The sequence below is a fragment of the Enhydra lutris genome, unplaced genomic scaffold, assembly GCF_002288905.1.
Source record: "Enhydra lutris kenyoni isolate GAN:26980312 unplaced genomic scaffold, ASM228890v2 scaffoldscaffold39, whole genome shotgun sequence".
NCBI classification, from domain to species: domain Eukaryota; kingdom Metazoa; phylum Chordata; class Mammalia; order Carnivora; family Mustelidae; genus Enhydra; species Enhydra lutris.
In genome coordinates, this window is record NW_019154123.1 from 25,694,518 (window position 1) to 25,764,083 (window position 69,566).

At 38.0% G+C, this 69,566-nt stretch overlaps 1 protein-coding gene across 2 annotated transcripts; it reads right to left on the bottom strand.

The window, feature by feature from the left end:
- Positions 1 to 15,743: 15,743 nt before the first annotated feature.
- Positions 15,744 to 60,670, bottom strand: LOC111154982 (coiled-coil domain containing 14). 2 transcript variants are annotated; one of them, XM_022514951.1, is made up of 13 exons: positions 60,497 to 60,569; positions 53,302 to 53,357; positions 52,906 to 52,978; positions 52,596 to 52,665; positions 52,385 to 52,504; positions 50,486 to 50,722; positions 50,280 to 50,374; positions 48,321 to 48,819; positions 45,359 to 45,500; positions 34,076 to 34,158; positions 23,381 to 23,599; positions 23,173 to 23,305; positions 15,744 to 16,824 (listed from the first exon to the last, which is right to left on the bottom strand). In XM_022514951.1, exons 1-13 carry the CDS (start codon positions 60,524 to 60,526, stop codon positions 15,888 to 15,890), a joined length of 2,694 nt encoding a protein of 897 aa, XP_022370659.1. In that variant the 5' UTR covers positions 60,527 to 60,569; the 3' UTR covers positions 15,744 to 15,887. The 2 variants fall into 2 exon arrangements, with proteins under 2 accessions (XP_022370659.1, XP_022370658.1); XM_022514950.1 differs by lacking the exon at positions 52,385 to 52,504 and having other exon boundaries at positions 60,497 to 60,670.
- Between the last annotated feature and the right edge of the window lie 8,896 nt (positions 60,671 to 69,566).

Genomic DNA, 69,566 nt, shown 5'->3' on the forward strand with positions numbered 1-69,566 from the left:
ATCAGGACGTGACTCTGATGGAGGACCAGACACCATCTAGGAATTATTCTTGCCATAAGGATCAAACGTGAATCTGACCAAGTCTTTAAATTCCACTACGAAGTCAGTGGAAATAGCTAGGATAGGCAATATATTCCATTACAACATAGGGATGCAACCTGAAAAATTCAGACTGAGGGAAACTTCACAGCATCAGTAACCTGGTTTCTCCAACAAATAAATTATAAAAAACAAATATACAGAGAAGAAAACTATAAATTAGAAAGGACACAAAAGATTTTAAAGATACAGATGTAGTGAAAAGAAAGGGCACCTGCACCCCAATGTGCATAGCAGCAATGTCCACAATAGCCACACTGTGGAAAGAGCCAAGATGTCCTTCAACGGATGAATGGATAAAGAAGATGTGGTCCACATACACAATGGAATATTATTCAGCCTTGGAGGACCATAAGGGAAGGGAGGGAAAAGTGAACAGGAAGAAATCAGAAAGGGAGACAAACCATGAGAGACTATGGACTCCAGGAACAATACTGAGGGTTACAGAAGGGAGAGGGGTAGGGGAAAAAATAAAATAAAATAAAATAAAAATAAATAATATAACATAAAATAATATAGCAAAAGCTGTGACCATGTAGAAATATCCATTGAAAAACTTCTACATTTCATGAGCAAGTTAAAAACTCATTTTATCATTTAAAACCTCTTATTTTACCAAGCAAATTACAAAACATGAGCAAATTAAAAGAGTTCATGGCTTGGGGGGAAAAGGACATAAAAGATCTTAATCCATCACAATTTGTGGACCTTACTTGAATTCCTACTCAAAATGTAAATACTGTTTGAATATTTTTTAAAAATTATTAATTTTTAAAAATATGATAATACCATACTTATTTTATCTTTTAGAAATACATTTTAATTATATTTATAGATGGAATGATGTGGTGTCTAGAATTTGCTTTAAAATATATGAAACAGGGGAAGTGGATGGGATAGGATTGCCCACGGATGGTTGGTGGTTGAGGTTGGCTGGTGGGAACAGGAGAATTCATTATGCCATTTGCCTACTCTTTCGCATATTTGAAATTCCCCATAATAAAAAGTAAACTCACACACACACACACACGTGTGCACGCGCACGCGCGCACACACACACACACACACACACACACACTGCAGTTTGCTGGTAGTATGTATGAAGGCAGTCCTCATACATTGCTGGCAGAAGTGTTAAGTGCTACAGCCTTTTTAGAAGGCAATTTGGAAAGATCTGTTTTTAAGATTTGATTTATTTATTTATTTATTTGTCAGAGAGAGAGAGAGAGAGAGTGAGCAAATGCAAGCAGAGTGGCAGGCAGGGGCAGATAGAGAAGCAGGCTTCCCGCTGAGCAAGGAGCCTGATGCGGCACTCGATCCCAGGACCCTGGGATCATGACCTGAGCTAAAGGCAGTGGCTTAATCGACTGAGCCACCCATGCGTCCCTAGAAAGATCTGTTTCTAAAAATGTATACATCTTTGGGGCCCCTAGGTAGCTCAGTGGGTTAAAGCCTCTGCCTTCCGCTCAGGTCATGTGAGCGCCACATCGGGCTCTCTGGTTAGCGGGGAGCCTGCTTCCTTCTCTCTCTCTCTCTCTGCCTGCCTCTCTGCCTACTTGTGATCCCTCCGTCTCTCTGTGTCAAATAAATAAATAAAATCTTTAGAAAAAATGTATACATCTTTGACCCAGAAATTCTACTCCAGGGATGCTATGCCTTAGAAACAGAAGTAGAAACTCATAAGGCTGCATGACAATATGATTACTATGGGAGTGTTCATGGGGACCCCAGACTGGAAACAAAGTGAATCACAGCAGATTTAGTAGATTGGTCCATTCTCCTTTCTAGGTGCCCCTTTTCTTGTGTGTCTTTCTATTTTGCAGAGGCTGGAAAGCTAAACACATATTTCCTAGACTACTTTCAAGCTAGTGTTCTAGAGTGTGATGTAATGTCGCCAATCATTGGTGCCAGCACAGTATGGCATAGGTCTGGAGTCAAAAGTTCTGGTAGTAGCTACCTGATCCCCTGGGGGACAGGTTCTGTGGGCCTGTGGTGGGAGACATTTCTGGAGACCCAGCCTAGAGCCTGCTACGTGGGTCCCTCTAATACTTTTATTTATAAGTCCTGAGCTCCCCACACTAAACCCTTTTCTACTTAAGATAACTAGTTCCTATAATATACAATGAACCAATTTGTTGAATAAATTATAGTTTTTTTTCCATATCATGGACTATTAAGCAGCCATTGAAAAGAATAAATTGGATGCATTCTAATGACTTTCCAGCCATCCAGAGGGATTGTCATAAGTTCTTCTAAGTGTGAGGGGAAAAAGTACAGGAAAATGAGTATAACATGACCCATTTTTGTAAAACAATGATCAACCCCCTGAAATCTCTATGAAGAGCAGGAACAGCAGGATCTATATAGGATTTTATGAGCATGGAGAAAATACTGGGTTATGAACATAGGCTACAGGTTAGGGAATAGGAGAGGCATTGATATGGGAAGAGAAAGTGGAGAGGGAAGATGCTGATGAAAAAAATAGCAAGCATGATATGATCCTACATATATAAGTTTACTTACGTGTATGTATATCGTATGCATAATGAATGCTTGAAAGAATAACACATTAGTCTCATGTTGATGGGATTTTTGGTGGAATTTACTTTCTACATCTACATCAAATTTCCACAATAATAATTTTTTTTAAAGATCTTATTTATTTATTTGAGAGAGAGAGAGAGCGTGAGCTGAGGGAAGAGCAGAGGGAGAGGGAGAAGCAGACTCCCCACTGAGTGGGGAGCACCAATTCAGGGCTCCATCCCAGGATGGTGAGATTGTCACCTGAGCTGAAGTCAGCAGCTTAACTGCCTGAACCACCAGGTGCCCTTCATTTGTTTTTTTGTATGATCTGAAAAAATAAAGGCATTTTCATTGTGGGGAAAAAAAGGCCAAAAAAAAAAAAAAAAAAGAAAGAAAGAAAGTGATTTATCACAGTAGCAAAAGCTAAGGTACTTGTGAATAAATCCCACAAAATTATAACAAGATTTTTATGGGGCAAATAAATGGAGTAGGAACAATATTAATGGATTAAAGTTCTCAATATAATAAAAATGGCATTTCTCCAAATTAAGCTATAAATTCAAAGCAATTCCAATAAAATCTCAAGAGGATTTTCACAGAGCTTGACAAACTGATCTCTGAATTGACACAGAAGAGTAAAGGGCCCCAAATAGCCAAGACAATTTAGAAGATGAATAAGGAGAAAGGATCACCCTATCAGATATCAAGATGTTATAAATCTGCAATAATTAAAAGCATCGTATTGCACAGAGGCAGATAATGCCTAAACGAAATAGACTTGAGAGAGTAGCAACAGACCCACAAATACTGCAGAAACTGGTGAGGGACAGGTGACATTACATAGCAGTGCAAAGGACAAGATGGCAAACAAATGTAGGTTGCTGGCCCCTTTCCAGAATTTACCTTAGAATTGCTACAGAAGTGATGGATGGATTAATGAATAAGAGAATTCAGGAAGAATGGAAGTGGTTTTGTTCCAATATGTATATGGGAAATGGTAGCTTAGAATAAAAGAAGGTCAGGCGGAAGGCAGGTTGTAGAAGAACAATTTTATTGTCTTTTCTTCCTTCCTCCACACTGTTCTGGGTGAGTCACTGCTCCCCTCAACACCTCTGTGGGGCAGAAGTAATGCCAGCACAGTGCTACTTGATATACGAATAATAAGGGGCACCTGGGTGGCTTAGTGGGTTAAAGCCTCTGCCTTTGGCTCCGGTTGTGATCCCAGAGTCCTGGGATTGAGACCCACATGGGGCTCTCTGCTCATCGGGGAGCCTGCTTCCTCCTCTCTCTCTCTCTCTCTCTCTGCCTGCCTCTCTGCCTACTTGTGATCTCTGTCTGTCAAATAAATAAATAAAATCTTAAAAAAAAAAAGAATAATATTATGGCAGAGCTGGGATCTGGCTGGTGGAGAGTGGCTAACAACAGGTGCAGGTCAATGTTTTTGACCCCTAAGCAGTCCTTACTCCTCTCCCAATCCTAAGAGAGGAAACTCTTGAAAAAGTGCTGAGGGAGGACACAGGAAAAGCCAATTCTTGTGGGTAGGTAAATAGGGAGTGATCACATCTAGACTGAAAACAAGTCATCAGTTTAAGGACTATTTCCTGCCCTTATGACCGACACCTCACAACATCATATACATTGTATGAATTCAAGAGAGGTCTTAGATTAGAGTATGGATTTCAGTCTTTTCTCCCAGGTATGCATTCCCTGTCTAGGTAGCTAGTATTCCCAAGGTAGTGTGAAATTATATGGAGAAGCAATGATAAACAATGTGCACATACTTAATGGTCCACGCTAAAGGGAACAGAATCAATAGATCAGACAGGCAAAGATTTAAAAGAGACATAATAAATATATTGAACAAGATAGGGGAGAGTATTAGAAATATGAAACAGGAACAAGCAATTATAAGGAAGAACAAACTGTTCCTCTAATATAACAACTGATATTAAGAATTCAGTAAAAGAATTTGTCAGCAACATAGTTATAGGTGAAGAACAGATTAGTGAGATGAAACACCAGATCAGGACATTTTTCATAACTTTAGACAAAGAGATGGCAGAAATAAGAGAAAAGTTAAGAGACATGAAGGTTTGAAGTAAAAACTTAGTAGAGATCACAGAAAGAGAGAGGAAAACAAATTACAACGAAATACTGGGAGAAATATTGACTGAGAATTTTCAAGGATTAGAAAAATATGTAAGATTATTGATTTAAAGAGCTCATAGAGCACTAACTGGAGACATTAAAAAACATATAGACACACATACAACACTGTCTTATTCTTTAGAGTGAAACAAGATCAAAGCCAGAGAAAATTCTAAAGGCTTCTAGAGAAAAAAATTATATCAACCTCTAAGCAGTAAGGATCTGTTCTGTGACAGGCTTCTTGATGGCCACATTGGGAGCCAGAAGACAACAGTGTAGTGTCATATGCAAAGTGTTGAGGGAAAATAAACCTGAAGGTAGGGTTTTATATCATAACTATGTTTTAAATTGATTGATTTTCCCTTCATTTATTTTTTTTTAAGAGATTTTTTTTAAAGATTTTATTTATTTATTTGACAGAGAGAGATCACAAGTAGGCAGAGAGAGAGAGAGAGGGAAGCAGGCTTCCTGCTGAGCAGAGAGCCCGATGCGGGACTCGATCCCAGGACCCTAAGATCATGACCTGAGCCAAAGGCAGCGGCTTACCCCACTGAGCCACCCAGGCGCCCTTTCCCTTCATTTCTGAGATGGCTTAATTTTTGCCTTTCATTTCTTCCCTAAGCTTTATTAGCTCCTGCTTCATCTCTTATTGTCTCATGTTGTCTCTAAAGTCTTGCTTCTTTGCTCAATGCTGTTGATTTGAGTAAACAGCTATTTATAATTCACTTTTAAAAATTCATGGTCAAGAGTATCTGGGTGGCTCAGTTAGTTAAACATCTGCCTTTGGCTCAGGTCCTGATACCAGAGTCTTGGGATCAAGTCCCACATGGGGCTCCCTGCTCAGCAGGGAGTCTGCTTCTTTGTCCCTCCCCTGGCTTGTGTGCACTCTCTCACTCACTCTTTCTATCTCTAATAAACAAATAAAATCTTTAAAAAAATTTTTTTCGGCCAAATATTTAGCCACAACTTTTATTTACTCTCTGGCACCATTTTTCTGATAAGTGTTTTTAATGTACAGTTTCATTTTCCTATTTCTTTCATATGTTTCCCCTCAAAGTATTTTAGTTTAGATCCTCTGCTGGTCCTTCTTGATGACTTAGTTTTTGAAGCACATGAGGAAGGTTTCCCTGGATTGCCTATCTGCAGAATGCTTGTGTGTAAGAAGGGTTGGAATTTTCCTTAATACTCAAGCATTCTCTGCCCTGATTTGTTTAGTGTTTCTTCTCCACATGGTAATAGGCATCTGTGGGTTTCCCCCCAATGGATCTTTTTCCCACGTCATAAACTAAGGATTTAAAACTTCTCTCGTTGGGTGAGCTGTTCCTCATTGAGAAAGTGTGTGCTTTGCTAGCTCTTTCTGTATCTGGAGTCCTAGCATCTACGCTATATTCCCTCTCATCTGCACCCTGCCTGAACACCCCCGCTTTTGGCAGTCCTAATCTGTGGCTTCTTTTAGAGTTGTCTCCTACTTTCCCCCACAGATGGAGTCTGTACTCCTCTTGTTCATTTTGATTTCTACAAAAGGGAAAAGGGCAACTGTACACTACCATTTTCACATTGACATCCAATGGGAACTGTTAAGTGATGAAATATTGTTTAAAAGGGTGAAATTAAAATATTCAAGTCCTCAGACGGGCAGCACAAAAATTTACTCTTTGAAAGTGACATCACCCAGGAGAAAAATAAGCAGGGAGGACACCTAAGATATGAGTACTAAAAGAAGAAAGAAACAACAGCAATGCATAGCTAAAATTCTGTAGGATGCCAACATGGTTTGAGTGTCTGTCAGACCTACAGGCCTAGTTCCTTTGCTATTGGAAACTCCTCCTTAGAAAACAGCATTTTGAGCTGGAGAGAAATTTGAGATCATATCTCCACATTTGGCAGTTTTGGGGGCCTTGGGTCCTTCAGAGGCACACTTTATCTAATTTACCTTTACAGGCTCAGTGTGTAGCACACAGCAGAGATATGATAAATCATAAATGAAGGTCACATGGAATATGAAGACAGTCTCTTGATCAACTAACTTGTGATCCAGAGCTCTTGCTCTTCTAATGCACCGTAATTAAAATAAACCTATCCACAGACTTAAATATCATTGCCTCAGTGTCTTATACTCATTAATGATCTATCATGACTTTTTCCTCAAACTTTGGCCAAAGATACAAAACTACAATTTAAACTCTCATACTCTTTCTGGGTAACTTAGGGGTTGAAGGAGTTGCTTTACATGTTAGTCATCCATTATTACAGAAATCTGATCAGATGGATTTTTAATCCAATTGGGATGGGGGGAAGAGGTGATGACAGAGGCTCAGTTGTCTAGTGAAAAAAAAAATGATCATTAGCTTTGTGGTGGGGGAAGAATGGAGGGGTGGCATATAGGTCATTGCTGTAAATAGTGAAGACCTACTTACTCAAATATTTATTTATTGACTTGCTCTACTTTGTGTCTCATCTTCTACCAATCTCCCTATCCTAAGACAGCCAGTCTGATGGTACTGACCTAAAAAAAAAAATTAATTTTCTCTCCATTCATTGAGGCTGGATTTGAAAACTTATTTTTCCTTTACTCCTTTCTTCTCTCCAAACCACAAACAAACTACTACCCTCCAAGAGGGTCTGTTCTGCATGTTTTGGAGCTGCTGACTTTGAAAATATTTGATTCTGGTATCCTGACCCATTCTGGGCCTAGAGCTCACAGCCAAGTGCAGAATAATCTGGAAAGGATGGTAGGGTAAAAAATATGTACCTTGGCTGTGTGCTCCCTACTGAGCAGTGGACTTTTCTTGTTATAGATCTGAACAAGTGTGTAAGCCTACAGCTCCAAAGGGGACCAAATTTCCCCCCTGGATATAGTTTGTGATACCTCTATGTATCTTCTTGAAGTGCCCATGGAGAAATGAACCCTTTTACCCTCTGGGCAGAGCAGATGGTAGTGCTGGGGTCCTAGAAATGTCAGAACTCACTGTGAATGCCAGTGTCGATAGGAGAAAAACTCATGGAATTTTCTCCATCTACTTTAAACACAAGCTTTTTTTTTTTTCCCCTAAAGATTTTATTTATTTGAGTGAGAGAAAGTGTGTGTGAGAGAGCAAGTGAGCATGAGGGGGTGGGAGAGGGCAGAGGGAGAGGGAGAAGCAGGGTCCCTGCTGAGCAGGACTTGAGATCATGTCCTGAGCTGAAGGCAGATGATTAAACGACTGACCCACCCAGGAGTCCCTAAACACAGGTTTAAATCGTGATTTTTTGATGGAATTGGCCAAGTGACAGGTGGGAGGATTGTTTTACTAATATTATGCCACATGCTAAACAGATTTTAAAAACATTGTGTGCCTTACATAAAGCAAAAGTAAAACCTTGAGTATCTAGTACAGTATATACACATGTATGTGGATCAATTATATATATAGTCATAGTATCTTCTATTTAGTGTTCACAATTCACAAGGCAGTTTTTACTTATCTTATTTAATTCTTATTACAAATTCCAGAGGAAAATTCCTTATTAGACTATATTAGTAGAGAAAGAAAGGCACACAGCTAGATTCTGGTGGCAGATTTGGGACCCCTAGGGCCCAAGTGGTCATGAGAGTTAGCTGCTATCAGGGAGACAAAAGAGTAAAGAAAGTAGGCTGAAAAAATCAGCATATCTGTTCAAAGAATTAGCTGTGCGGTTTTGATATTTTTTGGTTTTAGTTCCCATATTCTAAAAATGAGATTGGACTAGAGAATCAATCATAAGGTCCCTTTTACCTGTAAAAGTCCTGTAAAAAATAAAGCAAAAATTATCCACAATCTTTTTTATACCAGGAGTACTTCAAACTTCTGAGTAGAGAATATTAATAGAAATGGTGATGTTCAAAAGTTAGTCCTGAGAAAGAATTAATAGAGATACCAGTAATATTGCAACTTTTTTTTTTTTAATCAATAGGTGGCAAATAATGACCTTCCTTCTATAAATCTTCTCTAGAATTGGCAAGACCATTCTGTTGACGGGGAAAAATGATCTGTGTACTTCATATAAAGTTCTAAATACCCTGAGCAGTAGTCGAAATTGAAAGATGCCTAGTCAGAATGCTTGACTGCAATTATTCAATGGGATGTCAAATCATGGGGTCACCAAAGAACTTTCAGTCAAATCCTCACATTTTGTAACTGTAAAATAAGGTTCACACAGAAAAACAGTAGCAGAACCTGAACCTAGGTCTCCTGGTTCCATCTGCCTCTTTTCACCATTCTTTGCGGCCTTTAGCAGACCTGGCTTCACAGGTGAGTTTGTGATTAAGTGTGAACTTTGCCTCTGGGGCAGCTGAGACCACTTACTTGGTCAGAACCTGAGCTTTGAGGAACGGTTCATTTCTAACCAGACTGGAAGGACCTGGGCTGCCCTGAGCTGTCCTAACATGATGCCACTCAATACCAAGAATGACAATGCGAATACCATCTAGAAAGAAACTATAGCCCTAATATGATTTGTAATGGAATATAATGGCCAAAACGTTAATAAAATCATAGGAAGTGGTAATCTAACTGTAATCTTTTTTTTTTTTAATTTATTTGTCAGAGAGAGAGAGAGAGAGAGAGAGAGAGAGAGAGGGAGGGAGAGCGCACGCACAAGCAGGGACAGTAGCAGGCAGAGGGAGAAGCAGACTATCAGCTGACCAGGAAGCCAGATGCGGGACTCCGTCCCAGGACCCTGGGATCATGACCTGAGCCAAATGCAGACGTTTAACTGACTGAGCCACCCAGGTGTCCCTCTCACCAGGGGCTTGATAACTTGATAACAATTCTGCTTGATAACATCACATCTGGAGTTCCTCTGCTCATGGCTGGATTTAAGTTTTAAGACACTGACAAAATGGAGGACATCAAGCCAGGGAAAGCAGGACGGTGAGAGCTCCTTCAGTGTTGTAAGTCACTGATTATGTAGTGCCCTGGCTTTCAAAGTGCTTTGCTCCATTTATCCCTCCCACAAACTGGTAGGTAGGCTGGTAGGATAAATTATCCCTGCAACGGTGACAGAATTAAATAAATGTTTCACCCTATATCTCCCCCCCCCACAAATATTAAAAAATCTGTGGCTTCTTCACAACACCAGTAGTGTGTGGATATTTGCTAAACAAGTGGATTTTGCTTCAGAAGTTAACAATGGGAATAAAGAATAAAAAATACAGGGAAGCTAATGCCAGGAGCTTAGGTATGTGTAATAAAGCTACAGACTGTTGCGTGAACTTACCAACACCAATGGAAAATCAAGTGAAGCCGAGATGACCATTTGCCAGGGACTTAGCGAAGTCCAACACTTGTTATTAACTGTCTACTATATGATAGGCACCAAATGCCATAAGAGGTGTCAAGTATGGGGGCGCCTAGGTGGCTCAGTGGGTTAAAGCCTCTCTCTGCCTTCGGCTCAGGTCATGGTCCCGGGGTCCTGGGATCGAGCCCCACATGGGGCTCTCTGCTTAGTGGAGAGCCTGTCTTCCCCCTCTCACTCTGCCTGTCTCTCTGCCTACTTGTGATCTCTCTGTCAAATAAATAAATAAAATCTTTAAAAAAAAAAAAAGAGGTGTCAAGTATGAACAAATGCTGGTCCCTGCCCTTAAGAAACATACAGAGAGGGGAGTCTGGGTGGCTCAGTCAGTTGAGTGTCTGCCTTCGGCTCAGGTCATGGTCTCGGGATTCTGGGATCAAGTGCCGGGCTCCTTGCTCAGCAGGGAGCCTGTTTCTCCCTCTGCCTGCCACTCCCCCTGCTTGTGCGGTCTCTCTGACAAATAAATAAAAATCTTAAAAAAAAAAAAAAAGCAAGCAGCATACAGGGTAGGAGAGGTTGACATGGAAACAGATAAATGCATCGACAGAGGCATATACAAAGTACATAGTAGTTCCATGGGTTTGAAAAATGAGTAATAGGTCCGGAGGAATGAAAGGGTGGCTCAAGCAAAAGGAATACATATGGAGCACTTGAGATCCTACCAGTTGCAGGTATCACTGTAGAATGGATTCCTTCTTTGGGTATAATGAGATAAATGACTTTTATTAAAGTCCCTTCAAAAACTCAACTTAAGCCCTTTATAAATACCTAACATCAGGGCGCCTGGGTGGCTCAGTGGGTTACAGCCTCTGCCTTCCGCTCCCGTCATGATCCCAGGATCCTGGGATCAAGCCCCACATCGGGTTCTCTGCTCAGCAGGGAGCCTGCTTCCCTCTCTCTCTCTGCCTGCCTCTCTGCCTACTTGTGATCTCTGTCAAATAAATAAATAAATAAAATCTTTAAAAAAAAAAAAAAGAAGTCCCTAACATCTTACCATCTCTGGTAATTCTCAGGGAGGTCCTGTTCAGGCCAGCTGCTTTTTAAAAAAAAATGTGCCCAGTTCTCTACAAGTGGTATACTACAACATCAAAACATAAGGCAAATTTAAGCAATTCTGAGCAGAAGGAAACTGAGAGTTAACAGATCTAAAACATGATTAAGGGAGTGTTAGCTCACAAATCAAATCCAGCTTTATCTGATGACATGCTTAAATTCTAGATTGCGAAACATAATTTTTGAGAAGGGGCTTCTTAATTAAATAATGGAAACTTAAGTCAATTCTGTCATCTTTGGCCTCTTCCCATTTTTTTCCTTCACAGTACTTAACACTCACGTTCCTTTTCTTGTGTCCCACTATAATGTAAGCTCCTCGAGGGCAGAGAAGATTGTATTTACTGTTGTATTCTCAGAGCCCAGAACAGTACCTGGCAAATATTAGCGCTTTCATTTCATTTATTCATTGAATGAAGGAATCTTTAGCTGAAGAGGTCGCCCCACAATGTGAGGAGTAAATACTTGGTAAATTGTGACTTGGCCATGTGCCCTTTCTATATAACTGGGCGTTGCAATTCTGCCGTCCTTTCCAAGGGGTTGAGGCAGCCTTATGAATTTTAAGGCACTTGACATAAATGTCATTAGTGAAAAGAAAAGATTTTTGCAAGATTTACTCAACTCCAAGGGGGAATAAAGGAAGAATGTGTACGAAGTACTTCTTGAGTTTCTTTATCCCTTAGGATCTCTAAACTTGGTCACAGAACCAGATTCTTTCATCTTTAGTATTTTCATCTCAAATACCAAATCCATTGTGACGTTTGTACATTACCTACACTAATCCAAGACAGGACAGAACAGTGACAAAATGCTTGAGGACAGTTCTTTCCCATCCTACACCCAATATTTATCAAGGAGACGCTGAGTTCACTCTGTCAAGAGGCTGGGGGATACTCCACTACTCTGCTTTTCACACTCTGGAACATCTGAAATGGCTTTGTGAAGGGGCTGGGATTTGGAGCCAGACTGACCCTTCTGAGACTATGAAGAGGCAGTTACACTAACTTCTTGCATGAGGATCTAAAGAGGACTACTGAGAACAGGCATACTTTCTCTCCTTTTTATCCCACTCTTCCATTATCAGTACTGTTATCAAGACTTGGAACTTGACCACGAACTTTTTCATTTGAGATGTTGCTCAGTGTGACTTAAACTGATCAAATTGAAGAACTTGGAGTCATCTTTAATTTCTCTCTTTCATTTTCTGTTAAGTCACCAAGCCTATTGAAAAATTTTCTGTTTGTTTCTCCTTTTTCACCTTTATTGCCAAAGGCTTGTCAATTTGTCTGGTCTACTGCCACAGCTTTCCAGGAGGTTTCCAGCCTCCCCCACCTCTACTCTTTAGGTACAATCACTCTATGCAACTTTGAGAACACCCAGTTTTATCTGGTGGTCCTCAATTAAAAACAAACCACCACCACCAAATATACCCAAACACTTAAGACTTCATGGTTAATGGTTACTCCTCAGCCTGGAGCTCAGGACATTCTAGTCTGACCCTAACTCTTCTAATTGTGCTCATCATCTACTGCTACCATTATCATATACAGTTGACCCTTGAATACAGGTTTAAACTGTGCAGATCAACTTATACATGATTTTCTGGTAAATATAATATCTCATTGTGGATATATTTTCTAGTCCATGTGATTTTCTTTGCATTTTTTCTAGCTTAGTCTAAGAATACAGTATATTAATGCATATAACATAAAAATGTTAATCAACTTTATGTTATCAGTGTTATGCCCCCCCAAAATGGGTCCGTGATTAAAGGTGCAAGACTGATATAAAGCGAAGGTCAAGCAAAGCTTTATTTCGCGCCAAGCATCAAGAATCAAACTGACCGGCCAGGGCCACGCCTCTTACAGAGAGGGCAACCTTTCTCTGTTTCCCAGACTAGCTTTTAAGGGCAGAGGCCATGTGGTTGGGCCTGGCCACGCACAGGTAGCCAATGAAATTGTAACACACAGAGAAAACTGCACAGTGATGCTAGGTGACCAACTGAATTACAATTTACCCTAGTAGACATTTGAACCAGCTTATCACCTTGGTCAGAATTGGCGCCCAAAAGGTGCCCAAAGAGAGGGGCCCATACTCCTTGGTAACTAAGGAGACAGTATGCATCTCCCCACTGATCGGATGTCTACACCTGGCCTGACCCACCCTTGTATTTGAGCTTTTGTTACCTGGGGCTGGTTTCTGGGACTTGTTTTTAAGTAAGTCCCCTGAGGGAAGGGGAGCAGGGACAGTTTAAGGGTTAAACAACAAGGTTATTGTTTAACCTTAATGGAAGCCTCTTGCTAGATAAGCCCTTTATATTCAGTAAGGATTCTAGATTACAGCAGGCTATTAGTAGTTAAGTTTCTCAGGAGTCAAGTTATACATGGATTTTTGATCATAGAGGGGGTGTTGGGTGTCCCTAACCCCTGTGTTGTTCAAGAGTCAACTGTAGTAACCTTGATCCCTCTGTTAGTCAGGTTGGTGTACTTACCATTCTCTTAATATACTACTTAAGCCCCACGTTTTGATGATACTTTCTTTACCGGGTAAATATTGTGAGGATATTCGCAGGATATTCAAATCCTACACGTTCTTAAACATCAGAATGAAGTTTCTTCTCTTCTAGGTCTTTCTGTACCATTTGTAGGCTTCCTTCTAGTCTAAACTTTTGTAAAGCTCACTGTCTATCCCATCCTTTTTGCTAGAATCATATTCTACCTTGAGATTTAATCAAATTATTTCATGTTTCTATCCCATGTATGTGTCTTATATTAAATAAATAGTAAGTAGTAAGCTCCTGGTAAGGTATCCTGAGGACTTTTCCAGTCTCACTTGTTTTTCTTTCTTTTTTTTTTTTTAAGACTTTATTTATTTGAGTGAGAGAGAGAACAAGAGAGAGAGCACGAATGGGGAGGAGGGGCAGAAGGAGAGGGAGAAGCAGGATCCCCACTGAGCAGGGAGCCTGCAGTAGGGCTGCATTCCAGGACCCTGAGATAATGACCTGAGCTGAAGGCAGACACTTAACTGACTAAACCACCCAGGCACCCAAAAGATTTATTTCAGACAGAGAGAGAGTGAGAGAGCAAGAAAGAAAAAGCATGAATGGTGGGGAGGGACAGAGGGAGAAGCAGACTCCCCACTGAGTAGGAGCCTGATGCAGGGACTCCATCCCCTGGGATCAGGACTTGAGCTAAAGGCAGCTGCTCATCTGACTGAGCCACCCAGGGGCACCCTCATTTGTTTTTCAATCACATTGTTAACCCCTAATTAAGTGAATCCATAAACATTCAATACTTTTCTTTGCACAAAAGCATGCTCGTCCTATGTTAAGGGCAAAATACAATACTCTTCTTGTATTATCATATAATAATCTTAAGAATTTACTTCTGCATATGAGTAACAACTGAATATTTAGGAGTAGAATGATGTTTTCTTCCTTGTTGTGTTTTATATTTCTGAGCTGTACTTTGTAACTTATGCTGTTAAAGAATTGTGGCCTGTTACCTCCAAATACACCAATGAATTAATTTATGAATACTGGAAGAAACGTTAAAATATTAATGGACAATTCTATGACAAAAACTAAAAGTTCATTTAATATTTTTAGACATTAATAAATCTCTACCTATAAAATCTCGATATGTCAAAGAGATTATATATGGGTCCTTCAGAAGTTGTAGCACCAACACTTAAAAACCAGGAGGAGGAGGTGGTCCTGGTGCCGGCAATGCTGAGGCCTGCCCAAACAGTGTGCGGGAACATGCGCCGGAGACCAGGAAGTATCAGTGATAGCACAGTGCTTGGGCTACTAACAACTCCAGTGTGCTGCTTGCACGGATGGAGGTGATACTGAGTAGTTAAGGAGTTGCTAGTAGAGAGAAGCAGAGACTAGCTTAGTTCATATTATTCATAAAACAGAGAACATTCTCAGCTCAAGGGCTGAAAAGGAATTAGTCCAGAAAGGCAGAATTATAACCAGTGCAAGATGTACAAACTCCTTTATGTTCAAATATAATAAGGACAAAAAACAAATATTTCTCATTTATTTAAAACAAACCAAATTTCCCAAATTAAGACTTATCTATTAGCATTTCCTTATCAGTTGGACTTTACTTTTTATAGGTGTTAAACATCCATGAAGGATAAAAATAAATAAAAATGACAATATTTTAAGAAACCATATGCTAACTTAGGATGTTATCTATATTCTCTTGGACCAATCCACATTTTTTAAGAGATGGAGATACTGGCATTTTTCTCTTAAAAGAAATGTTTATATGTCTCACCAACAACACTAGCCTGCAGCACAGAGCATCCCGTATAAAAACACAATGCCATTAAAAAACAAACAGGAATCCTGAAAGAGAAAAGAAAGCCTAGTTTGAATACAATAAATTTTACCCAGAGACTCCCTTCCTACCATCTGTTAGGACAACCAGAGAGTCCTTCTGACCTGGACCCTTAGTCCAACAGGGTAAGAAAAAACCTCTAAGTGCAAGGTACTAAAATAAAATATTACTTAGAATACTTACCCAGTTATCTACAACTCTCCTCTCTTAACAATTCTTAAGATGACTTGTTTGTATAAACTCCAGAATGTCAATATATTCCAATAATAAATTTATTATTCATACAATTAATTATCATACATAATTAATATAAAACATCATTTCTCTACAGAAATTTAAAATATACATTCAATGTAGCCAAGTCTATTCTTAAAAAGAAGCACTCCATCCCTTTTTCTTCTGAGTTCATTTCTCCAGGAGACCCATCCTTAAGGACTTCTGGAGTCTGGCAATATTAGCATCCAGGGCTGCCAGGCCGTTCCGGAAATCTTGTTCATCACGAGAAGTGAACGTTGAAAAAGAAGACATGCTCCAGTCCGACGTCAAGTCCGAATTTAAAAAGCTACCGTCGGAGACAGCACTCCCCGTCACTTGAACGCTGCTGCTCTGACCCATGCCGGGGCGGGGACACACAGCCAGCCCTGACGGCTCCTCGGGGGCAGCCGGGATCTTGCAGATGGCTTCCTTTATTTTCTTGAGGAGCTGCTTGTCTTCCATATCAGCTGTCCCGGGAAGTTTCTCAGGTGCATCTTCGGCTTCCTTTCTGGAAGAGGAACAGACTCCAGGTGCACGCAATTTGTTTTCTTTTTCAGAGGCAAGTCCGCTGTTGCCGACCAGCTGTGGCGAAGCCACAGTGATCTGTGGCTGGGGGGATAATCTCGTAGATAGCGGTGATTTCTTTTTAGAAGTGCTTCTAGCAAATGGAATGTAAATTGTGTTATCCAAAGTACACTCATTGTCTATTAGAGTTGTGATTTCACTCTCCTCAACAGTATCCTGTTTTGAAAGGGGAGACACGATCCCAGGGGCTGCTTCTTCCTCCGCGTTCCTTGTGTGACTATGCTGAGGGCCTTTGGAGGGCAGAACGCTTTCATAAGGTCTACCTGGCTCCATGTTCTCCTCATTGTTGACGGCAGAAAGTGGCTCCGAATGTGTAAAAGTGTGATCTGTTTCTAACTTATTTAGGTAGCTCATTATGGAAGTATGAGTAGGGATTGGGTCATGTTGAGGTTGTTTTTCATAAATGTTCAGAAGTGATTTGGTAAGATTGTTCCTGGACTTGGAGCGAGCCCTGTCCATACTAAGATCTGAAAGAAGCCTTGCCATACTGCTCTGTAAAGTTCTGTTAAGAAGAATTTAGTACACTAATTATTCTTTTTTTACCTGTTTGTTTATACGTCATCTTTAAAAGAAAGGATCTGAAGCAAGCACCTGATCTGTAACACGGAAAAAAGCAACTAAAAGCACAAAATCACAGAATGCATCTGGAATTAGTAAATTACAATAACAAATGATTAAAAGATCTTGGTCTATGTTAAATCTAATATAATGATATTTAAAAATACAGGCTTAAGAACTTTTTTCTCTTAGGGTATGAAATGCTTTATTCTTGAGCAACATTGCAAAATGGTGTGGATTCTGTTAGTAATGAAGTTATTTTTCTCCATTCAAAATATATATGCAAAGGACACTGGAACAATCCTGGGGGAAAAAGGGTCATTAGAGATAGTTATAGGGTATAATTAGGTATGAGCAACAGCTAGGTACCAGGAGAAGTGTGATATAAGAAAAACCACTCAGAGTCTGAAGTCAGACAGGAATGGAATCTAATCCTATCGCTAGCTGTGATCTTGGGCAAGTCATTCAACCTTTCTGAATCTCAAGTTCCTTAACTGCAGAATGAAAATATCTACTTCAGAATTACAGTGAAAATCAGATAAGATCAAATAATAAACTATGAGGGTAAAGTGCTTATTAGCACTACTTCAGGATCTATGGGTGTTCATTTGAAAGCAGCTTTTATTAGTAGTCCTATTAAAGCCATTTTATAGCAAGCTTTTGGTCTTTTTGAATTGAATCATATATAAGTTCTTATATATCAATAAGAAATACATCAAATTTTGAAAGGATACAGAGGACATCAACAAGTAATTTTAAAAGATTACAACTAGCCAGTAAGCATGTTTTAAAAGTTCAGATTCTAACTGGAGAAGTTCAAATTTTTAAAATGTGATTTTTTTTTTTGGATTATCAAATTAACATGATTAAATAAGATTAATACCCACTATCAGAGAAGTTTGAAGAGGCAGGTACTACTAGTGGGAGTGTATACTGGTATAACCCTTCCAGGGAACAAACTGGCAATACATCAGAAGTCTTAAATATTTCTACATCCCACATTTTTGGACCACTAATTTGCACTTCTAGAAATTTATCCTACATATATACATCAAGAGGCTACACCCAAAGATATACTTACAAAGACAGAATTTATAATAGAAAATAGATGGATTGAGTATCTTTATCTTCAAATACAGTAGAATGATTGAATTATGCTGTAATCACACCATAGCCACTTATAGTTGTGTTGTAAGGAATATTCACTGATGGAGAAATCTTCATTATATAAGATTAAACTTAAAAGAGCAGAAAATAAGTAATATGGATAGAATACTATTTTTGTAAAAATAGTCACACATATCCAAACAAAATACTAAAAGGAAATCTCTATACTAAACAGCAGTGGTTATATCTCTGGATAGAGAATGAGTGGTTTTTTGTTTTTTTTTTTCCTACAAAAGGAAAAACAAATTTTTTTCCAACCTGGCTTACCCTGTCATCTTAAACATAATTTGAGTTCTGACTGCTCTTCAAATGGCAATGGCTCCTAACCACTTTTTCTCATACCTCTCTCAAGAAGCTAATGAACTATTATTAAAGACAAAAACTATGTTATATGAACAAACCTTTTAAAAATGCTGTAATGAATAATCACCCACTAATTAATTCGATCTGACTATACACTGGACTTTTCATTTTGTTTTTAGAAAGAATACTTATATTGAGGTTTCTTTCCAGACTTAAATAAAAATGTTATCTTTGCTGTGAACAAAATCAGTGACAAAAAGGGAAGAAATGGACATGACATTAATAAGTTTAATCTCGGGGCGCCTGGGTGACTCAGTGGGTTAGAGCCTCTGTCTTCAGCTCAGGTCATGATCCCAGGGTCCTGGGATCGAGCCCTGAATCAGGCTCTCTGCTCAGCAGGGAGCCTGCTTCCCCCTCTCTCTCTCTGCCTGCCTCTCTGCCTACTTGTGATTTCTGTCTGTCAAATAAATAAATAAAATCTTTTAAAAAAGTAAGGTTGACTCTGGAAATTAACAGTAATTACTAAGCTTCTGATTTAAACAAAAACATCACTGACCATTGTCTCTGAAACTAAAAGAAAAATCTCAGTAAGTAAAGAAATGACAGTATGTCAAAACTTTAAAGGAAGAGATATAAACACCTGAATGGCTACAAAGTAGATTTATTTCTGTTTCTATTATGTGGGATATACCTAAACACGCTGATTTTTAATGCTTAGAAAACTGACACATCTTTATAATAAGACATTCAAGGTTCCTTCTCAGCTATTTATAAAAATATACTAATTTAAATAAGTATCAGCACTGGTAAGAGTGTTCTTAGAAGCTATGAGAATATTTACCACTTGTTTAATGAAAGTATATTAATTTTCCTTCACATTTTAATGGTTTTAGAACATGTAGTAAAAGTTTGAAAAAGTGATAAGGACGTATTTCAAAATTACTGAAGGTTGGAGAAGGAAGAGATGGTTGAGGATATTTTTTAAGAACTGGATTAGGATATTTATTTAGAACTCATATATGTACCTTCTAGTCCCTTTATCCCTCCTCAACAACCTGAGAAAGGCACTCAGAAAACCTTTAAGAGACTATCTAAAACACATACAAAAAACAAACATCTATCTTACCGAGGCATATGACTATGGGGAATAAGGATGGGCTAGTTGAACATGAAGATTTAGCTGTATTGTCAGATACTGCTGCATTACCCTCTGTCAGAAGTAAAGTTAACATGGTCACAGTAGCCCAGCTATAGTTTGGATATGCTCCTAATTAACTAAGTTGCACAGGGTATCACTAAACATACTATAAATCACCAACATGGGTGAATTTAGCTCAAATACGAACTCTCTGTTTTGTTTTGACAAAAGCAAAAATGCCATCTGTGGGTATACTTAGATTTTGAAGTTGTTACTGAAATCTTCAGAAAATGTAAGGGTAGTACTAAGCCCTGTAAGACGTTCTGTATTTCTATAATCATTTCACAAGGCCAGTTAATCTAATGGGTGAGTTAGTAGTCCTGGTGCAGGATTTATGCCCAGCGTGAAAAGCAAAGGTCCTTGACAACAATGGAAAACACATGACAGGAAAATCTCCAGAGTCTTAAGGAGACCAAAACATTTCCACCTAATATTTTAGACACAGGCTCTTCTAAAAGCAGATAATATACAAGAAGTAATGACCTTTTTCATTTCCTATGCTTCTATGTTAGGGTGAATGTTAAGAAAAGGCTCTAGTTGCAAGTGAATCCTTTTCATTCCTAAAAAAAAAAAAAAAAAACACTAGAAAAGGCAGATTGTTATTTTGAAAGAATGAGCAGGTACAAAGGTATCTCTTACAGAGATAGAAGAATCTCTAAAAAACACTTCCTCTTCTGTCAGAGAGAAGCTATGTTTTCTAAAACAGAAAGCAAGGGCTGCCTGGGTGGCTCAGTGGATTAAGCCTGTGCCTTCGGCTCAGGTCATGATCTCAGGGTTCTGGGATCAAGCCCCACATCGTGCTCTTTGCTCAGCAGGGAGCCTGCTTCCCCCCATTCTCTCTCTGCCTGCCTCTCTGCCTACTTGTGATCTCTATCAAATAAATAAATAAATAAAAATCTTTAAAATTAAAAAATAAAACAGAGAGCGAGGCTGAAGAGGGAATCTAAAATCTTGGCTCAGGTACCAGCTTGGGAACCAATGAGCTATGAAAATCAGGCGAGTCCCCTCATTTCCTTGGGCTTCCATTTATGCTAATTTCTACAATAATTATACTACTACTATGAAAATTGCCCTTACATTTTTATTATTAATTTTCTTCACAAATGCACCACACATGTTAAATAGTATTTAGTCAAGTTTATTCTTTAAAAAGGATGTATCTTCCTATATCCATCTCAAAGTGCTAGAATAAGCTTTTAACTTGAGGACATGGATATTCAGCAACTAAAATTATTTAATATTTTTGTATTTCACACGTATATATCTGGAGTATGATATACAATAAATGTTTGTTGAATAAATGAATAAGCAAATGAATCCACCTTTTTTTCCCTCCATCTCTCAGGTTAAAAAAAATGCTTTAAGTTTCACTTAGACTAAATTAGGCATGGAGTTGTTACCAGGAATAAACTATTTTAGCTAAGGACATGTCACGTACAAGAGTGAGAGCAAACCTGATTAGGGATTAAGAGATGTTTCAGTTCCAGCTCTGCTACTAAATTTCTATCAACATTGAACTTGCATGGTCCCAGTTTTCCCATCCATGAAAATGCAGATATAACAATCTTTTCATCATAGATGAGGATCAATAAAATAATAGATATGGGAGGGAGAAGACTTTGGGGAAAAAAATCAAAGTACATAATAAATAAAAGATTACATCAGCTTCTGATTTCATGCTCACAAAGGAGCTAGACTTAGTAGTATGAAGTAAAGACTGTGAGACTAAAAGCAAATTCTCAGGCACCTAGATCCTCTGTTGCATTTTCTGCTAGAGGCTGAACACCATGCCCCTTATATAAGGAGATGGCCCAGGGACACCTACGCAACCACTCATGTAATCTGACCATGCTGACTTGCTGTCCTAGTTTTCTTTTCCAAATGGACAATATACCAAATGCATTTTCAAGAAAAAGTTTATATCCTATAAAAGTCACCCTCTTAAGGTGTATGACTGAGTTATTTTTAGTATATTCATAGAGTTATGTAATTGTTACCTCTATCCAATTTTAGAACATTTTCACCACCTAAAAGGAAACCCTATACCCACTAGCACTCACTCCCTGCTTCTTCCCCTCTTCTCCCAGCCACTGGCAACCACTAATCTATTTTTTGTTTCCATGGGTTTGCCTCTTCTGAACATTTCTTATTAAATGAAATCATAAAATGTGGTCTTTTGTGACTGGCTTCTTTTACCATAAAATTTATTTTACCATAAATATTGATAATAACAGAGTTTTCATTTCATTTCATTTTGAAACAGAGTTTCAAAAAGAGGAGATGCTTTCCTTTGGCGACTTTATAAAGGCTTTCATTAGGAGGGACATTCTCTCACTTTACTTTGAACAAGAGTGGTATAAATCAACATTTTAGAAACTCTGACCAAAGCCCAATTAATTATAACACTACAAGGATATATAGTGTCTTTTGCTTGTCCCCATTGTTCAATAAGAGTTTGAGTGAAATATGAATGTGGAAAAAAGCATTATTTCTATATTAACATAGCTTACATATAATCATTTCAAATATGCTTATAAAACTAAATTAATAAATTATATGTACACATACATATCACTATTTCATCTATTTTCCTAGAAGTTCATAATTCAAAACAGATCTTCTCATTTGAAATATAAAGGAGATCATTTTATATTCAAAATTGTTTTGTATTTAGAACTATGAACCCCCCAGGACCATTCAGATGCATGGTCAGGTCTGATGATATTCAGGCCTAAAATCACTGACTTCTCCTCTAGTATTTAAATAAGTAGTTGGAAATCCAATTCCTAACAAATGTCTCAAGAGAAAACTGAACTTTTAAAGTACACATCTTATAAAAATTGGGGTGATTTTATTGATTTAAGAAAAGACATGTTAGGGCACCTGGGTGGCTCAGTGGGTTAAGCCTCTGCCTTCAGCTCAGGTCATGATCTCGGGGTCCTGGGATCGAGCCCCGCATCGGGCTCTCTGCTCAGCAGGGAGCCTGCTTCCCTATCTTTCTCTGCCTACTTGTGATCTCTCTCTGTCAAATAAATAAATAAAATCTTTAAAAAAAAAAAAAAAAAAGAAAAGAAAAGGAAAGACATATTAAGGAAGCAAGGGCTCTTAGAGTTGCTGCCAACTCCCTCACTTTCGTGATGAAATAATGACTGAGGCCCAAAGAGGCTAAATGACTTTTCTGAGATCGTCTGGCCTGAGGGTTTCTGTGTTCAGAGCGTCACGTGAATGATTTCTTCGTGTTCCCATCAACCCTAATCATGCCCCACTTCACAGCTGAGGTTTACAGAGGGTCAATGACTTGCTTAAAGTCACAGCCAGTACATGGTAGAGCTGGGATTCCATTCAGTTCTCTCTGGCTTCCGAGCCAGAGGGCTCCCCACCATTTGCTAAGTTAGTCTTCAGCTTACCTACAAAAAGCTAAAGAGCCCTTTTCCTGGAATCACATGGTTTAGAAAGGCACTGAGCCAGGTTTGGCATTTCCATATCTAACTGGAGCCGAAGAAAACATCATCAGAAATTACTGACAAAATGAGAGCAAAGGGGGAAAGAGAGCCAGCTAAAATGATTTCTGAGTCTATAAATAATCTGACAAGAGGTATGTTAGTCAAAAAAAGTCAATGTTACCTGGTTAATTCTCTCAGGCGAGCCACCTCAGCATTGCGCTGACGTAATGTTATTCCCAAAATTTGATTTTCCTTTTCAGCAGCTTCTAACTTAAACCGGGAGCTTTTCACATTGACTAAGGCTTCCTCCAATTCTGAAACCACAAAAAAATTTCAGTTTCCTCATTCTTTTTAAAAACCGTGACCATAACTACAATTCAAATACATACCAATTTTTATTCTTGTTGTCTCAATGTCAAATTGTTGTTTATTTTCAAGTAAAGTCTGATCTTTCTCTTTAAATATACCAGCAAATTTTTTGTTTTCATCTTTCTGATTTTCAATCACTTTTAAAAGTTCTTCATTTTTACTCTGTAGTAATTCCTGGCTCTTCAGTGACTCTTGTAATTGGTTTTGCAGGGACTTGTTCAATGACTGAAGGGAAAACACTGCAAGACAAAACAGATCAAAGAATTGCTGCCTGAATTTAAAAAGCACAAACCTGAAAAAGATCTGCTTTTAAAAAAGAAAAGATCTGGAATTTACTGATTTTGCTTAAGAATTATATGCTGGAGCAGTTCTATGTACTACTACATAGTAATTCTATGTAAATACTAAATACATTTTTAATATTTGATGCAGAAGTCATACTTTTTTTCTCCAATTGATATCTGGGGCATTAACATTTTTTTACCTTTATTAATGAAATAATAATACATGCACAGAGTAAAAAAAAATTCAAACACGATGAGATACCAATGATACCAAGTGATTCTCAATGAAGAGTCTTCCTCATTACCCTACCTCTGCTCTCCTCCTAAAGGCAATCACTATTAACTTTGGTATCTTGCTGGAAAAGTACTTGTGCATAAAACGTACATATTTAAAAAGAGATGAATCATACTGTACCCATAGTTTCTAACTGTGCCTTTTTCCCCCCGTAAGACTGATATGTACAGGGCAGAGATCTATCACATTCTCTTTAATGGCTATAAAATTATATGGCACAATTCACTTAACGAATAAAGACCTATGTGTGAGGCATGGTGTTAGAATCTGGACGTACAGTGGTGATTAGGAGACATGGTCCCTGTTCTCAAAGAGCTGATAACAAACAAGTAATTATAAATAGCAATAAGTGCTCTCAAGAGAACAATAAGGTAAATGAGCAGAGACTAAAAAGAGATTAACTACTTACAATGGCAATCACCAATCTCCCCACTTCCTATCTTAGCCTCCTTTCCCACCCATCCTCACCCCAACTGCTTATTCATAGGGGAACCAGAGTCACTTTTTCCAAAATTACTCTGGTGAAGATGAGCAGTTTCATGAAGTATGTGTTCTGTTGGGTGATCATATTTTTCTTATTGATTTGCAAGAGCTATTTATATGTTAAGAAAATTAAGCCTTTGTCATATAATATATTATGAAAACATTTCCCCCATTTTGTTGATGTGTTTTAAATGTGTTTATAATTTTGCTGTGCAGAAGAATGAAAAACATTTCAGAGGACAAATTTTAACATCTTTTCCTTTCTGGCAACTGAGTTTTGTCAGGCTTAGGAAAATATCCCAAGAATACAAAAATAAACAAACAGTTCTCATCTTTTCCTCTGCTATAGGTTTTTTCCCCCTTTTTTCTATTATTTTAAACTCTATGATCCATAAACATAATTTGGCAATATCTGTCAAAATTGCAACTGTATATATCCTTCGATTCAGTAATTCTACAACTATAATCTACAAAATGCTCACAATGTGCACAAAGACATATGTATAAGATTTTTACTGCAGCACGGTTTGTACTGGGAAGATACCCTAGATAATGATCATCAGAGAACTTCAAATACCAATAGAGTATTTGAAGGATGGAACTATATAAGCAGAATATCCAAACAGTTCTTAAACAGAAAGAAAAATACCCACTATAGGTTTTATTAGGGCATTAGGGCGGGGAGCTAAGACGGTGGCATAGCAGGAGGACCCTAGGCTTGCCTCATCCCTTGAACACAGCTATATAATTATCAAATCATTCTGAACACCCAAGAAATTTATCTGAGGATTGACAGAACAAACTATGCAACTAAAGGGAGAGAAGAGGCCACACAGAGGAAGGGAGGAAGTGCAGAGGCATGGTTTGGGGGAGAAGAGGGTGGCAGGTACTACAGAGGGGACGGAGCGCTGGTTGCAGAGAAAGGTGTGGGAAACTGGAGCGCACAGGGATACCTACAAGGAAACCAGTTCCCCAAAGCCATTGGCTAGGAAAACAAGAGGGGCTGATTTTTATGAGTTTTTGCAACCAGTGGGGCTCAAAGACTGGAGTTTTAAAGGTCCCTGGGCTTGGCTGGGATAGAGATCTGAGGGTGCAGCCCTACTGCTGGAGAGAAGGCAGGCAAGCAATCCCAGGGCACACAGCACGATCTGAAGAACACCTAAGGGACCTAGGGAAAGGCTGTTTCTACTTCCTGGAGTGCATCTGAGAGGTGGTATTGCCTCTCTACAGACAAAAGAGCCAGCGGGCACCATTTTCCTCACCCACCCCTAAGCAAAGGTGCAGCGACACCTGCTGGACACCTGCTGAGGGCAGCTACCCAGGACACTGGCTGTTTAACCAGCTTGCTCCAAATCCCACACCCCTGTCCTCTGTCACGACTGCCCTTCTGGGTCAAACCTGCATTAGTCCCAGTGCAGCGAGACCCTCCTCCAGAAGACCAGCACAGGTCTCTACCACACCAGGTCCCCAAAGTTTGGAGTTTTAAAAGTCAGCAGACTTGGCTAGGATAGAGCCCAAAGTGCACTGCGCTGCTCAGAGCAGGCAAGCAACCCAGAGCGTAAAAACAACAATCTGAAAAATGCATAGGACACATAAGGGGAAATTATTCGCTCTTCTGAGAGGGCCTCCCTGAGAGCAGCAAGCACCAACTCCCTTCTCTCAGAACAAAGGGGCTGGCTGGCACCGTTTCCCTCCCCCAGCCCTCAGCATAAACCAATTCCATAAGCAGCACAGCACCAACACTGGCTGCCTAACCTGCTTATACCAAGTCCTTTCCTGTGCTCTACTGGTACTGCTTTTCTCGGACAAGTGTGTTAAAGGATCAGGTCCAGCAGATCTTCCCAGAAGATCAGCATAAACCCCTGCACGTATATGTCTACCAACTATAGGGTTCTGCAAGGCTTCGTTCTAGTGGAAGTAGTATCAAGTCTCATTTAACAAGCAGTCCGTAACTAAAACTCGCCACACTCTGGCCAAGTTTCAAGCACTGTCCATGGCAGGTAAGGAGAACCTCCGCAGACAACTGACCTGAGGGACAGAGCAACCAAACACAGCACCTGAGTGCATGCGGCACACATCAGAGATGCTCCCTGAAGCACCAGGCCCTGAACTAAACATTATATGACCTCTTCTTCATAAAGGATTACTCTCAGGAGCAGACATCACAAGCTTTCCTAACACACAGTAGAAGAGACCTAGATAAAATGCCAAGAGAGAGGAATTCATCCCAAAAGAAAGAGCAAGAAAAGATCATGGCCAGAGATCTAATTGAAACAGATTGAAAAAAGAAACATATATAAGTAATATGCCTGAATGAAAACTTAAAACAATAACCATAAGGATACTTGCTGGACTTGAGAAAAACATGGAAGACTTCAGGGAGGCCCTTACACAGAGATAAAAGAGTGAAAAAACAATCAGGCAGAAATGAAATGCAATATCTGAGATTTGAAACCAACTGGATGTAATGACCACAAGAATGGAAGAAGCAGAGGAACAATTAAGTGATACGGAAGATAGAGTTATGAAAAATAATGAAGCTGGACAAAAGAGAGAAAGAAGAATGATGGATCACAAGAGTAGACTTAGGGAGCTCAGTGACTCCATTAAATGCAATAACATTTGCATCACAGCAGTCCCAGAAGAAGAGAGAGAAAAGGAGGCAGAAGATTTATTTGAGGAAATAAAAGGTGAAAACTCCCCGAATTTGGGGAAGGAAACAGACATCCAGTAGGCACAGATAACTTTCACCAAAATCAACAAAAGCAGGCCAGCACCAAGACATATTGTAGTTAAATCTACAAAATCTAGTGATGAAGAAAAAAATTCTAAAAGCAGCAAGACAAAACAAGTCCTAACTTACAAGGGAAGACCCATAAGGCTAGCTACAGATCTCCCACAGAAACTTGCCAGGCCAAAAGGGAGTGGCATGATACATTCAATGTGCTGAATGGGAAAAATCTGCAACCAACAATACTCTATCCAGCAAGGGTATCATTCAGAATAGAAGGAAAGACAAAGAGTTTCCCAGACAAATAAAAGTAAAGGAGTTCACGAACACTAAACCAGCCCTGCAAGAAATATTAATGGGGACTCTGAGCGAGAAGGAAAGACCAAAAGTGACAAAGACTAGCAAGGAACAGAGGAAATCTCCAGAAACAATGACAAAACAAGTAATAAAATGGCACTAAGCACATATCTATCAATGATTACTCTAAATGTAAATGGAATAAATGCTCCAATCAAAAGATGTAGGGTATCAGAATGGACTAAAAAAGAGACTCAATTTAGACCTAAAGACACCTGCAGATAGAAAGTGAGGAGATGGAGGGGTGCCTGGGTGGCTCAGACGGTTGAGCATCCCACTTTTGGTTTCAACTCAGGTCATGATCTTATGGGTCACGGGTTCAAGCCCTGGGTCTAGGTCTGCACTCAGCAGGGAGTCTGCTTAAGGATTCGCTCCCTCTGCCCCTCCCCTGACTTCTGCACGCTCTCTAAGGTAAATAAATAAATCTTAAAAAAAAAAAAAAAGAGGAAAGAAAGAAAGAGAGGGGAAGGAGAAACATCATGCAAATGAATGTCAAAAGAAATCCAGAGTAGTAATACCTACATTGGACAAACTAGACTGCATTTTTTTTGTTTTACTTTTTTAAAGATTTTATTTGAGAGAGAGCACGAGCACACAAGTAGGGGGAGGGGCAGAGGGAGAGGGAGAAGCAGACTCCCTGCTGAGCGCAGAGCCCCACTTGGGGCTTAATCCCAGGACCCTGAGATCATGACCTGAGCTAAAGTCAGATGCTTAACCAAGTGAGCCACCCAGGCACCCCCAAACTAGACTTTAAACCAAAGACTGTAACAAGAGATGAAGGACGGGAAGCCTGGGTGGCTCAGTAGGTTAAGCGTCTGCCTTCGGCTCAGGTCATGATCCCTGGGTCCTGGGATCGAATCCCACATCAGGCTCCTTGCATAGCAGGGAGCCTGCCTCTCCCTCTGCCTGCTGTTCCCTCTGCTTGTGCTCTTCCTCTCTGACAAATAAATAAATAAAATCTTAAAAAAAAAGAGAGAGAGAGATGAGGGACACTATATCATAATAAAGGGGACTATCCAACAAGAAGATACAACAATGGTAAATATTTATGCCCCCAACTTGGGAGCATCCAAAAACATAAAATAATTAATAACAAACATAAAGGAACTCATTGATAATAATATAATAATGGGGGATTTTAACACCCTACTTGCATCAATGGACTAATGAATCTAAGCAGAAAATCAACAAGGAAACAATGGCTTTCAATGACACACTGGACCAGATGGACTTAACAAATATATTCAGAACATTTCATCACAAAGCAGCCAAATACCCATTCTTTTCAAGTGCACATGGGACATCCTCCAGAACAGATCATACACTAGTTCACAAATCAGGCCTCAAAAAGCAGAAAAAGATTTGCGGATCACACCGTGCATACTTTCTGACCACAAAAGATATGAAATTTGAAGTCAACCATCTGAAAAAATTTAGAAAGACCACAAACACATGGAAGTTAAACAACACATTACTAAAGAATGAATGGATTGACAAGAAAATTAAAGAAGAAATTAAAAAATACATGGAAACACATGAAAATGAAAACACAATGGTCCAAAACCTTTGGAATATAGCAAAAGCAGTCCTATGAGGAAAGTATATAGCAATACAGGCCTTCCTCAAGAAGCAAGAAAAATCTCAAACAACCTAACCTTACATCTAAAGGAGCTAGAAAAAGAACAATGAACAAAGCCTAAAGCCAGCAGAAGAATGGAAATAATAAAGATTAGAGTAAAAATAAATTAAGTAGAAGCTAAAAAAACAGTAGAATAGATCAATGAAACCAGGAGCTGGTTCTTTGAAATAAATAGTAAAATTAATAAACCCCTAGCCAAACTTGTCAAAAAGAAAAGAGAAAGGACCAAAATAAACAAAATCACTAAAGAGAAATAACAACCAACACCACAGAAATACAAACAATTATAAGAGAATTTTATGAAAAATTATATTAACAAATTAGACAACCTGGAAGAAATGGATAAATTCCTGGAAACACATAAACTACCAGAATTGAAACAGGAAGAAATAGAAAACTGGAGCATACCAATAACCTGCAAAGAAACTGAAGCAATAATCAAAAATCTCCCAAGAAACAGAAGCCCAGGGTCAGATGGCTTCACAGGGGAATTCTACCAAACATTTAAAGAGTTAATACCTATTTTTCGTAAACAATTCCAAAAAAATAGAAATGGAAGGAAAACTTCCAAACTCATCCTATGAGGCCAGCATTACTCTGATTCTAATATCAGACAAAGACTCTACTTAAAAAGAGAACTGCAGACCAATATCCCTGATGAACATGAATGCAAAAATTCTCAACAAAATACTACCAAATTGTATCCAACAGTATATTAAAAGAATCATTCACCACAATCAAGTGGGATTTATTCCTGGGCTGCAAGGGTGGTCAATATTCAGAAATCAATCAACGTGACACACCACATTAACAAAAGAAAGGCTAAGAACCATATGATCCTCTCAATAGAACGCAGAAAAAGCATGGAACAAACTACAACATCTTTCATGATAAAAACCTTCAATAAAGCAGGTTTAGATGGAACATACCTGAACATAACAAAGGCCCTATAAAACCCACAGCTAATATAGTCCTTAGTGAGGAAAAACTGAGAGCTCTTCTACTACAGTCAGGAGCAAGACAGGGACGTCCACTGTCTCCACTGTTATTTAACACAGGATTGTAAGTCCTAGCCTCAGGAATCAGACAACACAAAGAAATAAAATTGATCCAAATGGGCAAAGAAAAAGTCAAACTTTCACTGTTTTCAGATGACATGATACTGTATATAGAAAACCCAAAAGACTCACCAAAAAATTGCTAGAACTGATACACAAATTCAGTAAAGTCACAGGATACAAAATCAATGTACAGAAATCTGTTGCACTTCTATATACCAACAATGAAGCAGCAGAAAGAGAAATTAAGGAATTGATCCCATTTACAATTGCACCAAAAACCATAAGATACTTAAGAGTAATCCTAACCAAAGAGGTAAAAGATTTGTATTCTGAAAATTATACAATACTAATAGAAGAAATTCAAAGTGACACAAAAAAATAGAAAAATATTCTATGGTCATGCACTGGGAAAACAATTATTGTTAAAATGTCTATACTCCAGGGCACCTGGGTGGCTCAGTTGGTTGAGCATCTGACTTCGGCTCAGGTCGTGATCTCAGTGTCCTGGGACTGAGCCCCATGTCAGGCTCCGTACTCTGTGGGAAGTCTGCTTATCTCTCTCCCTCTCCCTCTGCCCTTGCCCTGCTCATGCTCTCTCTGTCTCTCTCTCTCAAATATATAAATAAAATCTTCAAAAAAACCGTCTATACTTCCCAAAGCAATCTACACCTTTAATTCAATCCCTATCATAATACCACCAGCGTTTTTCACAGAACTTGAAAAAACAATCCTAAAATTTGTATGGAACCACAAAAGACCCTGCATAGCCAAAGCAATCTTGAAAAAGAAAAGCAAAGCTGGAGGCATCACAATCCCAGACTTTAAGTTATACTACAGAGCTATAGTGATCAAGATAGTATGGTACTGGCACAAAAACAAGACATAGAGATCAGTGGAACAGAACAAAAAATGCACAAATGAACCCAAAACTATATGGTCAACTAGTCTTCAACAAAGTAGGAAAGAATGTGCAGTGGAAAAAAGACAGTCTCTTCAACAAATGGGTTGGGAAAACTGGACAGCCACATGTAAAAGAATGAAACTGGGCCACCTTCTCACCCCATACACAAAAATAAGTTAAAAATGGAAGAAAGGTCTAAATGTGAGACAGGAAACCATCAAAATCCTAGAGGAGAACACAGGCAGCAAACACTTTGACACTGGATGTAGCAACTTCTTACTAGATAGGTCTTCTAAGGCAAGGGAAACAAAAGCAAAATAAACTATTGGGACCTCATCAAAGTAAAAGCTTCTGCACAGCAAAAGAAATCAACAAAACTAAAAGGTTTTCCTTTGGAATGGGAGAAGATATTTCCAAATGACATATCTAATAAAGAGTTAGTATTCAAAATACATAAAGAACTTATCTGAACACCCCCAAAACAAATAATCCAGTTTTAAAATGGGCAGAAGATGTGAATAGACATTTTTCCAATGAAGATATACAGATGCTAACAGACCCATGGAAAGAGCCTCATCACTCAACATCAGGGAAATCCAAATCAAAACTACAACATGTATCCTCACACTAGTCAGAATGGCTAAAATTAACAACACAGGCAACAACAGGTATTAGTGAGGATGTGGAGAAAAGGGGGACACTCTTACACTGTTGGTGGGAATGCAAGCTGGTGCAGCCACTCTAGAGAACAGTATGGAGATTCCTCAAAAAGTTAAAAATAGAAAAACCCTATACCTCAGCAATTGCACTACTAGGTATTTACCCAAAGGACACAAAATATAGATTCAAAGGGATACATACACCCCAACATTTATAGCAGCATGATCAATATCCATATTATGGAAAGAGTACAAATGCCCATCAACTCATGGATGTGTAAAGAAAATTTGGTGTACACACACACACACACACACACACACACATACAGAATATGACTCGGCCATCAAAAAGCATGGAATCTTGTCATTTGCAACAACATGGATGGAGCTAGAGAGTATTATGTGAAACAAAATAAGTCAATCAGAGAAAGACAAATACCATATTTCACTTATAAGTGGAATTTAAGAAACAAAACAGATGAACATGGGGGGAAAAAAAAACGAGGCAAACCATAAAATAGAATCTTAACTATAGAGAACAAACTGAGCATTGCTGGAGGGGAGGTGGACGGGGATGGGTTAAATGGGTGATGAGAATTAAGGAGGGCACTTGAGCACTGAGTGTTGTAGGTAAGTGATGAATCACTAAATTCTATACTTGAAACTAATATTACACTGCATGTTAATTAACTGGAATTTAAATAAAAACCTGAACAAAAAAGAAGACTATCCACTACATATTAAATGAATAAATGCAAGCTTCAGAAGACCATATGCAGTGTAATCTCATTTTTAAAAAAGAAAAAATACATATATAGTTCTTTTAGTGCCAGGCACATGGTAGGAACTCAGTATTTCTGAAACAGATCAATTCTATATGAACAGGAGACATGTAAAAGGAAATAGCGTCTTTTACAAAAAAAAAAAAAAAAAAAAAAAAAAAAAAAAAAAAAACAGGGATGTCTTATTGGGATATAATAGCACAGAGCTTTTTAAAAAATTCTTTTATTTGGGGCACCTGGGTGGCTCAGGGTCATGATCTCAGGGTCCTGGGATCGAGCCCCGAATCGAGCTCTCTGCTCAGCGAGGAGCCTGCTTCCCCCTCTCTCTCTGCCTGCCTCTCTGCCTACTTGTGATCTCTCTCTCTCTCTGTCAAATAAATAAATAAAATCTTAAAAAAAAATGCTTTTTTTTTTTTTTTAAAATTTTTTTTTTTTATTTTGAAAAGGGAAATCACAAGTAAACGGAGGGGCAGGCAGAGAGAGAGAGAGAGGGAAGCAGGCACCCTGCTGAGCAGAGAGCCCGATGCGGGACTCGATCCCAGGACCCTGAGATCATGACCTGAGCCGAAGGCAGCGGCCTAATCCACTGAGCCACCCAGGTGCCCCTTAAAAAAAAATTCTTTTATTTAAATTCAATTTAGTTAACATATAGTGTATTATTAGTTTCAGGTGTAGAATTTAGTGATTCATCAGTTGCATATGACACCCCATGCTCATTATATAACATGCCCTTCTTAATGCCCATCACCTAATTATCCCATCCCCCCACCAACTGCCTCTCCATCAATCCTCAGTTTGTTTCCTAGAGATAAGAGTCTCTTATGGTTTGCCTCCCTCTCTGGTCTTTTTTTAGTTGCTTTTTTTTTTTTTTTTTTTTTAAAGATTTTTAAAATTTACTTGATAGAGAGCAAGAGGGAAGGGAGAAGCATGCTCCCTGCTGAGCAAGGTGCCTGATGTTGGGCTCAATCCCAGGACCCTGGGATTATGACCTGAGCCAAAGGCAAACACTTAACCGACTGAGCCACCCAGGCACCTTCCCTCTCTGTTTTTATCTTATTTTATTTTTCCTTCTCTTCCCCTATGTTCATCTGTTTTATTAAATTCCACATATGAGTGGAATCATATAATATTTGTCTCTTTTTATATACAGTATTTGTCTTTCTCTGACTTATTTTGCTTAGCACAATTTCCACTAGGTCCATCCATGTCATTGCAAATGGCAAGATTTATTCTTTTTGATGGCTGAGTAATATTCGTGTGTGTGTGTGTGTGTGTGTGTGTGTACACCACGTTTTTTTTAACACCACATCTTTTTCATATTTTGGCTATTATGGACATTACTAATACCACAGATCTTTTATTTTTGTTTCTGTGCTATTTTAATTTTTAATAAGTATTATTCCTATTTTTTCAAATGTAAATTAAAAGTCTTCTTAAGACAAAGTAATTAAGAAAGCTCAATTCTTTACCAGTATTTCTAGAACAAAGAATTTACTATCAGTTCTTAAAGTTCTTTTACCTACATTCAAGGTTGCATTCCAGAGCACCAGTTGCCTTTTGGGTTTTTTCTTGTTCTCTAAGTTGCTGGTTCAAAATTCTCAGTTGCCTAAAGGAAATAATAAAGAAACATGATTCCAAGAAACCCAAACTCATTTAACAGTGTACGTCCAACAGCCTATTAAAAAAGATAACAGCTCCTCTCCAGGAACCATCAGTTTGTTCTCTATAATTAATAGTCTTTTTCTTGGCTTGTTTTTTTTTCCCTTTGCTCATCTGTTGTTTCTTAAATTCCACATATGAGTGAGATCATATGGCATTTGTCTGACTGACTTATTTTGCTCAGGTGAGTGGGGGGAATGGGGAAAAAGGGAGATGGGCATTAAAGAGAACACTTATCATGATGAAAAAGATTAAAAAATTAAAAATGAAAAAGACAAAAGATGGTACTCACCAGGACTGCAGAAGTCCATCTCGTGCCCAAAACAAAGACAAAAACAAAGTAAACAAAACAACAAAACCACTTTGCTGCTCTTATTCATAGGGCCTGAGATAATTTTTGAAAGATTGCCTGGGACAGCATAAACTGTCCTCTCACAAGAAAAAAGATGACTTCTCTTAGTTTTCCCTTTTCTGTTTTTGTTCTCTCAGTGATTTCCTTGTCTTTTTTAAAAAATTTCTTTCATTTCCTATCTCCTCCTGCTATTTTCTCCTTCTGTCTCCCTTCTCTGCATTTTCATTACCGCACAAATAATTTTTTTTTTAAAAGATCTGTCATAACTATGACCTAGAATACCTGCAAGGACTGACTGCTATCAGACATGCATCTGCTTGGTTTATCACACATTGAAAAAGCTGGGAAATGCAAACCTATGCTTCTAATAATTTCTTTATTAGATGGAAAAGTTAATGACCTTATTTTAAAAAAGTGAACGCTAATTAGCAGCAACTTCACCCTACAATAAACTTCACAATTTGTGGCCTCTTTACAAACTGGAACATACAAAAGGAATTACAAAAATGTTTCTTCTAAGAAGCTGACGCTTAAATAACTTTCACAAAGTGAAAGTTGTCTCTATTATCTTTCCAGAATTAATTACCTGAAAATATTCTGTATTATTTATTTGTTACTAAATTTAAAATGATAATGCCCTTCCTCATATCATTTACATGTACTAAATCCAGACAGATTAAGGAAATAAAAAATAGACAAATAAGACCAAGTATAAAAGTTTTAGGTGGAAATCTACAGAATCTTGAAGTGGGGAAGGCATTCCTAAGCAAGACTCAAAATCCACCAACCATCAAGGAAAAGAATGGAAGATTTAAAGATATCAAAATTTAAAACTTGTCCTAGAATTAGGAATCTGGAAGCAAATACCTGCCACACATATGAGACCAAAAATCCACAACACTTAAAGAGCTCCTGCAAATCAGTTAGAAAGGCAATTAAAATGGGCCATTCACATAAGAAATAGAAATGGCCTATAAGCATACAAAAAATGCTTGGCTTTACTAACACGAACAAATGCAAAGTTAAAACAGGAGATATTTTATGGCCACAAGATTGACAAAAATAAAAGGAAATAATATTTTTTGGTGAGGCAATGAATTATCTCAATCGGTGGGAGTCAACTGATATAACCATTTGAACGGCAACTTGACAGTATCCAACGAAATGTAAAATGTTCATTATCTTTGACAAAATAATCTGAGTTATCTAGCCTCAGCAATATAATCGAGCCTTGAACAATACAGGTTTGAACTGTGCAGGTCCACTTATACACAGATATTTGATAAATACTATATAGTACTATAAATGTATTTTTCTCTTCCTTAGGATTTTCTTAATATTTTCTTTTATCTAGCTTACTTTATTGCAAGAATATGGTACATAATACATATAACATATGTATTACAATATTATATTATAATATAATACATATAATTATAATACATATAATTATAATACATATAACATGCATTACAATATTATAATATAATACATATAATTATAATATAATACATATAACATATGTATATATGTATTATGTACTATATAATATATATGTTAGTCAATAAAAACATTCAATGTTATTGGTAAGGCTCCAGTCAACAGTAGGTTATCAGTAGTTAAGTTCTGGAGGAGTCAAAAGTTACACACAGATTTTTGACTTCATAGAGTGTAAGCGCCCCTAACTCCTGCATTGCTTGAGAGCCAACTGTAGTTGTACATGCGCAAAAGCATCTACAACTTTAGATATATACAAAGATGTCCAAACAACACTATTTAATAGTAATAAGTTAGAAACGACTTACAGTGCTACATAAATTATGGTATATCCATAATGAGAAAAATACAAGTAGTTTTTTAAAAAGAGACATCTAGGGGCACCTGAGTGGCTCAGTGGGTTAAGCATCTGCCTTTGGCTTAGGTTGTGATCCCAGGGTCCTGGGATCGAGCCCCACATTGGGCTCTCTGCTCAGCGGGGAGCCTGCTTCCCCCACCCCCCCACCTGCCTCTCTGCCTACTTGTGATCTCTTTCTGTCAAATAAATAAATAAAATCGTTAAAAATTTTTTGAAAAATTAATAAAAAGAGATATCTAAATGTACTGACAAGGAAACATCTTCAAGACTCATTGTGAAGTGGAAAAAAGCAAGCTACAGAAGAAAAACAGTATAATACAATCCCATGTTTGTTTCAAAAACAATTCTGCTTTTCTGAAAAGTTTCCCCTTTATAACAAAGAGTGCAGATCTAGAAAGGGCAGCATAGACTGGTAATCTACAACTCTAACTGGAATGATTCTTTTGGTATTTTCTAGGAAAACAGAAAGTACTAAGGTCCTCTTACACACCAAGTGTGTGACAGAAGCTTTGCCTGACAATAATCTTGTACACATGTCCCTAGTCAGATTCTTCTCCTCTTCCCCTTTATGGCCAGCCTAAACTTTCAACCCTTACTGTAAGCCTCTCATTCCTACCCTCCTCCTCTCAGTAGGATACTTTCCTATTTTCACTAAAAATAACGTGGCTTGGGGACAAACTGTTACCCTTCTGCCCAGGGCATACAAATTTACCCATATATATACATATACACTAATCTCACTTCTTTCTTCTAGTCTTAGAGACAGGGAGCCTCATCAGCTTCCTGGATCCCACTGTCTGCTCTACCCTTAAGGACTCTGCTCCTATTCCACTTCTTTTATCTTCTCTACCTGCAGCTTCTTCTTAACTTGTTTATGTCCTAAGCCAAGAAGCTTAATAAAGGCACTCCCATATTTAGGAAAATATGCCCTCCAACCAAACTGTACCATTAGCTACTCTTCTTCCTTCTCATTCCCAGCTTTCAGGGCCAGGCTTTTAAAACATGATTGTTCTGGGTGCCTGGGTGGCTCAGATGATTAAGCATCTGCCTTTGGCTCAGGTCATGATCCCGGGGTGCTGGGATGGAGTCCTGTATCAGGCTCCCTGCTTGCTCTGCCTCTGCCTCTCTCTCTCTGTGTCTCTCATGATTAAATAAATAAAACCTTTTAAAAAAATGACTTAAAAAACATGATTGTTCTATTAAAAAACAATACATGATAAAATATAACAAAAGATAATCTTTTAAAAATGGATAGAGTCACACACGCTTTTAACAAATATTATATAGTATATTTTCATGTACTTGATTTAAACAAAGGAAAAGAAGTGCTAACATTTAGGCAAATACTTCTTTTTTCTTTACTGTTTTAAAATATGGCTCTACTGAAATGAAACATATAATAAACTGCACATTTTATAGTAAAAGTATATAATTTGGTAAATTTTAACATATGATGTGATGAAACCATCACCATAATTAAGATATTCATCATGCCTCCAAATTTCCACATGCTCCATTTTCATACCATCCTCTTCCCAAATAACAACTGATTTATAGATTACTTTGCATTTTCTGAAATTTTATACTATATATCATACAATGCATTCTTTAGCCTGCCTGCCTTCATTCAGCACACTGATTCTGAGATTCACCCATGATATTGCACGTATCGATAGTTCTTCCGTTTCCACTGTTGGGTGGTGTATTTCATTGTGTGGATATACCACCATGTGTTTATCCATTCACCTGTTAACAGACATCTGGATTGTTTCTGATGAACATTCACAAGTAAGTTTTTGTTTGGACATATGCTTTTACTTCTCTGTGTACATACCTAGGAGTGAAACTACTGGATCATATGGTTTATGTTTAATTTCTAAGAAACTACCAAACTATTTTCCAAAGCGGGTGTATCATTTTATATTCCCACCAGTAAATTATGCAAGTGCCAGTTCCTCCACATCATCATTTGGTAGAGTCTTTTGAATTTTAGTCATTCTAGTGGGTATGTGGTATTATTTCATTGTGGTTTTAGTCTGTATTTTCCTAATGACTAACAGTGATGAGCAGATTTTCATATGCTTATTTGATACCCGTGTATCTTCTTTGATGGAGCGTCTATTAAAGTACTTTGCCTGTTTTTTGAGTTGTAACAGTTCCTTATACATTCTATATGTACAAGTCCATCAAATACATATATTGCAAATATTTTCTCTGTTGTTTGCCTCTTCTTCTTTAGTAATAGTGTCTTTTGAAGAGCAAATTTTAAATTTTGATGAAGTCCAACTTACAAATTCTTTTATGTTTTTTGTTATATTTAAGAAATCTTTCCCAACCCAGGATCCCTAAGATTTTTTTCTTATGTTTTCTCTAAGTTCTAACTTATTTATTAAGTTTTAACTTAATAGATATTTAACTTAGATATTAACTTATTTAACTTATATATTAAGATTTGTGATTCAAGTTAATTTTTATATATGGTGTGGCATAAAGGTTGAAGTAGTTGTTCTTTCCCTCTCTCCCTTCTTCCCTCCCTTCCTTTTACTTTTTTCCTTTTTTGTGTATGGCTCTCCAATTGTTCCAGCACTATTTAGTGAAAAGATCCTTCTTTCCCCCATTGAATTTCCTTAGCATCTTTGTAAAAAATCAGTTACCTTTATTTTATTATTACTGCTTTTTAAAGATTTTATTTGAAAGAGAGAGAGGCCAAGGGAGAGGGAAAAGCAGGCTTCCTGCAGACACAGGACCCCTGAGATTATGACCCAAGTTGAAGGCAGATGCTTAATCTACTGAGTCACCCAGGCCCTCCTAAAAAATCAGCTACCTTTATATGTGAGTTTACTTCTGGACTCTATTCTTGATATATATTCAAGTATATATCTATCTATCTTTACACCAATGCCACATTGTCTTGATTACTATAACTTTATGTCTTGAAAAAGGATAGTACCAATTTTGTTCTCCTTTCCCAAAGTTGTTTTGGTTTGGCTATTTTAGATTCTTTGAATTTCCATATAAATTTTAGAATCATCTTTCTAAAAAAAAGATGCTGGGTTTTCTCCAAAATTACACAGAATCTATAGATCAATTTGGGGAGAACTAACATGTTAACAATAATAAGTCTTATAATCTATGTGTCTAGTTTATTCTCATTTATACAGGTCTCCTTTAATTTCTCTCAGCAATGTTTTATAGTTTTCAGTATACAGGTCTTACACATTTTAAATCAAATTTATCCCTAAATTGATCATATTCTTTGATGGTACTATTAATAGTATTGTTTTTAAACTTCACTTCAAATTGTTCATTTCCAATATATAGAAATATAATTGCCTTTTTTGTATATTGATCTCATATCCTGCAACCTGGCTAAGCTCATTTATTAATTCTAGTTGCTTTTTTGTAGATTCTGTAGGATTTTCTACAAAGCCTATCGTATCATTTGTGAATAAGACAGCCTGTACTTAAAAAGGCTTTATTCCCTTTCCTTGCTTTATTGCACTGGTAGAACCTGCAGCACAATACTAAATGTAAGTAATAATCACTACTTGCTGAATATCAATCAGACATTTTTTAAGCCTATACAGAGAGAAAAATAAGCCAAACTGATATTACAAATTTACAAATACTATTACAAATACTATTTTATAATATCATAAATATTTTTATAAGCACTATTTTTTATACTATTACAAATGCCATTTTACAATATTATGTATGGAATTTAGGATTATGTGATTTTATCTGAACGAAAAGTAACAACTGAAATCAGAACTCATGAGCTTTAGACAAATATTTCTCTATTTCATAAAATAGTATTCCTAAATAAACTTAAATAAAGGAAATAGGATATAAAAACATTAATTTTGGAATTTTTATTGTCAAGATAACAAATTCTATTCTGTACCTTAATTCCCACAGTTGTCTTAGTTCCATGTATAGATTCAATGTTTATCTCTTTATTTGAATTCTTCTCTTGGTTGATTAGAATTTGCCATTCAACAATTTTTGTTGTTGTTTTTTTAACGTATTCTTTTTTTTTTTTAAGATTTTATTTATTTGTCAGAGAGAGAGGGAGAGAGAGCAAGCACAGGCAGACAGAATGGCAGGCAGAGGCAGAGGGAGAAGCAGGCTCCCCGCCGAGCAAGGAGCCCGATGTGGGACTCGATCCCAGGACGCTGGGATCATGACCTGAGCCGAAGACAGCTGCTTAACCAACTGAGCCACCCAGGCGTCCCTTTTTTGTTGTTTTTAAAGGAATCCAAGGGTGCTGTATTTTCTAAGTTCTTGCACACTTGAGAGTATGCCTTTACACCAAAATGATTGCTGGGCCACATATGAGATCCTTGGGGCATACTTTCTTTCCCTTAGATTTTTGTAAATAATGTTCTATGATCTTTGGACAATGAATATTCCTGTGAAAAGGCTGAGGTATTTTTCTCTTTTTCTCTTTACACATTATTTGCTTTTATTCTGAATGTCTATAAAAGTTAATTTTATTTTGTCCTTAGGATGTGCTGACTTTATTAGCTTGATGTGGTGACTTTATTAGCTTATGTCTTGGTGTTGATCATTTTAATAGTTTTCCTGGGATCCTGAATTCCTATTGATCTGCTAACACAGATTTTTAGTAAATTTCCCTTTATTTACATATCTTTTAACATTGTCTTTGATCCACTTGTTCTGTTCTCTTTATCATGAACACTCATTATGTCAAATTTTGCATCCTTTGTTTCTCTTCCATATGTATCTTCTTTACAATAATTTTTAATTATTCTCTTTCTATTTTGTTTTGCTTTATTTCTTCAACCTTACCCACCATGCCTTCAGTCATTTAACAAACATTTATCAGAGTGAGTGTTAGGCACAGTTCTCAGCACTGGAAATAACAGCAGCAAACAGAAGAAGCAAAAATTCAGCTTTCTCTAATTCACATAGACAGAAAAGAGAATAAATGTTCCCAGAAGCTAAGGGGAAGGAAGAGAGGGAATTACTGTTTAATGGGTACAGAGTTTATGCTGGGATGAAAAAGTTTGGGGAAATAGATAGTGGTTATGGGAATACAACATTGTAAGAGTATTTAATGCCCCTCAAATGTATACTTACCAAATGGTTAAAAAGGTAAATATATGTATTATATTTTATCCCAAAATAAATCAAGAAATTTTTTTAAAAAAGGGTTTGGTACGAGGAATAAGTTAAAGTTGGTAGGAGACATTGAACTACGAATTTAGTGGCAAATGAAACAGAAAAATGGGGGGGGGAGCAAAACCCCCCAAACAACAAAATCACCATTCATATTGTTTAGGTTCTAATGGAATATAAAAACCCTGACTTCATGTTTGTTTTCATTTTTGTAAGATGTTTTGCTTCTATTTTCCTGAGCTCATCTAATTCACTTTCCTTCTCCTTTGTAGTCTTTTTTCCTTTAAGCATTCTCTTTTCCTGCCTCTAAGAAGGATTGTATTATCTTTAACATATGGAAACTATGGAATACTGTTTCAAGTTTTCTTGGGTTTTCTTTGAGCAATTCATCTGGTGATGTTTATCCTCGACCCCTTTTTATCTCTTCCGTCAGTTTGTTTATTCTGAATGCTATGCAAAGATCTCTCCTATAAATTCTTTCTTCCCATGGCTTTTGTGACCTCTCTCTCTCCTGGTTTTCCTGCCACTTCCCTACTTGCTCCTCTTTGGGTTTCTCTCAGAGCTTCCTGTTCCTGTGTTCTTTCCTTAAAAAGCTGTTATTCCCTAGTACTTCACCTTTGGTTGGGTCATACTCTATGCCTTCCTGTTGAATTTACCATTTATAAGCTGGTAACACATCACTTGCTTTCAATCACCATTGTCTCCAGTGCCTCTAACAGTGCCAAATCTATAGTAAAAGCTCAATAAAAATGTGTTTAGTGAATTTCTATCCTGGATCTTGTTCTGTGTTCCACTTACACCATATTTATCTCCAGATGGTCTAAATGATAAATTTGGCATATCTAAATCTTAACTCACTGGCTCTCCTATATCTTCTATCTCAAAAATAACATTAAAAAAAAACCAAATAAACAATATATTCTTCCTTTAGTAGCTTCCATCTGGGAGAATTATGTTACCATCTGTCAAATGTTCAAGCCAAAAGACTGAATGCCTCCCCTGGCTCCTCCCTCTCACTCCTATTTCATTTTTTTGTTCTGTGTGAGGACATAATGGTCTCATATTGGAATCTACGGTCAGGAAGTGGTCGTGAATTGTCTTGCCCTATAAATATTAAGGAACTCTCTACCTCAGTGGTTCTCAAATGGAAGTAGTCCCCTCCCAACCGTCATGCAGGGAATTTGGGAATGTGTCAGGGCTTTCGGTTGGCACAATAAATAGGGCACTAGAGACATTTCAGGGGTAGAGACCAGGAAGGCTAAATGTTAAGCCTTTTTTTTAAGGAGTCCCAAATAAAAACTGTGCAGCCCAAAACGCCAAAAATGCCCAAATGCCTTAGAAACATTGCACCTGGCTTTTTTTTTAAGCCACAAGATGGCAATAAACTCTAAGAAGTCCTGAAAGATCACTTTTCTGGCTAAATAGAAACACATAGTTTCTAAATGTCCAAACAAGAAAAAATGTTTTTTTGATTGAAAACGCTGAAAAACACTTTTGAATGAACCTATGTATTCCAACTTCCATTTGTAATGGAAATTATGGATGATTCTTTCTAAATTAAGTTATCAAAGAGGCACAAAAATTCCTACCCCTCTGCTGGAAAGCTCATTCTACTAAAAAGACAAACTGACAAATTCTTTGTTTTTCAGACTTTTCATTTTTAGAAGGTCAAGTAAACAGTGGGAATAGCATGTTCTTCTATGGACATAGAGTCCTCTATAGTCATAGAGCCAAAAGGATCTGGTGCCAAGTCTGAAGAATAAGGTTAAACATCAAACTAATACCTTTTTTTTTTTTTTTAAGATTTCATTTATTTATTTGAGACAGTGAGAGAGAGATGAGAGGGGAGAAGGTCAGAGGGAGAAGCAGACTCCCTGCAGAGCTGGGAGCCTGATGCAGGACTCGATCCTAGGACTCCGGGATGACGACCTGAGCCGAAGGCAGTGGCGCAACCAACTGAGCCACCCAGGCGCCCTCATCAAACTAATACCTTTTTAAAAAATTAAAACAAGCAGTGGACCAATAAAGTAGTAAGTCTCATTTTCTTGAGTAGCTTATAAATTAGCTCCCAAAACAATTCTAAAATGTTCTAAAGAAGGGAAATAAACAAGAACCACTGATACTTCCCATTGGCACATGTTAAAACAGATAATATTCTGAGACTAAGTTCTGGTATGCTTATTTAAAGAAACCAATTAGTTGACAGTCATACCTTTAAAAACATGCTTCTTTCAAATAGCTTACAGTATACAGTATACAGTCTGTTATTCCACAATTACACTTAAATATTGAAGTATAAATAAGTTGGATTCTACTTCCTAGCAGAAGCAATGTAGAATGTAGAAATTAAGATAATTTGTTCTCTAAAATCAAATGACCCAGTTTTGAATCTTTTTATGTATGTGACTTTGGACAAGTTACATAACCTCTCTGTGCCTTGGTATCCTCATCTATAAATGAGAGTAACATATTACCTACCTTATAAAGCCATTCTGACAATTTAAAGAGATGACATATATAAAGGACATAGGCTGGCACATTAGAAACATTCAATAAATGTTAGTGGTAGTATTAGCTATTACCATTACTATTAGATATTTATGCTTGTTCTTTAGTTGAAAAACTAATGCTATTGTAAGTCAGAACTGAAGACAGTATTATTAGAATTTAAACCCAGCAATCCCATCTTATATCGTAGGATCTTGGAGACTAATGACCTTTAGAGAAATAATCCTAAGCAAGTAAATCTCACTAGGTGTCATGCCTTTGCAGTCGTCAGATCCATAAATTTGAGCTCCTCTCCAACTTGGAATCTTATCTTATTGTTTTCTAATTTCTTGAAAATGTTTGTGTAGGTCCTTGCAGTTCCTATCTGGTATGACATCTACAGGTCATACAACTATAATCCCCACTCAGGGCGCATGCACACTGCAGGGCCGCAGAAGCACAGACACTGTATTCTAATTCTCTGCGAAGTATAGACCTTACAGTCATGGCCTTGGTGGCCATCACTAAAATACTCAAAGTTAGGATCTTGCCAATAATGGGTAAACGATTTCCTACATAAGTCAAAAATAGCCAAAAGAAAAAATATCTAAGAATTTAAATGAGTTTTTTTCTATGTCTGAGTGTGATGGGGCTACTGGTGCTCACCCCTATCAGGTTCTCCTTTCCTCCTGGACTGTATGGGCAGTACAGGAAAATTTTATGCCCCAAATCTTTCTATTAGGCAGGGCCATATGCCTCTTTTTAGCCTACAAAACAGAAGTAGAAGCAAGACTATCGCTTCTGGGCTGGAGTGTGTAGAGTTGATGTGCCAGATTCGTGTTCTCTTTTCCCTAAAAAACATGTCTTATGAGACAGTGGCCTCATGAGATGGAGGGAACTTAAACCCTGAGTTATAAGATGAAAGAGGGTCTTCTGACGACCCACATTGGTCTTGACATGAGGGCGAAAGAAACTTTGGCTGTGCTATGCCGCTGAGATTCTGGAGTGCTACTGTGGCACAGCCCAGACTAGTCTGACAAATGCCCCAAGGAACTTCATTTTTCTCTCTACGCCCAACCTACCAAGGGACAGTGGAGGCAAAGTGGGAGAAAATACTAGCAAACAGAAGTAATGGAAGAGAACTTAGAGAACACTGGCAATGTTCAGAAATGGAGAAGTAAAAGTAGAAATGCAGTAAAACAGCAAATCTGTTTTTCTTACAGAGTCCTAGAGAGCTCATTTGGCACCTTTGTTCTGGCCATAGGACCTCTTTGCATATGACAAAAATATTCAGAGAATGATTCATACCTGCGTAACTGAGCATTCTCACTTCTTAGTGGCTGCATGGCCAGTGCTATTTCAACTTGAATATTTGTGTTTCCACTTAGCGCGGGAAGCAGAGATATACACATCTCCAATTCTGTTATCAATCTCTGAATTTCTGAATCCTCTATAAAAGGGAGAATAATAACAATACTGTAAATTGTTTTTGGATAAGATTATTCATGTGTGTTACTAAAAAAGAAAATTCTGCAGATATGTACATATTTGCTATAAACAGACAACTTAATTACTTATAAATGTGATAAAGAAATCCTATTTTCCTCTTTCCTGCTGCTTGCATTTGCTTATTCAAAAGAATTCTAAAGAAATTAATTCAATAGGGCGCCTGGGTGGCTCAGTGGGTTAAGCCTCTGTCTTCAGCTTGGGTCATGATCTCAGGGTCCTGGGATCAGTCGAGTCCCGCATTGGGCTCTCTGCTCAGCAGGGAGCCTGCTTTCTCCTCTCTCTCTGCCTGTCTCTATTTGCGATCTCTGTCAAATAAATAAATAAATAAATAAATAAATAAAAGAAATTAATTCAATAAACTAAAGATTAATCTTCTATCATAGGACTAGTAGTGATTTTTTTCAGTTTAAGAGTATAGTAGGAAGATAGCTGACATGTCTCCTGGCTCACATTCCCAAAGGACTATTAGACTCCTATCACTGCTGAAGGGTTTCCTATAACTGATTACAGTAATAACATTTACAACACAACCTTTGATCCTGGTATAAGCATATAATTCACTTTAGGTGATTCAATTTGGCAAAATATTGAAGAAGGATCTACTCTGATAAGGTTTTATTATTTAATTTTATAATGTAGACTTAAAACAACCAGCCACACCTCATTTGGTTGCCACATCAAAGCAGTGCCATTTCTGCTATTAATTGCAGGGAATGGATGGTTTGGGAGGTGGCAAACAGACACAGGGAGAAGGTGGATTTGCAATCTTTTGTCCTTTTATAATTGCCCTTCATTTCCATTCAAATTTTCTGTGGACTGAAAACATTTAATAATTATAGTATTCACTCTCTTATAACCAAAAGAGGTAGAAAATTTACTCTAAATTATAAAACTTTACTCAATCCCATGGGTATTTTAACACCCTGATGTAAATAAAGTACAGCTTTATTTACACAGTAAACATCTATGACCAACTACTAAGAAGTTCCCTATCAATCCTTTGTAGAGTAGTTTAGCTCATAAGCATTGGAGGCAGAGATCTGGGCTCCACCATTTTCTAGCAATGGAACTTGAGTCAAATTACTTAACTTCCTGAAGCCGAGGTTTCTCAATAATTAAAAGGAGATAACAATAACTCACAGGATTGTTGTGAGGATTAAATGAGATAATGCACATAAAACACTTAACATAGTGCCAGGCACATGGTAAATACTAAATGACACTTAACGTTGTTAGTGTCATTATTGTTGTTACTATGATTAAGTATTTGCGTAAGAGAATAGCAATAAATTGAAGATCTGAAAACACAGAGATTTTAATACATTAAGTCTTCAGATTAATAGTGCTATGTTCCTAGAACACATTTTAAGATTTCAAATTTCTTTTTGTCAGTCTGCAAATATTAGGTAATCAGTCAGTCCTTCCACAATCAATTACCTTGGTTTCTAAGATGACAAATCTGTAACTCACTCCGAGTGAAAGCTATTATTTAGAGCATATACACATAATGAAAACAGATCAATATGACTTGGCTCAAATATCTCATAATTCTACCTAAGACATTGTTCTTGACTTAATTAAAAAAAAAAAGTAAGGGCGCCTGGGTGGCTCAGTCGTTAAGCATCTGCCTTCAGCTAGGGTCACGACCCCAGGGTCCTGGGATCGAGCCCCGCATCGGGCTCCCTGCTCAGCGGAGAGTCTGCTTCTCCCTCTTCCACTCCCCTTGCTTGTGTTCCCTCTCTCGCTGTGTGTTTCTCTGTCAAATAAATGAAATCTTAAAACAAACAAACAAAAAAACTTAAAAAAAATTTTTTTTAAAGTAAACTGAAAGCGGCATTAAAAGGTTTGGATTAGGGGCACCTGGGTGGCTCAGTGGGTTAAGCCTCTGCCTTCGGCTCAGGTCATGATCTCAGGGTTCTGGGATCGAGCCCCGCATCGGGCTCTCTGCTCAGCAGGGAGCCTGCTTCCCTCTCTCTCTCTCTCTGCCTGCCTCTCTGCCTACTTGTGATCTCTCTCTGTCAAATAAATAAATTCTTTAAAAAAAAAAAAAAAAGGTTTGGATTACTTCTCAAAGTCAGATTTGTTAAACTGTATAATAGCTGGTTATTAAAGAAATGATAGGAAGAAAATCCCTTCATCTGTTTAAAATAGGAAAAATTACCAGTCTATTCTAGGGAGTTAATTGTTTTTAGGGCTCTTCTAACCCCTAAAAATTAATGGCTACAAATTCTCTTTGGTTGAATCTTTTCAAGGTCCTTTTGAATCAAGTAGAACAAATACACACTTGCAAGTAAAAGACTGTTTGAAACTCTCTTGTACATCTCAAAACCATAGGAAACAAGATGGATTAAAACCTAGAAAATAACAACAAAATCGGCAGAACTCAATTCCTTATTAGCTCAAGAAACATTTCTATGGAAAATACCACAAACTCCATGTCGACTATTCTAAATACAAATGATGGCAAAATAATATGACACTGCTATTTAGCATTAACACCACACTACAGAAAATTATTTTAAAAGTGCTTACAGGGGCGCCTGGGTGGCTCAGTGGTTAAAACCTCTGCCTTCGACTCAGGTCATGATGTCAGGGTCCTGGAATCGAGCCCCGCATCGGGCTCTCTGCTCAGAGGGGAGCCTGCTTCCTCCTCTTTCTCTCTCTCTGCCTGCCTCTCTGCCTACTTGTGATCTCTCTCTGTCAAATAAATAAAATCTTTAAAAAATAAATAAATAAATAAAAAATAAAAGTGCTCACATACCTTGCTCTGCGAGCAGGGCCTTGAGCTCTCCCAACAGATACTTTATAGTTCTGGCTTTTTCAGCACTCTGGTTCACATTTTTTGCCTTCTGCACATCCTTTATTCTTGAATCTCGCATGTGTATGTTTAAATCCCTTCCTTCACTTGTGACTTCTCCAATTTGTTCTTTGGCACATCTGTCTTCATTATTGGACAGGAAAGTTGATGGCAACAGAGTGGGGCTACAGCGAGTCTGACTGTCTGAATGAGAATGCAACAGATTCATGCATGTTTGAAAGCACTTCAGTAGGTCTGGTTCCTTAGGAACTCCTTGCTGTGGCAGAATTCCATTAATAAGACCCAGCTGCTGAAATGGTGGAATAGTTGGTTTGTCCATTTGGGGCAGGCTACATGGAACTCCAAGACCAGTACTGAAGGAATTCCGTAGGATATCAGTACAGTTCACAGAAACTGTTTTACTTTGTGATGCAAACTGGTTGTCGCCATCAGTCTGAACCTCCTACAGACAGAAAAAAAAACAAGGTAAACCTTCAAAATAGGTGAGCACCGACTTGTAGGCATTAACTATAATAAACTCAAACCAGAAATATTAGAAAATGACTTTTGCAAGATGGGAGTTACAGCTTACCAGTGAATAAGCTGATTTCCCCTGAGCACAATATTAGTTTTTTAAAGCTTGTTAACTAGTTCACTCTATAATATGAGCACATTATAAAGCCATGACTAAAATAAACTGTTTGCAAATATCACACATATTTTAAGGACATCAAAAATCAATACCTTGGGACTAAAACAAACTTCCACTTTGGGAAATTGCATTGCAAGAAAATAGGCTCAAACATACAAAAAGCTTTTGCACAAACATGTTTACAGAAATGTTATGGTAGTAAAAAACTGTTACTTAAACGTCCTACCATAGGGGAGTATTACATGGACTATAGTATATCCACTAGACTATTAACATATTAAAAATCTATAAAAGGTATATATTAACTGAGAAACATGTTTACAATAAAATGCTAAGGAAAAAAGGTAGCACATGAAACAGTATAATTTAATTATGACTATATATTTTTTTAAGATTTTATTTATTTATTTGACAGAGAGATAGAGCATAAGCAGGGGGAGTTGCAGAGGGAGAGGGAGAAGCAGGCTCCCCACTGAGCAGGAAGCCCAACATGGGGCACAATCCCAGGACCCTGGGATCATGACCTGAGCCAAAGGTAGACACTTAACCAACTGAGCCACCCAGGTGCCCTTATGACTGTATTTTTAAAAGAAAGCAAACTTAGGGGCACCTGGGTGGCTCAGTGGGTTGACCCTCTGCCTTTGGCTCAGGTCATGGTCTCGGAGTCCTGGGATCGGCCTCCCGCATTGGGCTCTTTGCTTGGCAGGAATCCTGCTCCTGCCTCCCCCTCTCTCTTTGCCTGCCTCTCTGCCTACTTGTGATCTCTCTCTCAAACAAATAAATAAAATCTTAAAAAAAAAAAAACTTAAATAAAAACAAGAAAACAAAACCAGAGAATTAAATGATTGGCAATATGTTAACAGCAAATATGCTTAAGTGGTAGGTATGCGTGATTTCTTTTTCCTGCTGATCCTTCTCCCTTTCCCACCCTTACCATTGTCCTTCATGAATGGGTAAAATTTTTCTGGTAAAAAATGATTTGAGGGGCGCCTGAGTGGCTCAGTGCGTTAAGCCTCTGCCTTCAGCTCGGGTCATGATCCCAGGGTGCATCGGGCTCTTTGCTCAGGAGGGAGCCTGCTCTCCCCTCCCTCCCTGCCTGCCTCTCTGCCTACTTGTGATCTCTGTCTGTCAAATAAATAAATAAAATCTTCAAATAAAAAAGATTGAAAAAATAATGCATTATGATCCAATCAGTAAATTCAATTTTCTCTCTTAAGGTGATGATTTCTCAAAGTAAATAATTACTTGCATAATGTATAAACTGTACCCACAGAATGAACCACTGGAGGGCAGGATGGATGCTGAAGTAACTGGACTGGGGTGGAGGTAGATAAGCCATAACTAGAATGTAGAGTTGCCTGAGACTCTAAAAAGTAAGAGGGAGAAAAAGTTATCACATCTCATACTACTTTAACAATAAGTAGGCAACTTAATTAGAGTTCATAGTCATGCTTTTAAAAATATCATTCATACTAACCAGAATCAGACACGGTGTGGCAAGGTACAGCAGGAATTCCATTAGGGTTGTTCTTTGAAGCCAAGTTATTCATCAGTGACATTTGAGTTTGCACATGCTCACACAGGGCTTGGTATATTATCGGTGAATACATTCTATAATGATCTTGCAAAGACCAATTTTGTGGTATATCTGATGAGTCTCTCTCATTTCCAGCAGAAGCTTCATTAGGTATATGTTTCTTACTATTTGAAGATACTAATATGGAAGAAGGGAAAACAAATTCTTGAAATATGATTCTTCAAAAACTTTTACCTTATTACGGGAAGAAAAGACTCTGAGAAGTAGCTCAATTTATCATATACTTTATCGAAGGGCTTTACCGCTCTCAGCCCCTAAAGAAAATCACCTCAAATTCTCTTTTAAAAGTAGTTAATGAATTGTGTATGTTCTCCAGTCAAAAATTATCTATACCACGACTTTAAAATCTCTATTAAATGGTATTTGTAAAATCTCTCCTTCAGTTACAAGACCCCTCTTTAAGGATGTTATTTCTACAATCCAATAAAACTCACCTTGCTCCTCTCACCATGCTCTTAGGGGAAAAAAGAATAAGAGAGACAGGATACTCTGTAACGATTTTGATACTTGGACCATTAAAAAAAAAGCAGAGCTTTGAGAGCAAGAATAAAAGTGTACTTAATCGGGGCGCCTGGGTGGCTCAGTGGGTTAAGCCTCTGCCTTCAGCTCAGGTCATGATCCCAGTGGGCCTGGGATCGAGCCCCACATCGGGCTCTCTGCTCAGCAGGGAGCCTGCTTTGCCTTCTCTCTCTGCCTGTCTCTCTGCCTACTTGTGGTCTCTCTCTCTCTCTCTCTCTCTCTGTTAAATAAATAAATAAAACTTAAAAAAAAAAAAGTGTACTTAATCTACACATTGGGTCCTCAGACAAAATCTTAACCTGGCATTTAAAGTAGAGTAATAGAACTACTTACAATATATACACATAAAATGACTTTAGAACAATTAGTATCTCTAAGTATGCACGAAACAACAAATTTGTGGTTAATTATCAAATTAAGTGGCAAGGAAAACAAAGCTAACTCTATATATACCTTCTAAATGTCATTCTGAGTTTGAACCTTTTCTTCTACAAAATGCGGTCAATCACTTTTTCCACTTTTCTTCTTGGGAAAGTTATGGTAAACAAAGTATGCAGTTAGAAGTGGACTAGAGGGGTGCCTGGGTGGCTCAGTGGGCTAAAGCCTCTGCCTTCAGCTCAGGTCATGATCCCAGGGTCCTGGGATCAAGCCCCGCATCGGCCTCTCTGCTTAGCAGGGAGCCTGCTTCCTACTATCTCTCTGCCTGCCTCTCTGCCTACTTGTGATCTCTGTCTGTCAAATAAATAAATAAATAAATAAAATCTTAAGGAAAAAATGGGGGGCACCTGGGTGGCTCAGTGGGTTAAAGCCTCTGCCTTCAGCTCAGGTCATGATCCCAGCGTCCTGGGATCGAGCCCCGCATCGGGCTCTCTGCTCTGAGGAGAGCCTGCTTCCTCCTCTCTCTGCCTGCCTCCCTGCCTGCTTGTGATCTCTCTCTCTGTCAAATAAATAAATAAAATCTTAAAAAAAAAAAAAAAAGAAGTGGACTAGAGATAGACAAGCATAACACACACATACTCACCTGAATAACCACATATTATTAAAATGAAAGACCAATTGCATACTCTCAATAATTTATCAAAACCCTCAGAATTAAAGATCATATGTATTTTTAAGATTTTGTTTATTTTTAAAGTAATCTCTATACCCAACATGGGGCTCAAATTCACAACTCCAAGATCAAGAGTCACACGCTCCACTGACTGAGTCAGCCAGGAGCCCCAAAGATCATATTTAAACAAAAAGAGAAAAAATACTTACAAATTTCCTTCTGGACTCCTGAAGGAACATGTTTTTCATGTCCTTTCTTTTTAGCTCCAAATCTTTTGCCTTCTAAGGATCTGGGATTAAATCTATTTTCTGAACATGCTGTTTCTGAACCTATTAATAATTAAAACAAAAATTCATTTGCATTAAGAGAATTATTTGAGAAAAAATGATTAGCAAAGAGGTATTTAAAAAATTTAAAAACCTGAATCTTCATTTCTCAAAATGTCCCGTAGCAAAGAAGCACAACCATCAAGCCCTTGTACAGTTTCAGTCTGTAAGGAGAAAGTCATTTAGAAAAGCATAGATGAAATTTTAGTGCAGGGGGAGAAAAAACAACAAATCGTGTAGTTTTAAAATTTCTTTTTTCAGAATCAACTTATTATTGGCAGAAAACATATTTTAAAGCAAAAAACCTCCAATAATTTACCTCTGAATTTTTATTCCCACTTCTTAGCTTTTATCTGAAGATTAATTAAAATAGTGTATATTGTATCTATTCAGTTTAATCTTACCTGACTCTCTGAATCAGAATGGATAGCATAGCCAGAATCTGCATTGAAACGTGATATCTTTCTTAAATTGGTCCTAGAAAATAAGTTCATTAATATTTTCACAAATACTACAAAAATTTTTTCCAAAATATATTAATAAGTAGTATATTTTCTTCCCAGCAAAAGTTGGATAAGAAAGCTTGTTCATAAAATGGATTTATATAGGATTTTATAATGATTATAAGAATTGTTAAACTAAAATGAGCAACATGAGTAGAAATATGGAAGGTTCCTCCCCAGAGTTTGTGATGGTAGAGACCCATCTAGTTTTCTGGGATAGGCAAAATTTAGTGCAGTCCAAAGACTGAAAAGTTTCTTGAGATTTTTCTGGAGTTGTAAACTTCTTTAAGTACTTACCCTTTCTTTCCATTTGTTAATTTAGCAGGTCCAGGGTGTTTTCCTGAAGATAACACCTATGATATAATGCATTATATTATAGTAAATATACAAATATTGTTCTAATATATTCTTAGTAGACTGTCTTGACAAAACCTGAAATGTTGTTTCCTTTCTTTTTGTGGTAAAAACGTGACATAAAATTTACCATTATAGGGCACCTGGGTGGCTCAGTTGGTTAAGCAACTGCCTTCAGCTCAGGTCATGATCCTGGAGTCCCAGGATCGAGTCCCGCACTGGGCTCCCAGCTCCATGGAGTCTGCTTCTCCCTCTGTCCTTCTCCCCTCTCATCCTCTCTCTCACTCTCTCTCCCAAATAAATAAAATCTAAAAAAAAAAAAAAATTACCATTGTAGCCATTTTTTAATGTACAGTTCCATGGCATTAAATACATTCACACTGTACAACCAACACTACACCCCATCCTGCCCCTAAGCCCATAGAACCACCCTTCTAATTGCTGTCTCTATGAATCTGACTACTCTAGGAAGTTTAAATAAGTGGAATCATACAGTATTTTTCCTTTTGTGACTAGCTTATTTCACTTCGCCTAGTGTCTTAGAGCAAGTGTCAAAATTTCCTTTCTTTCTAAGGCTGAACAATATTCCACATGTATATAGCATGTTATTAATTTTTTTATAAATGTACTATATCCTATAAATCCATTACAACTGAACTCTTATTAATAAATTGATTAATAAATTGTTTGCCAAGAAAACAGCACATATATTTGTTCCTTAAGTCTGTGTAAGCTGAAAATGAAGCTGAGGTATTATCTTTTTTTTTTTTTTTTAAGATTTTATTTATTTATTTGACAGACAGAGATCACAAGCAGGCAGAGAGGCAGGCAGAGAGAGAGGAGGAAGCAGGCTCCCCGCTGAGCAGAGAGCCCAATGCGGGGCTCGATCCCAGGACCCTGAGATCATGACCTGAGCTGAAGGCAGTGGCTTAACCCACTGAGCCACCCAGGCGCCCCCTGAGGTATTATCTTAACCAGAAGTATCTACTACTCTAAGTTTGGACAATACTCAATCTCTGAACATGTTCTACATTCCCCAGTCTTCAAAATATAAAGTTAATTCAACATATATCACAGAGTGGATTCTATTTATCCACATTATTTAGAATGCCTGACAAGACCAACCCATGAAAACTCTTTATCTACAACTCATTCTCTTACTTTCTTTTCAAACTCATATAATAGTATTTTTAAAAACAATTTTATTATTTTTAAATATTAATAATTTTAAATCATTATTATTATTAGAAGTAAAATAAATGGGCTACCTTTGTGTATGAGAAAGAAAAAAAATGCACTTGCTTTAACATGCATCCAATATCTTGAAAGTTAGCCAAGTAAAAGTTCATGGTGTTTGCCTCTGGGGAGGGAAACAGAATCTAGGGGACAGCGCAAGAAAGAAAACTTTCCATGGTAAATATAATTGTCAAAAGACTTTATTTATTTATTTGCCAGAGAGAGAGAGAGAGAGAGAGAGAGAGAGAGCACAAGCAGGGGGAGCACAGGCTCCCTGCTGAGCAAGGAGCCCGATGTGGGACTCAATGGGATCATGACCTGAGCCGAAGGCAGACGCTTAACCAACTGAGCCACCCAGGTGTCCATAAATATAATTTTTAAAAGGTGAGTTAAATTCTCTACTAACTCCCTCATTTCACCCTTCAAAAGTAGTCACTGTTGGCAGTTACATTTATGGTTTTTCTTGACATGTTTAATATTTCATCCCAAGAAAGCTTTGAGCAGTAACTACTAAACTATCTGTAGTTATACACAACTGAGAACACATTTTAAAAATTGGGGGAATAGAGTTATACTTCTCTTTGAGGTAACTTGGGATATGATGGGGTCATAAGGCCAGCAAAGAGACCCAACACTGTAGGAAATAAGACCCTATGTAGCATTACTCTGCTGGTCCCTGCAGGACACCATTAGGGTCCTTCCCTTTGGTACATATGTATGTTGGTGTTCTGGGCAGAATCAGAACATAATTCCAAACCATGGTGCTGCATGCTGCAATGTTCTGGACCAAGTCCAGAAATAACTACCATAATTCTTATATTTCAAAAAATTTTTAAAAAGTATACACAGGTAAACATATGGCCTAACTGTAGGATTATGTATTTCTCCAAAAAACACACATGAGGTTATATTACAGAAAACAAGGCAACGAAAATTACCCAGGATAAAAGCACCCTGCAACAGTAACTATCATATTGGCACATTCCCATCAAAGCTTTTTTTTGGTCATTTTTATTTTGAAACAACAGTACAAAGAATTTCTGTATATACTTTTACCAAGATTCCCCAACTGTTGCTATTTCACTATATCTGCCATGTTCTCTCAAAATATATATAGTAACACAATATATACAACATGTAAAAAATATATATAGTATTATTGTTTTTCTGAACCATAGCAGGGTAAGTTGCAGGTATGATATTAAATATTTATTCCTAAATATTTCCCAAGAACAAGATCTCTTATATAACCACAGTATAATGATCAAAACCAGGAAATTAATATTGATACTATATTATAAACCATAGATCTTATTATTCACATCTTGCCGATTATTCCAATACTGTCCTTTATAGAAAATAATCCTAGTCCATGTGCAATGCAGGATCCTATGTTGCATTGAATTGTCACACCTCAATAGTCTCCTTTAATCTGGAATAGTTCCTTATCACTCATTGTCTTTTATAAGCTTCACATACTTAAAGAGTACAAACCAATTATGTTGCAGAATATCCCTCTGCACATTTAGACTTGTCTGATTTTCCCTCATGATTAGATTCAGGTTGGACATTTTTGGCAGAAATACCACAAAAGTGAAGTTTTGTCCGACTTTAGTAAGCATATGGTATGTTTGTCCTATTACTGGTGATGTAAACTTTGTTATTTAAGATGGTGTCTGCCAGGTTCTTCACTGTAAGGTTACTATTTTTACCTTTGTATTAAGCATTTAATGGGAAGATACTTTGAGATTATGCAACCTTCCTAATCATTAGACTTTCACCCAGTAGTTTTAGCACCCATTGATGATTCTTGCCTTAATCCACCTGTTTGTGAAATGGTGACTTGTCTAACTTACATCATTCCTTCTACATTTCTTAGTTAGCATTCAACTCTAGGTAAGCACTCTTACTTCATTGTTTGTTAGTTTGGACTCATTCTTATTTTATTCAGTGGATTATGATCCATTATCATTATTTAAAATATTTTGATGTGGGGTGCCTGGGTGGCTCAGTGGGTTAAGCCTCTGCCTTTGGCTCAGGTCATGATCTCAGGGTCGTGGGATGGAGCCCCACATCGGGCTCTCTGCTCAGCAAGGGGCCTGCTTCCTGCCTCTCTGCCTACTCATGATCTCTCTCTCTCTCTGTCAAATAAAGAAATAAAATCTTTAAAAAATAAAATATTTTGATGTTCCAATTGTCCCAGATTCCATCAGTGGTAGTCTTTTCAAACTGGCTCTTATATCATTTTAACATGTTCCCATTATTTTTTGAGTAATTCCTTACTTTCTGCAACAAGGTGCTCTGGGTTCATCCTTTGATTTTTTGTTTTTTCCATTGTTGTAAGAACACTTAACATGAGCTCTACTTTCTTCACAAATTTTTAAGTGCACAATACCATACAGTTAACTATATGCAAGATGTTGTAGAGCAGATCTCTAGAACTTATTTATCTTGCTTGCATAACTGAAACTTTATACCTGTTGAATAGCAACTCCCCAATTCCCCCCACCTCCAGCCTCTGGCATCTATCATTCTGCTCTCTGCATCTATGATTATGACTATCTTAAATCCCTTATATAAGTGGAATAATGCAGTATCTCTCCTTTTGATCAGCTTATTTCACTTAGTATAATATCCTCAAGGTTCACCCATGTTGCGTATGGCAGGATTTTTCTTTTTAATGCTGAATAATATTCCATTGTAGGTATATAGCACATTTTTTTCATCCATTTATCCATCAATAGACATTTAGGTTGCCTTCACATCTTGGCTACTGTGAATAATGCTGCAATGAACACAGAAGTGCAAATATCTCTTTAAGATCATATTCTTTTGTATAAAAACCCTGGAGTAGAATTTCTGGATCATTTGAGGTGTATTTTTAACTTGTTGAGGAACCGTCATGCTATTTTTTATAGCAGCTGCACCATTTTATATTCTCATCAACAGTTTATAAGGGTTCCAATTTCTCTACATCATTGCCAATGAGAACTGCCATCCTAAAAGGTGTGAAGTGATACCTCATTATGGTTTTGATTTGCATTTCCCTAATGACTAGTAATGCTGAAATCTCTTCATGTGCTTACTGGCCTTTTATACTTCTTCTTTGGAGAAATGTCTACTCAAGTCCTTTGCTCATTTTTTAATCAGGTTATCTGGTTTTTTGTTACTGAGTTGCAGGAATTCCTGATAGAGATTGGATATTAACCCTTTAGTAGACAGAGGGTTTACAAATCTTTTTTCCCCACTCCATGTAAGTTGCCCTTTCACTCTGTTGTTTCCTTTACTCTGCAGATGCTTTTTATTATGATGTATCCAGGCTCATCTTTTAATTTTCCTGCTTCAGCTGTGGAATTGACCATTCCTCCATGAAGTTGTGGTTCCTTTTAGTGGACGATGATATTTAGAAACCAAGATCTAGGCACTAGGTATTCCTACTGGGACTTCAATCTTTTTTCATTATGTATGATTAACTTAGTCATGACTAGGTAGTTACAAAAAAGTAAATCTTATGGTTTTATTTTTAAATGTTTCCATATTAGCCCTTCAAAATTTTTAAGGCTGTCCTAAGCCTTGAGGATATAGAGATAAATTGTGTAGTAAAGGGGGTAGACAGATTGGCAACACCTCTAACCTGAAAAGCAGTTTGATTATGGTTAACACCAAGCACCAAGTATTTCCTTGAGTGGAAGTAACATAACATGTCCTCGGTTTGCTTCATATTTTTCACAATTTCACAACTGGAAAACAAGCCTGAGATAAACCTTTGAATATACAGAAAAAAGCCTTTTCATAGTCAGGATTAAAAGCTTATTTATTTGATGAAAGGCCATTATTCATTTAATAGCCCTTGATAAAAATTACAAAAATATTCTCCAAAAGGAGTACCCCAAATCACAATGCATGAGACAATCATTTTGCTTTATCTCACATTTACTTCCACTGGGTATTATCATTAAACTATTCATCTCTGCTATTTGAGAAAAATATAAGCATTTCTTATAAGTTGTATCTCCTACAATAAGTACAAGATAAAATTACATTTGTGGAATAATTTAGAGTATCCCTAAGTCTTTCATGACTTCTTATTTCTGTGAAGTAGGAACCTAAATTTCAGAAAGGAGGCTTGCTCAAAGTCATACATCTGATTAAATAGAGTGTAATATATAAAAGAATGGACTCTGGCACCAGGTTTGTGGGTCTGAATCCTGCTGCACAGCTAAAGAGTTTTGTAACTGTAGGAAAATTATTTGAACTCTTCATCCCTCAATTTCCTCATCTATAAAATGGAAATGATAATAGTATCTACCTCATAAAGCTATTACTAATATCAATTTTGCAAACTATGAAATATGAATTATGTGTACTATGTAAAAATACTTAACAGTAGCACCTGTCACACAAGTGCTACCTAAATGTAAGCTATTTTTATTGTTAAGATGGTTGCAAAATGTTTTAAGGGGACCAAATTTTGTCGCAAGAGTGAAACAGATGTTTTTACCAGTATCTCTCATTTAATCTCCCCAATTCTTTGAGACAGAATGATACCTATTTACACCTATTTTATAGCTAAAGGAAAGGAGGCTTAGAGAAATAAAAAGTACTTTGCTTAATACCACTACCACAGTAGTGGCAGAATTGGAACTTGAAATTTGTAGGTGACCATGATTATAAAAACCATGTTTTCTCCCCCTTTCTGACTGCCCATACTCTGAGTTCACTCAGTATAAGAGAAAGATCTATAAAGGTGATGGTCAGGAAGTACTCCTCAAGAAAGTCTTGAGTCAGGTCTTGAAAAAAAGCGTTTAAGATTCACATAATGGGGAAGACATTATAGGCGAGTTGATAAATGAAGGGAGATTTAAAAAAAAAAAAAAACAGAGAGAGGTGGATATATTTAAAGAGGAGTAAGATCACTCTAGGGAGTGAGTCTCTGTGAGAAATAGTTGATTCATTACCTAAAAATCTACTATATGTCAGGTGCTGTACTAAGCCTTGAGGATATAGAGATAAATTGTATAGCAAGGGAGGCAGACTAGCCTGAAAGGCAGTTTGATTATGGTTAGCACCAAGCACGAAAGGGGCGGCAAGGAGAACCCAAACAACCGGAATGTGCGAGTGCTAGGCAAGCCTTCTATAAGCGGCCCTTGAGCTGAGATGGAGAGTGGAAGTACCAGGAACAGAAGGACATTCGAGACAGGACAGAAAAGAAAGTGCAAAGGCATGGAAGCATAAGGGAGCACGGGGCATCCAGGACATCGCAGAACAGGTGATCGGTGTTGGATACTTTTGGGATGGAGGCGGGGTCTGGTAAGGAATGCACTGGTGGGATCAAAAAACCGCTATGCTGACAGGCCGAAGAACAGATCTTTTTACCTCGAAACCGAAGTGTTCGTGTCTATTTTTAAGCAGAAAAGTGCATCACTTACTTACAACGAGGGCCGTGCATTTGAGAGAGGTAAGGCTGAAGGCGCGGACACTAATTAGGAGTCGTTGGTTTTTACTAGTGGTAAAATACCAGCAATTGTGTCGGAGGGCCGGTTAATAGCGGCACTAGGTGGAAAAGCCGAGAACTTGGATTTGATGCGACAGCGTACTGAGCCTTCAACAGGTTAAGTCGCCCCACCCAGGGCGGAGGCTGGACTCGAACCCGCGTCCCACACCAAAGCCAGCACTCTGGAGGGCTACTACGATCAAAACAGAATATATGTCTATGGACAGAGCGGCGGTATTAGGATGTTAAGATTGGGTGTCCGCCCAAATCCCCCTTCTCAGCATTTTTAATGCCGCCCCACAGTCTTTGTTTTTACTTTTGTTCAGAGTTTTGCACTTTTCCCGGCACCAGAAGCCCCTCAATCCCTCTCTACCCCTATGGTGGACGCCTCAGATTCGCAGCCCTCACCTGGCCCGATCGAGATCCGGACCTGACCATTTCTCGCAGCCTCAGAGAAGCCCAGACGGAGGGAAGTAAAGCCGCTCGATAAAAGGAATTAACCGCCGCGGACTCCCGGCCCCCTTTGGCCCGCCCCCCAAGCTTCCGCTTCCGGGAAGGAGCCCGCCGAATGCCGCGCCTCATAGTTTCTGGACTGCGGGCGGACGCCTCTCCAGTACTCGCAGCACAGCGCTCTAGGCGTGCGCAATAGACCCCTCCCAGCCGCCGGCTCGTCACACACAGGCAGGGAGTGTGGGAAAAGCCCACAGAACGCTAACGGGGCAGGGCGGGGCCGGGGCGGGCCGGGCTGGAGGGAGGAGCGGGGGCGGGCCCGGGCTTGGGGGCGGGGGCGGGGCCCGCGGAGGGGGCGCGTAGTGAGAGAGCCGGGCGTCTTAAAGAACCAAGTTCACTGCCCGGTTGCGAGGGCTTCTGGTGCAGGAGCGCTGCCCTGAACTACTTAGGGGAAGTGGCCACAAGGACTCTCCAGGGCCAGAGGAAGGGACTAAGGGAGAGGGCTGATAGATTTGAAAAGGAATTGGTTCTGCTCTGTGTTTTGTGTGCCATTTTGAATGACTTTGTTTTTGATAGTCAATAAAAATCAATGAATCTTGGAATACTATATCAAAAACTAATGATATGCTGTAGGTGACTAACAACACACACAAAATAAATAAGTAAAATTTTAAAAATCCTCTGTTTGGTTATCTTTGCGTAATTCTGATGGCAATTTAAAAATTATTCACTGTGGCCCTTGATCTCAGAATGGTGCTCATTAGTTGGGATTTTTGTTTTACTTCCATGCATAGTTATTTACTCTCCAATCGAGGTAATTACTGTTAATGAAGAATAACTCAGTGTTCCTGTATTAGCATGCTTCACGGTTTTTAATGGGAATTAGTCTTTGGTGTTTAAGGCATTGAGTTTTGGGTTAATGTTTTAAATCAAATTGGGGAGAAATTAAATAACCCTAAATAATAGGAAGAAGAGCTATGTTTTCAAAGCCTTTTTTTAATAGGATTTGATTACATTTTTAATAGGAAGAAGAACTATGTTTTCAAAGCCTTAGTTACAATGAAGATAAAAATCCAAAAACTAAAAGCATACTGATTTGGGGAAACAAGGCATTTAATAAATCTAGCTTTGTATTGAATTAGACTCTCCCTTCTTCATCCCTCTCCTATAAGTGTTTAACATAGTTACTTGAGATTACAAAGTTTCTTCTAAATTGACTTGATTTTTAGAAACTTACAATGATTTTTCTTAATACGTGCTTATTTTAGAAAATATAGGTAAGAACTGAAAAATCACCCATAATCTCAGAGAGTACCACTCTCAGCAGTTTGGTGCGTTGTAGATTTTTCCCAACTGTGTATATGTGTTTAAGTATATTAATATGATGCATTTTATTATAACATGAGAGTTTTAATATCAACATGGCTTCTCAGTAATTTACAATTACAAAATGGCTGCCTGATGTACCATTTCCCCACTGCTTGGAAGTTTGTGCTCCTCCTTGTGTTTTTGTCTGCTTTTTGGTTTTTCCTTTTACCCCCCTCTTTTTTATTTATTTATTTATTTATTTATTTATTTTAAAGATTTTTATTTATTCATTTGACAGAGAGAGATCACAAGTAGGCAGAGAAGCAGGCAGAGAGAGAGAGAGAAGTTGGGGGAAGCAGGCTCCCTGCTGAGCAGAGAGCCCGATTCAGAACTCGATCCCAGGACCCTGAGATCATGACTTGAGGTGAAGGCAGAGGCTTAACCCACTGAGCCACCCAGGTGTCCCCCTGCTCTTTTTTAGTTAAGGTTATCTCTTCCAGTGTTTTTGTCCTTATTTTCTCAACTTTGTTTTATTGTGGTAAAATACACAAAACATAAAAGACACATCTTAGCCATTTTTAAGTGCACAATTCAGGGTCGCCTGGGTGGCTCAGTGGCTTAAAGCCTCTGCCTTCTGTTCGGGTCATGATCCCAGGGTCCTGGGATGGAGCCCCGCATGCATTGGGCTCTCTGCTCAACAGGGAGCCTGCTTCCTCCTTTCTGTCTCTGCCTGCCTCTCTGCCTACCTGTGATCTCTGTCAAATAAAAAAAACAAAAAAACAAAAAAAAAACCCCAAAAACTTAAGTGCACAATTCAGGTACTAAATACATTCATAGTGTTGTGCAACCATCACCACCATCATCTCCTGAACTGTTTTCATCTGAAAGTCAAATTGCATACCCATTAACTCCTCATTCCACCCTCCTGGGAAGCCCCTGGCAGCCACTATTCTACATCCTGTCTCTATGATTTTGATCAAGTATCTCATATAAACAAGATCATACAGGGGCACCTGGATGGCTCAGTTGGTTAAGCATCTACCTTGGACTCCGGCCATGTTCCCTAGGTCCTGGGGTGGAGTCCTGGGTTAGAGCCCCAAGCCCACTGCTTCTCCCTCTCCCTCTGCCTGCCATTCCCCCTGCTTATGCTCTTTCTCTGTCAAATAAATAAATAACTAAAAAACAAAAAACAAACAAACAAAAAAACCCACAAGATCATACAATGTTATCCTTTGTGATAGGCTTATTTCATTTGTCTCCCAAAGTTCATCCATCTTACAGCCTATGTCAAAATTCCCTTCCTTTTTAATATTTCATTGTATGTATATACCACATTTGTTTGTTTATGTGTTTATCTGTTGATGGACATTTAAGTCGCTTCCACATTTTAGCTATTGTAAATATTGTGGCTGTGAACATGGGTATACTATTATCTCTGCCAGACCCTGCTTTCAATTTTGAGGGGAATATACTCAGAATTGCAGGATCATATGGTAATTCTATTTTTAATTTTTTGAGGAACCACCATACTCTTTTCCACATGGCTGTATTATTTTATATTCCCACTAACAGTGATAAAGTTCCAATTTCTCCACATTCTCCCTAACACTTATTTTCCATTTGTTTCTGTTGTTGTTATTTGTTTTTGATGATAGCCATCCTAGTGGGTGTGAGGTGGTATCTCATTGTAATTTTTTTAAATTTTTTAAATTTATTTTCAGCGTAACAGTATTCATTGTTTTTGTACCACACCCAGTGCTCCATGCAATCCATGCCCTCTCTAATACCCACCACCTGGTTCCCCCAACCTCCCACCCCCCACCGCTTCAAAACCCTCAGATTGTTTTTCAGAGTACATAGTCTCTCATGGTTCACCTCCTCTTCCAATTTCCCTCAACTCCCTTCTCCTCTCTAACTCCCCTTGTCCTCCATGCTATTTGTTATGCTCCACAAATAAGTGAAACCATATGATAATTGACTCTCTGCTTGACTTATTTCACTCAGCATGATCTCTTCCAGTCCCGACCATGTTGCTACAAAACTTGGGTATTCATCCTTTCTGATGGAGGCATAAAACTCCATAGTGTATATGGACCACATCTTCCTTATCCATTCGTCCGTTGAAGGGCATCTTGGTTCTTTCCACAGTTTGGCGACCGTGGCCATTGCTGCTATAAACATTGGAGCACAGATGGCCCTTCTTTTCACTACATCTGTATCTTTGGGGTAAATACCCAGTAGTGCAATTGCAGGGTCATAGGGAAGCTCTATTTTTAATTTCTTGAGGAATCTCCACACTGTTCTCCAAAGTGGCTGCACCAACTTGCATTCCCACCAACAGTGTAAGAGGGTTCCCCGTTCTCCACATCCCCTCCAACACATGGTGTTTCCTGTCTTGCTAATTTTGGCCATTCTAAGTGGTGTAAGGTGGTATCTCAATGTGGTTTTAATTTGAATCTCCCTGATGGCTAGTGATGATGAACATTTTTTCATGTGTCTGATAGCCATTTGTATGTCTTCATTGGAGAAGTGTCTGTTCATATCTTCTGCCCATTTTTTTATATGATTGTCTGTCTTGTGTGTGTTGAGTTTGAGGAGTTCTTTATAGATCCTGGATATCAACCTTTGATTTGCATTTCCCTAATGGTTAGTAATGTTGAATATCTTTTCATGTGCTTATTGGTCATTTGTGTATCTTCTTTGGAGAAATTTCTATTCAAGTCCTTTGCCCATTTTTTAAGCTTAAATTTTAGTTAACATACAGTGCAATATTGTTTTCTGGAGTAGAATTCAGTGATTCATCACTTACATAGAACACCCGGTGCTCATCGCAAGTGCCTACTTTAATACCCATCACCCGTCTAGCCTATCCCCCACCCACATCCCTCCATCAACCCTCACTTTGTTCTCTATTGTTAAGAGTCTCCTATGGTTTGTTTCCCTCTCTCCTTTCACCCCCTTCCCATATATCATCTGTTTTCTTTCTTAAATTCCACATATGAGTGAGATCGTATGGTATTTGTCTTTCTCTGACTGACTTATTTCGCTTAGCATAATACACTCAAGCTCCATCCACATCGTTGCAAATGGCAAGATTTCATTCTTTTTGATGGCTGAGTCATATTCCATTGTGTATATATACCACCTCTTCTTTATCCATTCATCAATAAATGGACATTTGGGCTCTTTCCATAGTTTGGCTATTGTTGATAATACTGCTATAAACATCAGGGTGCAGAGAAACTTGGGTGACTCAGTCAGTTAAGCATCTGGTCTCTGCCCAGGTCATGATCCCAGGGTTCTGGGATCGAGCTGCATCAGGCTCCCCAATCATGGGGAGTCTGCTTCTCCCCCACCTCGCCCTTCCCCATGACTGTGGTATCTCTCTCTCTCTCTCTCAAATAAATAATCTTTAAAAAGGAAATTTTTAAAAAATCAGGGTGCAGTTGTCCTTTTCGATCACTATGTTTGTATCCTTGAGTAAATGCCTAGTAGTGCCATAGCTGGGTTGTAGGGTGGTTCTATTTTTAACTTTTTGAGGACCCTCCATATTCTCCAGAGTGCCTACACAGTTTGCATTCCCACCGACAGTCCTTTGCCCATTTTTTAACTGGGTTGTTTGTAGTTTTGTTGATGAGTTCTGGAGTTTTCTACATATTCTGTATATGAATATCTTATCAAATATATGATTTGCAAATATTTTCTCCTATTCTGTGGTTTGTCTTTTTACTCTCTTGATATTGTCTTTTGATATACAAAACTTACTTTCATGAAGTTTTCTCTTTGCCCATTTTCTCTTATTGCCTGTGTCTTTAGTGTCAATTCTAAGAAATCAATGGCAAAGCCAATGTCATGAAATTTTGCCTTAGGTTTTATTCCAAGATTTGTATAGTTTTAAATCTTATATTTAGATCTTTGATTTATTTTTAGTTCATTTTTGTGGATGCTGTCAGGTAAGGCTCCATCTTCATTCTTATGTATGTAGCTATCCAATTTTCCCAGCATTATTTATTCAGGAAACTATCCTTTCTCCATTGAATGGTCCATTGTCAAAAATCATTTGATGATATATGTGAGGGTTTATTTCTGGACTATCAATTCCATTGGTCTGTATATTTGCCATTATCCCAGTACCACACTGTCTTTATTACAGTAGCATTCTAATAAGTTTGAAATCAGGAAGGGTGAATCATCCAGCTTTTTTGTTCTCTTTCAAGATAGTATTGGTTGGGGTGCCTGGGTGGTTCAGTGGGTTAACCCTCTGCCTTTGGTCAGGTCATGATCTCAGGGTCCTGGGATTGAACCCCACATCAGGCTCTCTGCTCAGTAGGGAGACTGCTTCCCCCTTCTCGCTCTGCCTGCCTCTCTTCCTGCTTGTGATCTCTGTCTGTCAAATAAGTAAATAAAATCTTAAAAAAAATAAAAAAAGATAGTATTGGTTATTCAGCGTCCCTTCAGATTCCATATGAATTTTAGGAAGATTTTCTATTTCTGCAAGAACTGTCACTGGGATTATGATAGGGATTAAGCTGTAAAACTCTTTGGATAATATTGAAATCTTAATAATATTAAGTATTTCAATCCATGAACATGGGATGTGTTTGCATTTATTTATATCTTTAATTTCTTTTATCATTGTTTTGAAGTTTTCATTGTATGTCTTTTTTTAATGTTTTATTTATTTGTTTATTTATTTTATTTTTAATTAACATATACTGTATTATTTGCTTCAGATGTACAGGTCTGTGGATCATCATTCTTACACAATTTACAGGACTCACCACAACACATACCCTCCCCAATGTCCATAACCCAGCCACCCTATACCCGCCTAACCCCAGGAACCCTCAGTTTGTTTTGTGAGATTAAGAGTCTCTTATGGTTTGTCTCCCTCCCTAGTCCCATCTTGTTTCATTTTTCCCCTCCCTGCCCCCCATGACCCCCTGCCCTGCCTCTCAAATTCCTCATATCAGACAGATCATATGATAACTGTCTTTCTCTGACTGACTTATTTCGCTTAGCATGATACCCTCTAGTTCCATCCACATTGTTGCAAATGGCAAGATTTTGGGGTTTTGATGGCTGCATAGTATTCCATTGTATACACCACTTCTTCTTTATCCATTCATCTGTTGATGGACATCTAGGTTCTTTCCATAGTTTGGCTGTTCTAGACATTGCTGCTATAAACATTCAGGTGCACGTGCCCCTTCGGATTACTACATTTGTATCTTTAGGGTAAATACCCAGTAGTGCCATGGCTGTGTCATAGGGTAGCTCTATTTTCAACTTTTTGAGGAACCTCCATACTGTTTTCAAAAGAGTGGCTGCACCAGCTTGCATTCCCACCAACAGTGTAGGAGGGTTCCCCTTTTTCCGTATCCTCGCCAACATCTGTCCTTTCCTGACTTGTTGATTTTAGCCATTCTGACTGGTGTGAGGTGGTATCTCATTGTGGTTTTGATTTGTATTTCCCTGATGCCGAGTGATGTGGAGCACTTTTTCATGTGTCTGTTGGCCATCTGGAGGTCTTCTTTACAGAAATGTCTGTTCATGTCTTCTGCCCATTTCTTGATTGGATTATTTGTTCTTTGGGTGTTGAGTTTGCTAAGTTCTTTATAGATTCTGGACACTAGCCCTTTATCTGATATGTCATTTGCAAATATCTCTCCCATTCTGTCAGTTGTCTTTTGGTTTTGTTAACTGTTTCCTTTGCTGTGCAAAAGCTTTTGATCTTGATGAAATCCCAATAGTTCATTTTTGCCCTTGTTCCCTTGCCTTTGGCGATGTTCCTAGGAAGATGTTGCTGCGGCTGAGGTCGAAGAGGTTGCTGCCTGTGTTCTCCTCAAGGATTCTGATGGATTCCTTTCTCACATTGAGGTCCTTCATCCATTTTGAGTCTATTTTCGTGTGTGGTGTAAGGAAATGGTCCAATTTCATTTTTCTGCCTGTGGCTGTCCAATTTTCCCAACACCATTTATTAAAGAGGCTGTCTTTTTTCCATTGGACATTCTTTCCTGCTTTGTCGAAGATTAGTTGACCATAGAGTTGAGGGTCTATTTCTGGGCTCTCTAATCTGTTCCATTGATCTATATGTCTGTTTTTGTGCCAATACCATGCTGTCTTGATGATGACAGCTTTGTAATAGAGCTTGAAGTCCGGAACTGTGATGCCACCAACTTCGGCTTTCTTTTTCAATATTCCTTTGGCTATTCGAGGTCTTTTCTGGTTCCATATAAATTTTAGGATTGTTTGTTCCATTTCTTTGAAAAAAATGGGCGGGATTTTGATAGGGATTGCATTAAATATATAGATTGCTTTAGGTAGCATAGACATTTTCACAATATTTCTTCTTCCAATCCAGGAGCATGGAACATTTTTCCATTTCTTCATGTCTTCCTCAATTTCTTTCATGAGTATTTTATAGTTTTCTGAGTATAGATTCTTAGCCTCTTTGGTTAGGTTTATTCCTAGGTATCTTATAGTTTTGGGTGCAATTGTAAATGGGATTGACTCCTTAATATCTCTTTCTTCTGTACTGTTGGTTTAAAGAAATGCAACTGATTTCTGTGCATTGATTTTATATCCTGACACTTTACTAAATTCCTGCACAAGTTCTAGCAGTTTTGGAGTGGAGTCTTTTGGGTTTTCCACATATAGTATCACATCATCTGCAAGGAGTGATAGTTTGACTTCTTCTTTGCCGATTTGGATTCCTTTAATTTCTTTTTGTTTTCTGATTGCTGAGGCTAGGACTTCTAGTACTATGTTGAATAGCAGTGGTGATAATGGACATCCCTGCTGTGTTCCTGACCTTAGCGGAAAAGCTCTCAGTTTTTCTCCATTGAGAATGATATTTGTGGTGGGTTTTTCATAGATGGCTTTGATGTTATTGAGGTATGTACCCTCTATCCTTACACTTAGCAGAGTTTTGATCAGGAAAGGACGCTGTACTTTGTCAAATGTTTTTTCAGCATCTATTGAGAGTATCATATGGTTCTTGTTCTTTCTTTTCTTAATGTATTGTATCACATTGATTGATTTGCAGATGTTGAACCAAACTTGCAGCCCTGGAATAAATCCCACTTGTTCATGGTAAATAATCCTTTTCATGTACTGTTGGGTCCTATTGGCCAGTATTTTGGTGAGAATTTTTGCATTTGTGTTCATCAAGGATATTGGTCTGTAATTCTTTTTTTGATGGGATCTTTGTCTGGTTTTGGGATCAAGGTAATGCTGGCCTCATAAAATGAGTTTGGAAGTTTTCCTCCCATTTCTATTTTTTGGAACAGTTTCAGGAGAATAGGAATTAATTCTTCTTTAAATGTTTGGTAGAATTTCCCTGTGAAGCCATCTAGCCCTGGGCTCTTGTTTGTTGGGAGATTTTTGATGACTGCTTCAATCTCCTTAGTGCTTATGGGGCTGTTCAGGTTTTCTTTTTCTTCCTGGTTCAGTTTTTGTAGTTTATATGGCTCTAGGAATGCATCCATTTCTTCCAGATTGTCAAATTTGCTGGCATATAGTTGCTCATAATATGTTCTTATAATTGTTTCCATTTCTTTGGTGTTGGTTGTGATCTCTCCTCTTTCATTCATGATTTTATTTGTTTGGGTTCTTTCTCTTTTCTTTTTGATAAGTCTGGCCAGGGGTTTGTCAATCTTATTAATTCTTTCAAAGAACCAACTCCTAGATTCCTTGATTTGTTCTATTGTTTTTTTTT

Bases quoted from the DNA above. Each gene is read 5' to 3' on its own strand.
- LOC111154982 (XM_022514950.1), bottom strand. From the start codon at position 60,670: ATGAGGCGCGGCATTCGGCGGGCTCCTTCCCGGAAGCGGAAGCTTGGG. The intron at 48,820-50,279 runs GTGGGTACAGTT...TTCTGTCTGTAG, and splicing joins GCCCTCCAGTGGTTCATTCT to GAGGTTCAGACTGATGGCGA. The intron at 16,825-23,172 runs GTAACATTGACT...TCTTCTTAACAG, and splicing joins CGCCTGAGAGAATTAACCAG to AACTTTACAGAGCAGTATGG.